This window comes from Eschrichtius robustus, chromosome 2 (genome assembly GCF_028021215.1).
Source record: "Eschrichtius robustus isolate mEscRob2 chromosome 2, mEscRob2.pri, whole genome shotgun sequence".
NCBI lineage: Eukaryota > Metazoa > Chordata > Mammalia > Artiodactyla > Eschrichtiidae > Eschrichtius > Eschrichtius robustus.
Genome location: NC_090825.1, coordinates 157,965,582 through 158,034,280, shown reverse-complemented (window position 1 = coordinate 158,034,280; position 68,699 = coordinate 157,965,582). Strand labels below are relative to the sequence as shown.

The following is a 68,699-nucleotide window of genomic DNA, read 5'->3' as shown; positions in this document are numbered from 1 at the left end:
GTACTATTCAACGTCTCCAATAATGATGGATCCGGAAGAACTAGATGAGGGATTGCAAAGTCAGGTGCCGTCTGGAGTTGTTGCATAATTCTGATTTAAGATGTATTCTTTCCACACACAAACTTTGCGGTTATATTAAACACCATTGAATGTTCTTCTTTTCCTTTAAGACACAGACACCCTCTCAGTCTACATTTCCCTTTTCTTCTTTGAATAAAGAGGTGGCTACAAGAAATATTTTACTTAAAAAAAAAAAAAGCAACAGCAACAACAACTCGACCATAGGAATACAGTATGGCAAACTGGAGAGTCCATTCCCTGGGCAAAGGCGGTTTCTCCTTTTTAGCTGTACCTTTTTGCTTACATGTAAGACCAGTACTGGGGAGGGACTATTTAGGAATTTGGGATTAACAGGTAGATATTACTATATGTAAAATAGATAAACAACAAAGACCTACTGTATAGCACGGGGAACTATATTCAGTATCTTATAATAACTTATAATGGGAAAGAATCTGAAAAAGAATATGTGTATGTATATGTATATATATGTATAACTGAATCACTTTGCTGTACACCTGAAACATTGTAAATTGACTAAACTTCAATTTAAAAAAAAAAACAAAAAAAAACCAGGGCTTCCCTGGTGGCACAGTGGTTAAGAATCCGCCTGCCAATGCAGCGGATACAGGTTCGAGCCCTGGTCCGGGAAGATCCCACATGCTGCGGAGCAACTAAGCCCGTGCACCACAACTACTGAGCCTGCGCTCTAGAGCCCGCAAGCCACAACCCCTGAGCCTGTGTGCCACAACTACTGAAGCCCGCGTGCCTAGCTCCACAACAAGAGAAGCCACCGCAATAAAAAGCCTGCACACCACAGCGAAGAGTAGCCCCTGCTCGCTGCGACGAGAGAAAGCTCGCGCGCCACAAGGAAGACCCAATGCCGCCAAAAATAAATTAATTAATTAATTTTAAAAAAAGACCAGCATTGCCACAACTTCCCCTTTTCTAAGAGCACCTAACAAATAAGGATCTGTGTATGAAATCTCCCCATTTTGAAATGATAATAACTAATTCAGTTTTTAAGAAAATTACTGTGTCAACCATAACTGCAAGCCACATTTCAGCCCATGAGCTACCAGCCCACCACTCTGACCTAGGCAGAATCCTCATGGCCTCTGTTTGCCACGGGAGAAGCTGGCCTTGGAAGAAACCTAAGCTTTTTTGATAAGTTCAAGATGAAGAGCGTGGAAAGTGGCATCAAATATTGGCTTGCCATCTTCTTTAAGAATAATTTTTTCTGACCTTTATTTTCCTTTTTAGAGCCGTGTTGTCCAATCAAAATACAATGATAGCCATATGTGTAATTTTAAATACTATAGGATCACATTTAACACAGATGAGATTAATCTTAGTAATATATTTGATTTAACCCAATATACCAAATATATTATCTTTTTTTGCACTAAGTCTTCAAAATCTGGGGTGTATTTTACACTTCCCTAAATCTCTATTTGGACTGGCCACATTTCAAGTACTGGGTTACCACACATGGTTAGGGACCACTGTATTGGACAGTGCATTCTAAAGCATTCTGAAGATATTTTTTAATAGATTTATTAATTATATTCATCTACATATCACCTATGTGTGGCATCTAAACTACAACATAAATGAACGTAACTACTGAAAAGAAACAGACTCACAGACATAGAGAACAGACTTGTGGCTGCCAAGGGAAAGGGGGGTGGGGGAGGGAAGGACTGGGAATTTGGGATTAGCAGATGCAAACTATTATATATAGAATGGATAAACAACAAGGTCCTACTGTATAGCACAGGGAACTATATTCAATATCCTGTGATAAACCATAATGGAGAAGAGTATGAAAAGAATGTATATATGTGTGTAACTGAATCACTTTGCTGTACAGCAGAAATTAACACAACATTGTAACTCAACTATACTTCAATAAAATTTAAAAAATTATATTCATCTACAGATTTTAGGAGTCGATTCAACAAACATGTACTGAGTGTTTATTCTGAGCCAGACTCTGGACCAGATGCTATAAAGTTAAGACACAGCCACTGTCCTTGAAAGAACACACAGTTTAATGAAAAATTAAATGAATTTTCATCAGTCTCTGGACTGGTGTGTGTGTGTGTGTGAGAGAGAGAGAGACAGAGAGAGACAGGTTTTGAGTGCCAGTTTTATGCCTGTAACACACAGGGATTTGTGACTGAGAGCTGTCTCAGAGAATCTAATGAATATTTGTTTCTCTAATCCTAGTAATAAGGCTTTGCTGAGGCCTTACCATTTTTTCCTGATAAAGGATGAATTCTGTCCTGCTGAGTCATGGAAATCCTAGAACAAGCCCTCAGTTTCTGAGTAACTGGAACATAAGATATTTTCTGTCAGTTGGGGACATGGCATTTTGATTGCTGAGTAAAGCAGACCATTGAGATGTCAGCAACAGTTTTTTGTTTGTTGCCCTCCTATCCATCAAATTATTCATTATTGGTTAAGTGGAGCCAGCAGGAATTAAGGCGACTCAACTGGATTCATCCAAAAAGTAAGAGGAGTGAGAGAAGTAATACCTGCACCCAATAGTGTATTTTAGATTCTCAGGCTTCTGCTAGGGGTGTTTGGACTGATGAAAAAAAATTAAGCTTGGAAGCGAAGTTTTGCCTTATGTAAGTCACAAAGTACATCTCATGCTCTGCAGGGAGACCTGAGTATTGCACCATTAATTGTGTGGTTTTGGAAAGTGAACCTCTCTGTCTCAGTTTGCTCATCTCTCAGCTGTAAAGAAATAGTCTCCACCTCACAGTTTGTGGCAAGGGTTAACTCAGAGAGGACATGTAAAATTCATGGCCTCATCATAGCCATCTTGCAGATTTGGGAGAGGACAGAATGAAATAAAGTATTAACGGAAGGCTTTATCCAGCACTATTCACAATAGCCAAGACATGGAAAAAACCTAAATGTCCATCGACAGATGAATGGATAAAGAAGATATGATTGATACACACACACACACACACACACACACACACACATATATATATATCCAATGGAATATGACTCAGCTATAGAAAAGGATGAAATAATGCCATTTGTTACTGCCATTTGCAGTAACATGGATGGACCTAGAGATTATCATACTAAGTGAAGTAAGTCAGAAAGAGAAAGACAAATACCACATGATATCACTGATATGTGGAATGTAAAATATGACACAAATGATCTTATCTACGAAACAGAAACAGACTCACAGACAGAGAACAGACTTGTGGTTGTCAAGGGGGAGGGGTTGGGGGAGGGGTGGATTCGGAGTTGGGGATAGGCAGATGCACACTATTATATATAGAATAGATAAACAAAAAGGTTCTACTGTATAGCACAAGGAACTGTATTCAATATCCAACGATTAAATCATAATGGAAAAGAATATGAAAAAGACTATATATATATATATATATATATACACATATATATATATATATACATATATATATATAAACTGAATCACTTTGCTATACATCAGAAACTAACACACATTGTAAATCAACTATACTTCAATAAACTAAATTTTGAAAGAAGGGAGAAGGCTTTATCATTGCTAAAGCCCTTTGCAGAAGTTAGATTTTGCTATAGATTGACTCAATATGTGTTACTGTCTTACAGTTACTCAGTTCTGGGGGTGACCTAGCCTCAGGAATCTCCTAGAATAACAGGAAGTCAACTGCAGTATCAGGTGGAAAGTGACAGAGACCCAAAGGTCGATAATAGACTGTATCTGTCACATAGGTCCTCTTATCTCCCCATCTCATCTCTCCCCTGGAACGCTGCAGTTCCCTTCTAACTGGTCTCCTGGATTTTACATTTGCCCCTCTCTGATTCAGTCTCATCACAGATGCCAGAGAAATGTTTCAAAAAGTAAGTCAGATCCTATCACTCCCCAGCTCCAAACCCTCTATTGGCTTCCCATTGTCCTTAGAATAGAATCCAACCTCCTTCCTGTGGCTGACAAGGAAGCCTACCTTACGCTTCTCTGACCTCGTTACTGTGAACTCATTACTCTCAAACCTCCACCTCATTATTCTTATTCATACCTCAGGGACTTTGCATTTGCAGTACACTCTGCCTGGAACACTTTTCTTGAGTCCTCACGTGGCTGGTCCCTTTTGACATTCAGATCTCAGTACACGTGTACAGCATCCTCAGAGAGAACCTAAAATGTATGTTTTCTTCAAATCACTTGTCATTAGATGATACTGTCTTATTTACCTGTTTATTGTTTATCTCCCAGCTCTGCATTCCAGAAGGGAAAGAGAGGCCAAGTTGGCTTGGGCCACCACTGAGTCCCCAGTACTGAGAGCTGCACTGGGCACAAAGTCAAAAGTCTGTAAATATTGGGCCCAGGCTAGATCCTTAGAGCAAGGGCCTCATGAATGTGGGTGGACTTATGGGAGTAGAGCCTTGGGAACTAAATCAGGAAATAAAGCTACTGCCTGTGGGATATAGAGGGAAAGTCTTTAATTAGAGCATCTCAAATCAGAGGAAAAAGGAGGACCACCTCAGTTTTGCGTGATGGGGGAAAGGATGCTGAATACAGTGACCTTTAAAGCAGAGATTCTTTTTTAAAGCAAAGATATTTTATTGGTTTTTAAAAACCCCGTGTTCATAAAAAAATTTCATGATTTGTGAACTGTGAACAAGTTCAAACAACACCTCAGTTGGCAAGGTGGGAAAGGGAGGAAAAGCAGGAGACCTATTTAGAGATGGTTTAAATAACCCAGATGCATTGAAATTGTCCCTACAATCTTAGACTCTGTCTGGCTTGGGGTAGGGGGAGGGGAGCATGTTTCCCAGGGGATATAGTGTAGGTTCCACTGAACCAGATGCTGGGATTACCATCTGGATACTTTGGGCTCAATATGCCAATGAACCTGGAGGTGCAGGAGTTACCATACTGGCAGGGCAATGCCCCTGATTACAGTGAGGGGCCAGGGTTGCTGTTACACACAACAGAGTCAGAAAGAGTATGTCTGGAGCCCAGGGGATTCACTTGGGACACCTCTGGATGCCTCTATACCCAGCGACAACAGAAAACAAGCAATTGCAACAACTACAACCTGACAAGGGCCAGGTAACTAAAGGCTCAGACTCCGCAGAAATGAAAGTCTGGATCACTCCACTGGAAAGCAATCAGGCCAACTGAAGTATTAGCTAAGAGTGACAAAATCTAGACTGAACAGTGGAGGAGGGAGATGATGTGATTATCACTTACAGCCTTGGGACCAGCTTCAGCTGCGGAGAACTGTAGCTTGTCTCACTAACTCATTCTCCCTAAGTGCGATTGTGGCTGGTTACTGCCTTAAAGGGAATTTTATGAATGACTGGACTTGTACCACCCCTTTTGGAAGGAGTGAGGGCATTTTGTTCCCACAGTAGAGGAGAACCCATATTGTCGTATGAGACCAGGCATAATGAGAGGGAATGAACAGCACGGAGGGGTCCAAGGGGTGTGCTGTATCAGATGCCTCTTATGTTTTCACTTCAGATCTTTGCAGTCTCACCTGTCTCCAAGGCCCTTGGTCACTTGTTTCACCTTGGCCACTTCTGTGGTGACCAACTCTACACGGATTCTGTCTAGTCACCACCATGGTGACCCATTTACACAGACACAACCTGACAGCACTTCACCTCACCTGTGCACCACCAGCCTCCCGCCTCCCCCCCTACAGCTTGCCTGTTGCTACTGGAGCACAAGACACTGTGGATCAGCACGGTGCCCACACATGCACTACCCAGAAGTGTGGAGGAATTCATGTGCCATGGGGCAAAACCCTGACCAGTGACAGACGGGAATCCACCACATGAAAATTTCTCATTTCCTGCCCCGTGTTGAGCTGTCTTGAGATGCGGTCATTTATATGGTCTCCCTGAGGCAAACCCATGGGATGGAGCAATGTACTTCCTACCCTGTACTTGTCCCTATTCCTTGCCTCCCTTCTTCATTCTCTCATGCCTGATACCTTGGAATTGTACTCCCCAGTAAAGTATAAACATGTAAGCTTTTGATTCAAGCTATGTTTTTTATGGGGCCTAGCCTATGAAACTGTGTATCAAATTAGTGGCTCAACCACGGAGAAAATAATAAGAAAATAATAATTTCAAGTGAATTTAAAACACAGTAATTTGCCTACAAATTCCTGATAGGCTATGTCCTAAAAACAGAAAGAAATCTTAAATGATATTTAGTAATCATAGGTCAATAATAATATTGATGTTGTTATTTAAAAACTACACAGACATAGAAAACAAATTTATGGTTACCAAAGGGGAAAGGAAGGGGAGGGATAAATTAGGAGATTGGGATTAAGAGTTACACACTACTATATATAAAATAGATAGACACACATATGTATAACTGAATCACTTTGCTGTACACCAGAAACTAATACAACATTGTAAACAACTATACTTCAATAAAAGATAAATAAAAGAAAAACTATATATTCATGTAGATAGAGCAAAAAAGAGTGATTATGTTATGATTAGAACCAAGATTTTTGGTGAAAGAGAAATATATATATCTAAAATCAAAAGGATTGAGTAAAAACATTGTAATCTTAAACTTGAATTAGAAATATTAGTAAGAACACAATGTATTTTTCTCTTTCAAACAGAAAATGTGTTGTCTAGTTCTGTTGACTGAAGAGGTCTATAAGAAATAACTACTGAGGAGCCCAGACAGTGGTTTCTAAATATCATTTGCCACTAACAGGTCATAGAACTCTTTGAAGAAATGACTAATTCCAGTCTGGGGGCAGGAAATGTACAGGATGAGCCAGGAACGTGTACCAGAGAACAAAGAAACTGTCAAACTGTTACAAGGGACCAAAGATGGGAAAATTTAAGCATCAGAAAGTATAATGACTATCTCTCCTCCACTGAATTGCCTTTGCAACTTTGTCAGTAATCAGTTGTCTATATATGTGCATGTCTTTTTCCAGACTATTTTCTTCCATTGATCTATTTGTTTGTCTTGATACCGATACCACACTGTCTTGATTACTGTAACTGTATAATAAATTTTGAAATCTGGTAATGATAGCCCTCCAACTTTTTCTTTGCTAAAGTTGTTTTGCCCATTTTGGGTCCTGCTGGGATTTTGTGATTGCATTGACTCTATAGATTAATATGAGAAGAATTTACATCTTACTATTGAGTCTTCTAATCAATGAACAAAGAATATCTCTCCATTTATTTAGATCTTAACTTCTCTCAGCAATATTTTGTAGTTTTTAGTGTACAAGTCTTTCATTTTATTTGTTAGGTTTATCTCTAAATATTTAATATTTTTGATGCTATTGTAAATGGCATTTAAAAATGTCAATTTCCTCTTGGTCACTGCTTGTGTATAAAAATACAATTCATCTTGTGTGTTCATCTTGTATTCTGTAAACTTGCTGAACACATATTAGTTCTAGTAGCTTTTTTGTAGAATCTATTTTTCTACTTAATCATATTGTCTATATATGTGTATAAAAGTACTTTTATTTCTTCCTTTTAAATCTAGAACCTCCAGTACAATGTTGAAAAGAAGTGCTAGAAGTGGACAACCTTGTGTGATCTCTGATCATAGAGGAGAAGAGTTCAGTCTTTCACCATTAAGTTTAATGTTAACGGAAGGTTTTCCATAGCTGTCCTTTATCAGGTTGAGGAAGTTTCCTTCAATTCTTAGTTTGCTGAGAGTTTTAATTAGGAAGATGTTGGATTTAGTCAAAGGCTTTTTCTGCATTGAAGTGATCATATGGTTTTTCTCTCTTGGTTTTTTTAATGTGGTCAATTACATTCATTGACTCTTTAAAAGTGTGGTAAAAAGTATATAACATAAAATTTACCACTTTAATCATTTTATAGTGTACAATTCAGTCTTTTTATAGCTGAATAGTATTCCATTGTACGGGTGTACCACATTTTGTTTACACACTTGTCAATTGATGAACATTTGGGTTGTTTCCACATTTTTGCTATTGTTAATAATGCTGTTGTGAACATTTGTAAGCAACTTTTGGCTTGAATACCTGTTTTTGATTCTTTTGGATATATACTTAGGAGTAGAATTTCTGGGTCATGTGGTAATTCTATGTTTAACCTTCTGAAGACCCACCAAACTGTTTGCCACAAAGGCTGCCTCATTTTACGTTCCACCTGCAATGTATGAGGGTTCCAATTATGCAACATCCTGGCCAATACATTTTCCTTTTTTAAAAAAGTTACAGCCATTCTAGCAGGTATAAAGTGGCATCTCATGTGGTTTCAGTTTGCATTTCCCTAGTGACTAATGGTGTTGAGCATCTTTTCATGTGATTGCTGGCTATTTGTATGTCTTCTTTGGAGAAATGTCCATTCATGTCCTTTGCATATTTTTTTTAATTGGGTTGTTTGTCTTTTGGTTGTTGAATTATATGAGTTTATTATATATTCTGGATATTAGATCCTTACCAGATGTGTGATTTGCAGGTATTTATTCCCATTCTGTAGGTTGTATTTTTCCCTTTCTTGATAGTGTCCTTTGATGCACAAAAGTTTTTAATTTTGATGAAGTCAAGTTCATCTATTTTTTTATTTTGCTGCTTGTGCTTTGGGGTCATCTCTAAGAATATATTGCCAAATACCAAGTCATGAAGATTTATGCTTAGGTTTGAGAGTTTCACAGTTTTAAGTCTTACATTTACATCTTTGATCCATTTTGAGTTGATTTTTTATATGTTATGAGGCAAGTGTCCAACTTCATTCTTTTGCATGTGGGTATCTAGTTGTCCCAGCACCATTTGCTGAAGAAGTTATTCTTCTCTTATTGAATAGTCTTGGCACCCTTTTCAAAAACATTTCACGATAGGTATATAGGTTTATTCCTGAACTCTCAATACTCTTCTATTGATTTATCTTTATGCCAGTACCTCACTCTTGATTACTGTAGCTGTATAGTAAGTTATAAAAGTGGGAAGTGTGAGTCCTTCAACTTTGTTTTTCTTTTTCAAGATTGTTTTGGCTATTCATGGTTCCTTGAGATTCCATATGAATTTTAAAATCAACCTTACCATTTCTGCAAAAATGGTCATTGGGATTTTGATAGCATTTACACTGAACCTGTAGACCACTTGGGGCTGTATTGCCATCTTGACTATGTTAAGTCTTTCAATCCATGAACACTGCACGTCTTTCCATTTGTGTAGGTCTTCCTTAATTTCTTTTAGCAATATTTTGTAGTTCTCAGTGTACAAGGCTTGCACTTCTTTTGTTAAATTTTTTCCTAAGCATTTTATGCTTTTGATGATATTGTAAATGAAATTGTTTTCTTAATTGCATTTTTGGATTGTTCATTGCCAGTGTATGGCAATATAACTTTTTTTTAAAAAATTATTTTATTAAGGGCTTTCCTGGTGGCGCAGTGGTTAAGAGTCCTCCTGCCAGTGCAGGGGACACATGTTCAAGCCCTGGTCCCTGAAGATCCCACATGCCGTGGAGCAACTAAACCCATGCACCACAACTACTGAGCCTGAGCTCTAGAGCCCTCAAGCCACAACTACTGAGGCGGCGTGCCACAACTACTGAAGCCTGCGCACCTAGAGCCCATGCTCTGCAACAAGAGAAGCCCTCACTCACCCCTGCTAGAGAAAGCCCGCGTGCAGCAATGAAGGCCCAACGTAGCCAAAATAAATAAATAAATAAAATAAAACAAATAAAACATTTAAAAAATTACTTTATTGAAGTATAGTTGATTTACAACACAACTATTCTTTGTCTGTTCATCTTTTTTATTAATAAATTTATTTATTTATTTATATTTGGCACGTTGGGCCTTCGTTGCTGCGCATAGGCTTTCTCTAGTTGTGGCGAGCGGGGCCTGCTCTTCGTTGGGGTGCGCGGGCTTCTCATTGCGGTGGCTTCTCTTGTTGTGCAGCACAGGCTCTACGCGCGTGGGCTCAGTAGTTGTAGCTTGTGGGCTCTAGAGCACAGGCTCAGTAGTTGTGGCACATGAGCTTAGTTGTTCCACGGCACGTGGGATCCTCCTGGACCAGGGCTCGAACCCGTGTCCCCTGCATTGGCAGGCGGGTTCTTAACCACTGCACCACCAGGGAAGTCCCTGTCTGTTGATCTTGAACCCTAAAACTTTGCTAAATTCATTTATTAGTTCTAATAGTTTTTGATGTGTAGTCTTAAGGATTTTCAATATATAAAATAATTTCATCTGTAGATAGAGAACATTTTACTTCTTCTGTTCCAATTTGGATGCCTTTTATTTCTTTTTCTTGCCTAATTGTTCTGGTTAGAACGTCCAGTACAATGTTGAATAGAAGTGTCAAAAGTGAGCTTTCTTGTATAGGAAGGTTTTTAACTAAAAATTCTGTTTCTTTAACAGATATATTGGTATTCAAGTAGTTTGTGCCTTTCAAGGAAAATTCATCATAGACTTAGATGTAAAACACAAAACTATAAAACTTCTGGAGGAGAACATTAGACAAAAATCTTTGCGACCTGGGGTTAGGCAAAGATTTCTTAGATATAATACAAAAGTATGATCCATAAACGAACTGATAAATTATAATTCATCAAAATGTAAAACTTCTGCTCTTCAAAAGTCTCTGTTTAGAAAATAAAAAGACAGACTGGAAGAACATATTTGCATATTACATCTGATGAGAGACTTTAGTCAGAAAATATAAAGTACTGCCAAAACTCAATAGTAGAGACTTCCCTGGTGGACCAGGGGAAAAGAATCCATCTTCCAGTGCAGGGGATGCAGGTTTGATCCCTGGTCGGGGAACTAAGATCCCACATGCCGAGGGGCAACTAAGCCCCCAAGCCACAAGTGCTGAGCTCTCGTGCCTCAGCGAGAGAGCCCGTGTGCTGCAAACTACAGAGCCCACACGCTCTGGAGCCGCGCACCACAATCAGAGAGAGAAAAAAACCTGCATGCCACAGCTAGAGAGGAGCCTGTGCGCCGCAACGGAGAACCCGCACGCCGCAACTATGACCCGACGCAGCCAAGAAAGAAAGAAAGAAAGAAAGAACAAACAAACAAACAAAGGAAGGAAGGAAGAAAGAAAAACTCAATCGTAAAAAAACCAAACAGTCCAATTTAAATACTAGGTAAAAGCTTTAAATAAAATATAATAATATTATACTAACTTTAGTTAATGATATATCAATATTGTTTCATTAACTGTGACAAATATACCATATTAATGTAAAATGTTAATGGGGGAAAGTGGTATGGGATGTATGGAAACTCTCTGTACTACTTTCACAATTTTCCTGTAATCTAAAACTCTTCTAAAAAATTAAATTTTTAAATGATAAAAATAAAAGTTAAGCCTACTCCTACCCTATGATCCAGCCATTCCACATAGAGGTATTTACCCAAGAAAAAAGAAAACATGTATTCACACAAAGACTTGTACACAAATGTTCATAACAACTTTATTGATAAACTGGTAACAGAAACAGAAACTGGAAACAACCCAAATATCTATCAACAGGTGAGTGGATGAACAAATTTTAGTACTCAGCACAATAAAAAGGAGTGAATTATTGATACATGGAACAACATAGATGAATATTTAAAGAATTACACTGAGTAAAAGAAGCCAGACAAAAAAGAATGAGTCTTGTATGATTCCATTTACATAAAACTCAAGACAATATGTAAAACACATCAGCGGGTGTCTGGGGATTGGAGGGAGGCAGGGAAGTAAGGGAGAGAGGAATTACAAAGGGAACAAACACATGTTGCAGGTTATTGGAGATGTTCATTATCTTGATTGCAGTGAGGATTTCCTAGCTGTACACATATGTCAAAATTTCTCAGATTGTAAACTTTAAATATGTGCAGTTTATTACATGTCAATTATACCTAAATAGAGGTACTTAAAAAGTATAATGCTTGCGGGCTTCCCTGGTGGCGCCGTGGTTGGGAATCTGCCTGCCAGTGCAGGGGACACGGGTTCGAGCCCTGGTCTGGGAAGATCCCGCATGCCGCGGAGCAACCAAGCCCGTGAGCCACAACTACTGAGCCTGCACGTCTGGAGCCTGTGCTCCGCAACGAGAGGCCGCGATAGTGAGAGGCCCGCGCACCGCGATGAGGAGTGGCCCCCGCTTGCCGCAACTGGTGAAAGCCCTCGCACAGAAACGAAGACCCAACACAGCCAATAAATAAATAAAGTGAAATTCTTAAAAAAAAAAAAAAAGTATAATGCCTACAATGAATTGAAGCACATCAAGTATATATAAAACCAGGAGCTTATTATGATATCAAAAAGAGAACAACCACAAACCCATGCTCGTTAATTGCTTTTGGAGATTGCCAGCACATCAGCTCATTTTTCTGAAAGCTGATAAATTAAGAGAAGCGATCAAGCATTGGTCTTACCTGTCCTCTATGAACTCTACCTGTGGGCAGCCAAACTGATAACAAGAGAAAATTCTTTAAGAACTTCCAGCTAATGCCTCACAGAAGTAATGAATTGGGAGATTGGGATTGACATGTATACACTGATGTGTATAAAATGGATGACTAATAAGAACCTGCTGTATAAAAAAATAAATTAAATTAAATTAAAAATAAATAAATTAATTTAAAAAAAAAAGAATTTCCAGCTAATGCAGATATAGTGAGAGAAATAGAATCACCACAGTTTCAACCCCAAATAAAGTAACTGATTTAGATAAAAATCACAAAGAGTGCTAAGAGCCTGAGATGAAAAGCTGATCTGAAACTTTATTATCAAATGATCAGGCTGACAACACCTAAACCTGCTGATCAATGTTAATGTTACTAAGAGGCGACTAGACATGATGTGATATATGATGTGATGCAATGGGAATTTCCCAACATCATGTATGAAATATTCTTGCAAAAAATTCATCTGGAATCTGCTCAAGCCTCTAGATCAGGGTTTCTCAACTTGGGCTTTACTGACATTTTGGAGTGGTAATTCTTTTTTGTGAGGGGCTGTTCTGTGCATTGTAAGATGTTTAGCAACATCCCTGGCTGCCACCCACTAGCTGATATTAGCAGCCGGCAAGTTGTGACAATTAAAAAAGGTCTCTAAACATTGCCAAATGGTCCCTGGGGGGTGAGATCAACCCTGGTTGAGAACCACCACTCTAGATCTGACTACTAATTTATAGGAAGTAATAAAGGTCCTGAAGAGCAAGTTAAACACCACCACAGGAATGCAAATGGATAAACCTACACTGAGATAAACTCTACAAAGCAATAGGATTTCTTCAACAACAGCAACAACAAATTGCAAGGAAAAAAGGGTGTGGGGGGAAATGTGTAAATTAAAAAAGATTTAAGAAACATCCTTAAAGCCAGTGAGCTAGGAAGCTCCCCAAAGTTAAATTTCACCACATATGGATGGAGCGAGACCCTAAGAGACCCCAAACTTTAAGGGGAAGTAAGATATGGACCTCTCATACCATAGAGACCAGCTACTTGCCCAGGACAGGGAATTAATGGAGGCTCCTGTGAGGGAGACACTCCAGTTTGCATTACAGAAGGGAAAGAAAGGTTCCTCCAAAATGCTAATTTAGAACTAGGACTCAGGTACAGAACAGATTGGTGGTTGCCAGAGGCAAGGTTGAGGGGTGGATGAAGTGGGTGAAGGGGATCAAAAAGTGCAAACTTCCGGTTATAAAATAAGTAAGTCATAGGGATGTAATGTATAGCAAAGTGACTATGGTTAATAATACTGTATTGCAGACTTGAAAGTTGCTAAAAGAGTAGATCTTAAAAGATCTCATCAGAAGAAAAAAAAGTTTGTAACTATGTAGGGTGACATGTTAACTAGATTTATTGTGGTGATCATTTCACAATATATACAAATATAGAATCATTATGCTGTACACCTGAAACTAATATGATGTTGTATGTTATACGTCAATTAAAAAAAAAAAAAAAAAAGAAAGAACTAGAACTCAGGGTTTGTTTCACTGGTTTTTAACCTGGCAAAAAGGCAAAGGGCAGGACCATCTCCTGAACAAGCCCTGTCAGCCCAGGCCCAGAAAACGCAGAGCTACGTTATGGGCAGTAAAGATGCTGAAAGTCAGGAGAACAAGAAAGGCATTGGGCAGATCTTAGAGAAGAAAATGTCAATTTCATGTTTGGGCATAAAGAAAGCGTCTCAGCACAGCCAGATCCTTTAATTGGATGACCCTGCAGCCTTCAGTGGCCTCCGAGGGCCTGAATTTTCTAGGCAGAGACAGGTATATCAGAGACACAGACATCTCAGGAAAATTGTGAATTCCCAAAATCAACAATAGTGAAGGCATTCTCCTTCCTTCCATGGCCCCCAGGGTCCCTGCCCAATCCAGCACCAGCCAGGATGCACCAAGAATGCCAGGAACCTCAGAATGTCATCTCCATCTTTAGGGGTGTGTATTCATTGTCAACCAGAAAACCCTCCTCCAATGTCTACAGAGAAGAAAATTTTGTTCAAAGAAATGTCTCCATTCAGTTTCAGCAACTCCATTAAGTCTCGGAGAAGCACATCCTCTAATGAAGTTTAACTCTACTTTTCACAAGCAGTGATATTTATCCTTCATAAACACATTTGTGTTTTTTTTTAAAAAAAAGATTAAGAGGAGATTTCTACTTTTCTCCACTGGCCATGAAGGAGTAACAGGGTTCAAAATTACTCTCCCACAATACACAACTAGAAAACTGGACAAAATATGTAATAGAATTGTTTTTAGACATTGACACAGCACAGAATTATGATCCTTGAGAGAAGAGAAACAAATAAGTAAGCCCTGTGATTTTCCAGGCTTTCTGCCTGAAGGAATTTCTAAACTGCTGAGTATGAAAGGGGAACACAAACAGAGCTCAGTGGTTTCAAAAATCGGAGACAGAGATAGGGGTTTGGGGAGATTGAAGTGGATAGGGTTTACAGGGCAGGGTCCTGGAGAGGAGGGAACGAGGCAGAGCAAGTATTCCTGAAATATGCATAGGAATTGCCCTTGATTCTATGACCAAATAACAATCTACATGTGGTGACATGATTTCATATGTAGAAAACCCTGAAGCTTCCACACACACACAAAACTGTTAGAACTAATATTGGGTGGGCCAGAAGGTTCGTTCGTTTTTTTCCATAAGATGGATCTAGTAGTACTTATTTGTCTTCAACATCATTCAAAACAATTTTATTAGATTGTATGTGACAGCTGTCATATCAGCATGCATTTAAAAAAAGACTTATCAAAATTGTGTAGCCATTTTAATATTGAAGATGGAAGAAAAAAAGCAACATTTTTGGCATATTAGGCTTTATTATTTCAAGAAAGGTAAAAACGCAACTGAAATGCACAAAAAGATTTGTGCAGTGTATGGAGAAGGTGTTGTGACTGATCAAACGTGTCAAAAGTGGTTTGCAAAGTTTCGGGCTGGAGATTTCTTACTGGACAATGCTCCACAGTCGGGTAGATCAGTTGAGGTTGACAGCGATCAAATTGAAACAATAATTGAGAACAATCAACGTTATACCACGCAGGAGATAGCCGAAATACTCAAAATATCCAAATCAAGCGTTGAAAATCATTTGCACCAGCTTGGTTATGTGAATCGCTTTGATATTTGGGTTTCACATAAGTTAAGCGAAAAAAAACCTTCTTGACCATATTTCCATATGCGATTCTGTATTTAAACGTAATGAAAATGTTCCGTTTTTAAAACAAATTGTGACGGGCTATGAAAAGTGGATACTGTACAGCAATGTGGAACGGAAGAGATCGTGGGGTAAGCTAAATGAACCACCACCAACCACACCAAAGGCTGGTCTTCATCCAAAGAAGATGATGTTGTGTATGTGGTGGGATTAGAAGGAGTCCTCTATTATGATCTCCTTCCAGAAAACCAAACGATTAATTCCAACAAGTATTGCTCCCAGTTAGACCAGCTGAACGTGGCACTCAATGAAAAACTTCCAGAATTAGTCAACAGAAAATGCATAATCTTCCATCAGGATAACGTAAGACCACATGTTTATTTGATGACCAGGCAAAAACTATTACAGCTTGGCTGGGATGTTCTGATTCATCCACCATATTCACCAGACATTGCACCTTCGGATTTCCATTTATTTCTGTCTTTACAAAATTCTGTTAATGGAAAAAATTTAAATTCCCTAAAAGGCATCTGGAACAGTTCTTTGCTCAAAAAGATTAAAAGTTTTGGGAAGATGGAATTATGAAGTTGCCTGAAAAATGGCAGAAGGTAGTGGAACAAAAAGGTGAATATGTTGTTCAATACGGTTCTTGGCGAAAATGAAAAATGTGTCTTTTATTTTTACTTAAAAAACCAAAGGCTCATCTTGGCCCACCCAATACATGGATTCAATAAAGCAGCAGGATACAAAGTCAACATACAAAATTAAGTTGCATTCCTTTACACTAACAATGAAAGGTCTGAAAAGGAAATTAAGAAAACAACTCCTTCAATGAATGGTTCTGGGAGAACTGGATATTTACACACAAAAGAATGAAATTGAACCCTTACCTAACACCGCATACAAAAATTAACTGAAAATGGATCTATGACTTAAATGTAAAACCTAAAACAATAAAACTCTTAGAGGAAAACCCAGGACAAAAGCTTCCCAATGTTGGATTTGGGAATGATTTCTTGGATATGACACCAAAGGCCCAGGTAAAAAAAAGAAAAGATAGACAAATTGGACTTCATGGAAAAACTTTAAATTTATGCATCAAAAGACACTATCCACAGAGTAAAAAGGTAACCCACAGAAAGGGAGAAAATACTTACAAATCATAAGGAATTAATATCCAGAACACATAAATAAATCCTAAAAGTCAGCAACAAAAAGCAAACAAGCCAACTTAAAAATGGGCAAAGGGGGACTTCCCTGGTGGTCCAGTGGTTAAGAATCTGCCTGCCAATGGAGGGGACACAGGTTTGAGCCCTGGACTGGGAAGATTCCACATGCTGCAGAGCAACTAAGCCCGTGTGCCACAACTACTGAGCCTGTGCTCTAGAGCCCGTGAGCCACAACTACTGAGCACATGTGCCACAGCTACTGAAGCCCATGTGCCTAGAACCCGTGCTCTTCAACAAGAGAAGCCACCACAATGAGAAGCCTGCGCACCAAAACGAAGAGTAGCTCCCACTCGCCACAACTAGAGAAAACCCGTGAGCAGCAATGAAGACCCAATGCAGCCAAAAATAAGTATATAAATTAATTAATTTTAAAAAAAGGGACAAAGGACATCAACAGACATTTCTCCAGTGAAGATATACAAATGACTAGTAAGCACATGAAGAGATACTCAACATCACTAACCATCAGGGGAATGCAAATCAAAACCCTATTGAGAAACCACTTCACACCCATTAAGATAGTTGCTGTCAAAACAAAATAAAGCAGAAAATAGCAAGTATTGTCAAGGGTATGGAGAAATTGGAACCCCTTGTGCACTGTTGGTGAGAATGTAAAATGGTACAGCCACTATGGAAAACAGTATGGCAGTTCCTCAAAAAATTAAAAATAGAATTACAATATGATATAGCAATTCCACTTGAAATTGAAAGCAGGGTCTTGAAGAGATATTTTCACATCCATGTTAACAGTAGCACTATTCCCAATAGCTAAAATGTGAAAACAACCCAAATGTTCATCAACAGATGAATGGATAAACAAATTGTGGTATACACATACAATGGAACATTATTCAGCTTTAAAAAGGAAGGAAATTGTGACATATGCTACAACATGGATGAAACTTGAGGACATTATGTTAAGGGAAATAAGCTAGTTATACAAAGATAAATACTTCATGATTCCACTTATAAGAAATACTTAGTCAAAATCAGAGACAGACGGTAGAGTGGTTGCCAAGACCTGCCGGGAGGGGAGAAGAGGGAGTTATTCTCCCCCTTGTATGGGTAAAGAGTTTCAGTTTTACAAGATGAAAACAATTCTGGAGATGGATGGTGGTGATGGTTTGCACAACAATATGAATGTACTTAATGCTCTAGACCACATACTTAAAAATGGTTAAGACAGTAAATTTTATGGTATGTGTACTTCACACAATAAAAAAATTAGACAAATTGACAGGAAAAAAGAAAATTGGCAGTTTAAAGCAAAAAATCATTAATATATTGTGTGGTTTAAACCGTACTTAGAAATAAGTGTAGAATAAAAATTGCACAAAAAATGAGAGGGAAGAAATGGAGGTATAATGTTTTAAAGTTTTTATACATGAAATGATATTACATTATTTGAAAATAAACTCTGATAAGTTAAGGATGAGTATCATAAAACCTAGAGCAACTACAAACAAACGAGCAAACAACAACAAAAAACATACACAAAGAGGCATAATTAGTAAGCCAATAATGGAGGTAAAATTGAATCCTAAAAAATATTCAGGCAATAAAAAGGAAACAAAGAACAAAGAGGAGGAGGGAGGAGAGAAAACCAATAGCAAGATCTAAACCCAGTCAGATTAATAATTATATTAAATGTAAATGTCTAAACACTGCAATTAAAAAGCAGAGAATATCAAACTGGATTTAAAAGCCAGACTCAACTATATGCTTTCAATAAGAATCTCACTTTAAATGTAAAGACACAGGTAGGTTAATAGGAAAGGATGAGAAAAGATATACCATGCAAACACTAATCATAAGAAAGCTGAAATGCCTATATTAAGATCAGACAAAATAGATTTCACAACAAGAAGCATTATCAAGGATAAAAAGGATCATATCATCATGTAAAAGGCTTAAATTCATCAGGAGACCTTACAATCCAAAATATGTATGCACCTAATAATAATAAAGCCTCAAAATGGTGAGAAGCTAAAACTGATAGAACTAAAAGGAGGAAAAGACAAATCCACAACTATAGTTGGAGATTTGAACACTCCTCTCTCAGTATTTGATTGAACAAGTATAAAGTAAATCAGTAAGGATATAAAAGACAAACAACACTACCCACCAACTTGACTTAATTGATGTAAAATACTCCACCCTGAAACTGTAGAATACATATTTTTTCAAGAGCACATGATAGACTGTATGTGTCATAAAACAAACCTCATAAGATTTCAGATTTTTTTTTTAATTTTTATTTATTTATTTATTTATTTTTGGCTGTGTTGGGTCTTCATTTCTGTGCGAGGGCTTTCTCTAGTTGCGGCGAGCTGGGACCACTCTTCATCACGGTGCGCGGGCCTCTCACTGTCACGGCCTCTCTCGTTGTGGAGCACAAGCTCCAGACGCGCAGGCTCAGTAGTTGTGGCTCACGGGCCCAGTTGCTCCGCAGCATGTGGGCTCTTCCCAGACTAGGGCTCGAAACTGTGTGCCCTGCATTGGCAGGCAAATTCTCAACCACTGTGCCACCAGGGAAGCCCAAGATTTCAGATTATTGAAATCATATAGAATATATTCCCCATAAAAACCTCCAAATATTTGCAAATTAAATAACACACTTCTAAATGACTGAGAAGTCAATAAAAAAAGTCATGAGGGAAATTAGAAAATATTTGAATTAAATTAAAATTAAAAACAATATATCAAAATTTGTAAGATGAGGCTAAAGCAGTGCTTAGAAGGAAATTTATAGCATTAAATATTTATATTAGAAAGTAAGAAAGGTTTGGGGAATTCCCTGGCAGTCCAGTGCAGTGGTTAGGACTTCATGCTTCCACTGCAGGGGGCATGGGTTCAGTCGCTGGTCCGGGAACTAAGATCCCGCAAGCTGCTCAGCCCGGCCAAAAAAAAAAAAAAAAAGTAAGAAAGGTTTAGGGCTTCCCTGGTGGCACAGTGGTTGAGAGTCTGCCTGCCAATGCAGGGGACACGGGTTCGAGCCCTGGTCTGGGAAGATCCCACATGCCGCGGAGCAACTGGTCCCGTGAGCCATAATTACTGAGCCTGCGTGTCTGGAGCCTGTGCTCCGCAACAAGAGAGGCCGCAATAGTGAGAGGCCCACGCACCATGATGAAGAGTGGCCCCCGCTTGCCACAACTAGAGAAAGCCCTCGCACAGAAACGAAGACCCAACACAACCATAAATAAATAAATTTTTTAAAAAAAAGGTTTAAAATGAGTACATTAAGCTTCTCCAAGTAGGTGGAAGAAGAAGCCTAAATTCAAACTCAAAGTGTAAGAAATGGAGTGATAAAAACAAAATAACAAAATGTTAGCAAATTGAATCCAACAATATACAAAAATGATACTGCATCATGACCAAGTGAAATTTATTCCAGGAATTCAAGGTTGGCTTAACATTAAAAAATAAACTATTCTTTAGTTAACTTCTCAGTAGTTGCAGAAAAGGCACTTGACAAAATTCAATACCCATTCATGATAAAATCTCTCAACATACTAGGTGGAAAGGAACTTCCTCATCTTGAGGAAGGGCATGTATGAAAAACAGCTAGCATCATATTGATGATGGACGACTCAAGATTTTTCCCTAAAATTAAGTCCAGGACAAGGATATCCACTCTTACCACTGCTATTCAGCATGGTACTGGAGGTCCTAGCCACCACAATAACGCAAGAAAAAAGGCATGCACATTAGAAACAGAAAATAAAATTATCTATATTTGCAGATGGTATGATAGTTATGGCAGATTGTATTTTCCAAAGATGGTTTCACAAATATCTCCCATCCCATATGCTCTTCTTATAATGCGACTTGGACACTTTCCCAGTTAAGAGGTGGCCTCTATGTCTCCTTCTCTTGAAATTGGATGGTCTTTTGTGACTCTCATGACCAATAGAGTATTGTGAAAGTGATGCTTTGAAACTTTGAAGGCTATAGGATACATAAGGTGATATAGTTTCTGCCTTGCTCACAATAGTACTTGTTCTTGAAGCCTTCAGCCACCGTGTAAACAGTCTGATTGTCCTGAGGATGTTATTATGCAGTAAAGACAGCTCAAATAGCCCACACAGTAAGATCATACAGAAAGGCTCTGAGACTGTCTGACTAGAGAGCGATGTCCATCTTAGCCTCCCTGGTTTTAGCCCCCATGCTCTTTCAGCTCTGGCTACCATCTGAAACTCTGAGCCAAAACTCCCCACCTGAGCACTTTCCAAATTCCCAAACCAAAGAAAATGTGAGAGATAATAAAATGTTTGTTGCCATATCCAACTAAGGTTTGGGGTAAATTGTTTTCTAGCAAAACCTAGAAAATCATGTACATAGAAAATCTTAAGAAATCTGTTTTTTAAAGTTATTAGAGGGGACTTCCCTGGTGGTCCAGTGGTAAAGAATCCTCCTTCCAATTCAGGGGACGTGAGTTCGATTTGTGGTTGGGGGACTAAGATCCCATATGCCTCTACAGAGCCTACGTGCTCTGGAGCCCGCATGCCACAACTAGAGAGAAGCCCACATGCTGCAACAAAGAGCCTGCGCACCGCAACAAAAGATCCCACATGCCTCAACAAAGATTTTGCGTGCTGCAACTAAGACCTGACGCAGCCAAAAAAATATAAATAAATAAATTTAAAGCTATTAGAATGCATGAGCTTAGCAAAACCATAGGATACAGGGTCAATATATTTAAAAAATCTAACAACACAAGGAACAAAATTGTAACTATGTGAGGTAATGGATATTACCTAAACTTATTGTGGTAATCATTTTGCAATGAATACATATAGCAAATCACTATGTTCTACACCTTAAACTCTAAAGTGTTATATGTCAATTATATCTCAATAAAACTGAATATATTTAATTTCTATACACTAGCAATAAATAATCAGAAAGTGAAAATTTGAAATATGTCCTTTACAATAGCACCAAAAACCATGAAACACTTAGATGCCCAAGAAATATACTTTGAAAGCTACAAAGCACTGCTGAAAGAAATTGAAGGAAAGATTAATGGAGTGATATACTATGTTCATTTACCTGAGGACTCAATATTGTCAAAGTGTCCATTTTCCAGAAGTTGATCTGTAGATTTTGTTCCTTTCCAGTCAAAATCACAACAGCTTTTTTGGGTGGAAATTTTTTTTTTTTTTAATTTATTTATGGCTGTGTTAGATCTTCGTTTCTGTGTGAGGGCTTTCTCTAGTTGCGGCAAATGGGGGCCACTCTTCATCACGGTGCGCGGGCCTCTCACTATTGCGGCCTCTCTTGCGGAGCACAGGCTCCAGATGCGCAGGCTCAGTAATTGTGGCTCACGGGCCTAGTTGCTCCGCGGCCTGTGGGATCCTCCCAGACCAGGGCTCGAACCCGTGTCCCCTGCATTGGCAGGCAGACTCTCAACCACTGCGCCACCAGGGAAGCCCTTTAGGTGGAAATTTAAAAGCTTATTCTAAAATTTATATGGAGATGCAAAGGATCAAGAAGAAGCAAACAATTTTGAAAAAGAAAAACATAGGTGGAAGAAATACACTATCTGACTACAAAACTTACTTATAGCTATAGTAATCAAGATGTGTAGTATTAGCATAGGGATAGACACAGAGATTAATGGAACAAAGCAGAGAATCAAGAAGTAGACCCACATATATATGGTATGTTTATGTTCAACAAAGAGGCAAAGTACTTCAGTGGGGGAAATTATATAGTCTTTTCAACAAATGAAACTGGAACAGCTAGACATCATATGGAAAAAAACTAACCTCAATCCTTATCTCACACCTTATGTAAAAATTATCTTGGAATGGATCATAGACCTAAGCATAAAAGATAAAACTATAAAACTTCTAGAAGAAAGCAGAAGAAAAACTGCCACCTTGATGTAGGGCAAAGATTTTTAAAAATAGGTCACAAAAAGCATGAACCATAAAAGAAAAAAATTGATAAACTGGACTTCATAAAAGTTAAAATCTTCTGGTCTCTAAAAGACACAGTTACAAAAATGAAAACGCAATGGGAAAATATTCACAACACATATATCTATTGAAGGACTTGAATTTAGAGTAAACGTAAAGAATTCATAACTCAACAAAAAGAAAACAATCCAATAATAAAATGGACAAAAGATTTGAATAGACACCTCGGAAGAGAAGATACACAAATGGCTAATAAGTGCATTAAAAATGATCAGCATTATTAGCTGTCAGGGAAACACGAATGAAAGCCATAATGAGATACCACTGCACACATACAAAGGCTAAAGTTAAAAAGACCAAGTGTCGGTGGGGATGTGTAGCAACACGAACTCTCACAATTTACTGGTAGGAATGTAAAATGTACAACCACTTTGGAAAACAGTTTAGCTGTTCCTTATAAAGTAAACATACACTCTCCATACAACCCAGTAACTCCTTCCTAGATGTTTACTCAAGAGAAATGGAAATATGTTCAAAGGCTGTAGCTTTTGCATCATAGCAAAAACTTGGAAACAATTCTAATGCCCATCGATAGGTGAAAAGATACACAATTTATGTTTTATTCGTATTACAGAGTTTTTGTTTTTGTTTTCGTTTTTTTTTTGGCTGCGTCGGGTCTTAGTTGACGCACGCTGGATCTTCGTAGAGGCATACGGGATCTTTCGTTTCGGTGCACAGGCTCTTCTTTGGGGGGTGCGGGCTTCTCTCTAGTTGTGGCGTGCTGTTTTGTTTTGTTTTTTAAACATCTTTATTGGAGTATAATTGCTTTACAATGGTGTGTTAGCTTCTGCTTTACAACAAAGTGAATCAGCTATACATATACATACATCCCCATATCTCCTCCCTCTTGTGTCTCCCTCCCATCCTCCCTATCCCACCCCTCTAGGTGGTCACTGTTCTTCTTTATTTTTATTTTTGGCTGTGTTGGGTCTTCGTTTCTGTGCAAGGGCTTTCTCTAGTTGCAGCAAATGGGGGCCACTCTTCATCGCGGTGCGCGGGCCTCTCACTATCGCGGCTTCTCTTGTTGCGGAGCAAGGGGCTCCAGACGCACAGGCTCAGTAATTGTGGCTCACGGGCCCAGCCTCTCCGCGGCATGTGGGATCTTCCCAGACCAGGGCTTGAACCCGCGTCTCCTGCATTGGCGGGCAGACTCTCAACCACTGCGCCACCAGGGAAGCCCGGTCACTGTTTTTTTTTCTTTTTCTCTCTCTCTCAAGTTGTCGCGTGTGGGCTCTGTAGTTTGCAGCATGTGGGCTCTCTAGCTGAGGCGTGCGAGCTCAGTAGTTGTGGCACGTGGGCTTAGTTGCCTCGCGGCATGTGGGATCTTAGTTGCCCGACCAGGGGTGGAACCCGCGTCCCCTGAATTGGAAGGTGGTTTCCTTACCGCTGGACAACGAGTGAAGTCCCTCCTATTACAGAGTTCTACAGTGCAGTAAAACATTGATATGTGAAACAACATGGGTGAATAACAAAAAGTAATCTGTAGTAACAGAAAGCAGTGGTTGCTTGGGGCTGGAGGTTGCAGGCAGTAGGGGGAGTTGACTGAGAAGTAGCATAAGAGAACTTTTTAGGGTAATGGATATGTTTCATATCTTGAGTGTGCTGATAGTTATACAGGTATACACATTTATCAGAACTCATGGAATTGTACACTTAAAATGGACACACTTTATTGATTATAAATTTTACCTTATAAAGCTGATTTTTCAAAAAGATTTAAGAGACTTAAGTAAATGTAATATGGAGACATTGTTTAGATCCTGATTCTAACAAACCAACTGCAAAAAAATAAGACAGTTATGAAAATTTGAATACTTACTGAATATTTGCTGATATTAACATTCTTAAATTTTATCTATTATAATTATATTAAGAGGGGGTAAGAAATCCTTCTGTTTTAAGGATGTATTTATAGATGAATTGATATAGCATGTGGGATTTGCTTTAAAAGAATTAAAGCACGGGGCAGTGGTGGGGATGTAGGTGAAATAAGTTTGGCCAAATATTGATAATTATTGAAGCTGGCTGATGGGCACACTGTGGTTTAGTATATTATTGTAATTATAATTTTATTATTATATTATAAATTATTATATTATATATTATTATATTAATTTTATCTCTACATTTGTATATGATTGAAATTGTCCATAATAAAAACATTTTTTAAGGAACTTAGGAGTTATATCACCCAAATGCAATGCTTTAACCTTGTCTGGATCCTAAGTGAGCAAACCTACAATAGAAAGATATTTATGGCACAACTGGGGAAATCTGAATATGGACTAGATAATGGATGACGCTGCGGAATTTGGAGGAGAACCTTTTTTTGATGTTATAATAATTTTGTGGTTATGTAAAGAAGAAGATGAAGATAAGGACTAAGGAGGAGGAAGAGGAGAAGCCGCAGCCATAACAAGGATCACACCTGGCACGTGATCTTGGTTTCTTCATTTTCCTCTCCAGAAGTTCTCATAGAAATTGTTTATTCTTTCCCCTGTCAGCTTTATTGAGATATGAATGACATACAACATTGAGTAAGTTTAAGGTGTACAACCAGTTGACTTGATACATTCATATATTGCAAAATAATTACCACTATAGCTTTAGCCTACACACGTATGACATTAATCATCACCATTTCTTTCTTTTTTTAAGTTGAAGTATAGTTGATTTACAATATTGTGTTAGTTTCAGGGGTACAGCAAAGTGATTCAGTTATATATATATTTTCAGATTATTTTCCATTAGAGGTGATTAGAAGATACTGAATATTCTTCCCTGTGTTATACAGTAAATCCTTGTTGCTCATCTATTTTATGTATAGTATAATTGTTTGTATCTGTTAATTCCATACTCCTAATTTATTCCTCCCCCCATTTATCCCTCCCCTCCCCCCTTTTCCCCTTTGGTAACCATAAGTTTGTTTTCTATGTCTGTGTATTTATTTCTGTTTTGTATATAGATTCATTTGTATTGTTGTTAGAGTCCACATATATGTGATATCATATAATAATTGTCTTTCTCTGTCTGACTTACTTCACTTAATATGATATTCTCTAGGCCCACCCATGTTGCTGTTGCTGTGCCATATATATATATATATATATATGGCACATCTTCTTAAACCAATCATCTGTTGATGGGCACTTGGGTTGTTTCCATGCCTTGGCTATTGTAAATGGTGCTGCTATGAACATTGGGGTTCATGTATCTTTTTGCATTAAGACTTTTTGTCTTTTCCAGATATATGACCATGAGTAGGATTGCTGGATCATATGGTAACTCTATTTCTAGCTTTATTAAGGAACCTCCATACTGTTTTCCATAGTGGCTGCACCAATTTACATTCCCACCACAGTGTAGGAGGGTTCCCTTTTCTCCACACCCTCCCTAGCATTTATTCTTTGTAGACTTTTTGATGATAGAGAAATGACTTATTCTTAAGCCTGGAATACTTTGCTGTGCCAGAAAGTGAGAATGTGCTCAAAGAATGATGTAGACATATCAGAAACACAGGAGCCAGCTTGAAGGGGCTCCCACTGACCCAATCTTGGACAATTTGAGCACTAAAATAAATAATGATAGCAAAATACTACAACCCACTTGGATCAAATGAGTCTATGAATCTTGCAGACATAACAGACAAACACTTTCCCTATAGTAGAAAGCCAACTAATAAATGTATAAGGAATGATGGAACTAGAAAATTACCGTTTGGCAACTATCATTATAATGCCTGCATCCTGCAAAAATCAGTAGATGCTGTAATGAATGAATTGGTGTAATTTTACGGAGTGACATAAAATTTACAAGTATTAACGTACCCCTCCACAAGATATTTATTAATTATAAAGGGAAAAGTAATAATTTTACAGTGGAGAAACCTGACAGACACCACCTTAACCAAGTGATCAAGTTGACATCACCAGTGGACATCCCTGGCGGTCCAGTTAAGACTCCGAGCTTCCAATGCAGGGGATGCGGGTTTGACCCCTGGTTGGGGAACTGAGATCCCGCATGCCAGCGGCTAAAAAATAAAAAAATACATAAATAAACATCACCAGTAACTGGAGAAACTGACATTATGTGTTTCCTGACATGATGCACTGAGAGGAACTCAGCATCACATTTGTATTATTCCTGCCAAAAATGTTTAACCTGAATCTAATCAGGAGGAAACAAAGACAACTCAAATTGAAGGATGAAATAACTGACTAGTAATCTTCAAGACATCAATGTCATGAAAGAGAAATAAAGAGAGGAACGGTTCTAGATTGAAGATCAAACAGAGAAGGTAACTGAATGCAATACATAAATACATTATCTGGGATTTTCTTTTCTTCTATTGTTGGGACATTTGGTGAAATCTGAGTAAGTTATGTCAATTTGATAATGGTATTATATGAATATTAATACCTTGATTTTGATAATTGTATAATGGTTATGTAAATGAATGTCCTTATTGTTAGGAAAACATAAAGTGAAATATTTTGGGATGTAGGGTCATGGTGTCTACAACTTACTCTCCAACAGTATAGGAGAAAGAGAGACAGAAGAAAAAAGGATAAAGACAATGTGATAAAGTGTTATCATCTAAGGAATCTGGTGAGAGGCCTATGGGAATAATTTACAGTTTTCTGTAAGTCTGAAATTAAAAAGGGCAGTGGGGAACCTTGAAAGTAAAATCAAAAAAAAAAAAAAAGGAGCTTATTAGTGGGAATGTAAAATGGTGTAGTGGCTCTGGAAACGAGTGTGGTGATTCTTCAAAACATTGAAAATAGAATTACCATATGATCCAGCAATGCCATTCCTGGGTATATATCTAAAAGAACAGAAAGCAGGATCTCAAAGAGATATTTGCACATCTGTGTTAACAGCAGCATTATTCATAGTAACTAAGGTGGAACCAACCCAAGTGTCCATGGACGGATGGATGAAGAAAATGTGGTATATACATCATACAATGGAATATTATTCAGCCTTAAAAAGGGAGGAAATTCTGACACATGCTACATCTGTCAGAACATGGTGAACCTTGAGAACATTATGCTAAGTGAAATGAGGATACAATACTGTATGATTTCACCTTTGTGAGGTATCTAAAGCCGTCAAATTTATATTAGCAGAAAGTAGACTGATGGTTGCCATGGGCTTTGAGGAAGGGAAAGTGAGGAATTGTTTAACGGGTATAGACTTTTTTTGTTTGTTTGTTTGTTTTATAGATGTATTTATTTATTTTTGGCTGTGTTGGGTCTTTGTTGCTGTGCGCAGGTTTTCTCTAGTTGTGGTGAGCGGGGGCTACTCTTCGCTGCGGTGCGCAGGCTTCTCATTGTCGTGGCTTCTCTGGTTGCAGAGCACGGGCTTTAGGCGTGAAGGCTTCAGTAGTTGTGGCACATGGGCTCAGTAGTTGTGGCTTGTGGGCTCTAGAGCTCAGGCTCAGTAGTTGTGGCGTACGGACTTAGTTGCTCTACGGCATGTGGGATCTTTCCGGGCCAGGGCTCGAACCCGTGTCCCTTGCATTGGCAGGCAGGTTCTTAACCACCACGCCACCAGGGAAGTCCTAGAATTTGTTTTGTAATATGAAAAAGTTGGCTATCTGTTGAACAACCATGTAAATGTACTTAACACTACTGAACTGTACACTTAAAAATGGTAAAGGCCATACTTTTGATGTATTTTTTTACCACAATTTAAAAAAAAAATCTCTAAATTAAAAAAATAGAAGTTAACATAGTGAATGATTTACAGATGAAATTATATAACATATGGGGAGGAATAAAGGTTGTAGATGAAACAAGACTGACTGTATGTTGGTAACACTGAGGTTCAGGGGTTAGTATGTAGAGTCATATTATATCAATCTTCCTACTCTTCTGCATGCTTGAAATTTTCCATTAAAAATGTTTTTAAAATTTCTCCACTTAAGACTTCATAAGCTGAAATTTAGATTCTGTGAGACTGTCCCATATCTTTACTCAACTTTATTTATTCATGTCTTTTGACCATTACTGAGCTTCACAATTAAATGGAGAATTAGAAGACAAGAACTGTGTTTAGAGATCTCCAAAGATATTTAGGGAGGTGTCAAGAAAGTGGGAATCTCCAGCACAAAGAAGTGCTGCATGGTTCAAAAGATAACTTTTTAACGATCATTTTTAATATTCATGATTAAGAATAAGAGTCATGTACAAGAGCAAGCATGGTTGCAGAATGATCTGGACCAGTAACTTGTATAAATTAAGCATGGAGCTAAATTCTGCTGATGGCTAAATTAGGAAGGAGCAGGAAGGAAGGAGGAAATAGTTGGGAAGAGTGCCTGTAGTGGCACCGAAGTCTCCAGGAATCAAGTAAGAACATCCAGGGGAGATCACAGCGGGCACATAGCATGTTCACTAGTCCTTCTGTCTCTGTGAAACCTGGAGTCGACATTTATGGCTGGTTTGTTAAACTAGGAAACTTTCAAGGTCTTTTCAGAACCTGAGCCTGCAGCTGGGGGAATGAGGAAGAGGAATGAGATGGATGATGGTGGAGTGCTGTGCTTGGACCAGGTTGTGCAGGGCCTGAAGCTTCTTTCTTACACTACTGATAAATGATTATATTCTCATCATAACAGTGAAAACTACATCAAAGTATTACTGTGCAAAACTGAAATTGCCCTTCGGTTTAGCCTTCTGCTCCCCACCCCCAAGGGAACCCACAGTTTGCAGCGCATCTTTCCTTTCTCTTTTCCAGGTTATAGTTGACTTTCAAGTTTCAAATCAGAAAGAGAAAATCCCAAAGCCCAGATCCAATGGTGGTTCTCCGGGCCCCCCAATACCCTGTGTTTAAATGTCAGAGCGCCTTTTACGCTGTGCTGTCTGGCCATTTCCCATCTGTAGGCCTCTTAGGTTGTAATCTCCCCGGCACCAAGGCTCGGTTTTACTGTATTTTGGAGACTGTTTACTCAGGGTGACAGCGGCAGGCTGCCTGGATAAATTAGGTCTGACTTTCCCAAGCTGGTTCATCCTTAAGGGACATTTAAGGGACCCAGCCTCCAAGTAGGGACCCAGTCAGGACACACAAACTCTGGCGGTCTGAGCTGAAGCCTCACCGAATGAAAGGAAGTGCTTAAAAAATGCACGGAAGCAACACGGCCTTGTGGGAAAGGCCCTGGACTTGCAGGAAAGATGCAATAAAGCCGTGGGACTTACTGTCATTTCTCCAAGGCTCATGATAATGGGCTTCATAACACCCGCCTAGCTTAGGAGAAGAAACTTTTGCAGAATGAATCAGGGGCCAGGTTGCGCAGCGACCACCCCCTCGGTGCTCCCGAAGCCCGGGCTGCCAACCTGCGGTGGCCCTGTACACACTATGGTCACTTTCTCCAGTCCGCTTCGCCTCTAGACCCTGCGGGAGCTGCGCCCTGTCCTGGTGTCCTGGAAATGCATGCTGCTGGCCCGGAGCGAGGAGCGCGGCCCGGGCCTCTGGGCCCCTTGGGCTGCGCCGCCGTCCTGCTGCCGCCCTCCTGTGGCCGCTGCGAGGCGACCTCCGGCCGTCCTGCGGGCCTCCTCCCTCGGCCGGTGACATCACCGCATTCCCGTCCCGGCTCCTCCCGCCTGCAGCCGCAGTGACAGGCGAGCCGGGCCCGGTGGCGGAGAGGAAGTGCGGGGCCGCCGCGCCGAGCCCGTCCCCGCCGAGGCCGGCTCCCCCGGGCGGCCGGGTGACAGTGTCGCGGCCGCCGGGCGCAGGGCGGGGCACGCGCCGGGCAGAGCCGAGCGCCAGGCGGACGCTTCAGCAGAGACGTGGGGAAAATGGCTGATGACTTTGGATTCTTCTCGTCGACGGAGAGCGGGGCTCCCGAGGCGGCCGAGGAGGACCCAGCGGCTGCCTTCCTGGCCCAGCAGGAGAGTGAAATCGCGGGCATAGAGAATGACGAGGGCTTCGGGGCACCTGCTGGCGGCCAGGCGGCCCTCGCGCAACCGGGACCCGCGAGTGGGGGTGAGTCAGCCCGGTGGCCTGGGGGTTGGGGGGCCTGGGGCTCGCACCCGGGGTACCGGGTGAAGTGAAGAGGGCCTGCTATGGCCAGCCAGGAGCAGGCCTGGGGCTAGTGTGTACCTGACCCGGACCTGGAGGAGATGCGGCGGGGGCGGGGGGATCTTTTGGAGATCCCCATCTGAGGCCTTGCTTGGGGCTGTGGATCTGGTGGCTCCCAGGATAGAAATTCGTCATGACATTTCATCCCCAAGCCAACTCCACTATTGCCTGGCTCTGGAATCCAACACAGCCCAGGCTTGAGCTTCCCAGTAGGCTGGCTGTCCCAGGTTGAGCCCTGCAGGTGTGGGCAGAACCCCAGATCTCCCTGCCCCTCAGACGTAGCTCCCTCCTAACAGCTGGGAAAGCAGGGGACGCTGGGTGCTCCAAGAACTCACAGACCTTCCCTGGGGAACACCTGCCATCCTGCAGTCACTGGTCTAGGCACTTTTCTTACATTTAATCATTTCATATGCATTTCATATGTTAAACCCATTTAAAATCATTTCATATGTTAAACCCATTTCAGAGATGGCAAAACCGAGGCTCAAAAGGTACACTACTGAAACAACTAGTAAGTGACAGAGTGAGGACTCTAAACCATTTCTCTCTAACTCTAACTCTTTCCACCTGACCACACTGTCTTCCATATGCCAGGCTCTGAGTTAGACACCAGGGTGGGGGCAGGAGCACAGGGGGCTTCAGTCAGATGTGGTCCTGTCCTCCTGGGGTTTGTAGCTCAATGGTTTTCCAAAGGTGGTCCAGGACTCAGGATTTGGGGCCTGGTCCTTGCAATACTGTGTTTATCAACAATGTTCCTGCCCTGGTTCTGCCTGAAAGGGCAATTTCTTAAAGTATCTAGTAAAAAAGTAGATATCACTTTCATGGGTACCTCCAAAACAGTGCTTGCTTCTTGTTAACGTTGTCATTTTGGTAGGAGTTTATGGGCCTGTTGGAATAAGTGGTACCTTACATATTTTTAAAAAATGTTTACAAGTAAGGATCCTTTTAGTCATGTTTGTATTCATTCAGCGTTTACTGAGCACCTACTGTGTGCCAGGCCCAGTGGGGATACAGATATGAATAAGACAGTTCCTGCGGCTTGAGGAGCTTGAAGCATCTCTGTATCCTCTTGGTATGAGAAACATAACAAGCCTTTTGTAACATATAAGAAACTGGAGGCCCAGAGAGCCTGAGTATCTTGCCCAAAGTCACACAGCCATGAGTGACAGATCTGGGACTTGATCCCAGGCTTCTCAACTGTGGGCTCAATGCTCTTTCAAATGCTGTGGCAGTCATCCTGGGAGGTGATGAGATGTAGAGGTAGGGAGGGGGGTCTTCTGCTACCCAACCAAGCCAGCAGTGGAGGACTTCTGAAGAAGCAGCAGCTCCTAACACTTCAGCAGGACCCTCACACATCCCAGCGAATTCCTAGGAAATGTGGGCCCACGTTCATGTACCAGTATTCATTTGTCCACATCTTCCCCTTGAGACCACCAACTTCCCCAGTCGGGTTGGCCTGGGAGAGGCCCTGCTGGGAGAGCCAGTATCAGAACCACCTAAGAGAGAAGCAGGTAGAAGTCAGGCAGAGGGCTGCAGAGGTGGCTGGGGGTTGAGCAGGCTGTGACCTCTCCCAGGACAATGGGGCTCCAGGGGTTTACAGCCTGGATGAGAGGTTCCCTCTCCGGCAGGGGTGGTGCACAGATTGGCCCCAGACCTGAGGTGGCAGGGAGAGAAGCAGGGACATGGCCCTCTGAGGGTCTCCCAGACTCACAACCACTAAAGCTGCAAATGCTCAGCTGCTCTGCTGAGTGGGGCATGGGGATCCAGGAGGGGTTATGGGATGGCGGCTCAATAGGTAGCCAGATAGGATGGAATTGATCTGCTCCTCCTAGGCCTAGATGGTGATGAACAAGTAATCCCCCGAGACCAGTGATGAGTGCCAGAAGTCCAAATGAGGGGCGGAAAATGTGCCTTGGGCTGCTGGGAGCTGGGCGGAAGCTCCCGCAGCCAGCACCAATCATCACTGCTGAGTCTCGTCTCTTAAATGATGCCCCTGTGCTGAGCGCACTGACGTTGGGCTCCCAGGTACCCCTGGGGAGACTGTTTAGTGTAGGCCTGAGCCTGAGCCACTTTGAGTCTCTCCTCTGGGGCTGGAACTAAGGCCAGCCTGAGCAATGGATACTTTGTTTCCATTCATCAGCCTTGGGTAGGGCCCAGGAGGTGTGTACATTTTCACACCCAGGTTTCTAAGCACTCCGCCTGGCTCTGACCCTGACTTGCCCAGTCACTTCCTGGCAAGCCCATTTCCCCTGATGGGCCTCAGTAACCTCCCAGGAATGTTCTGGACCCTTGTCTGCCTCCGTTCCAAAAGGGGTCAGGGATCTGAGAGAAGCAACACCCATGGGGTTATCCTCGGGACTCGTATCTGCCGCACTCCTGTTGTGCCGGCTTCGGACCGTGGACACGTGATTATCAACGTGCCATGGGCTACTCATTGTGGGGACAGAGACTTGTAATTCTGTGTGTGGCTGTGTGTGGATTCCCAAAGAGGTTAAGCCTCATTCCAGGGGAACACTCATGGGACTGAGAGACTGGGGCACGGAGACTTTCTGAAGGCCAGGGTGGGCACCTGTGGAAGAGGGGCCTGAGACTGGGACTGGTCAGGGGGGCGGGGCCGCAACTTCCCCTCCAGAAATGCCAGGCGCACAGACCAGCATCATCGTGAATGGACCCTGGTAACGTAAGGCCCTGCTAGAGGAGATGCCCCAGGAGAAGAAGCCACTTTGCAGAAGATGCTGCCACTGATTTAGGGGCCAGGCCACCCATGCAGGAGAAACTCCATCTGAATGAGTAGGGAGGATGGCTGACAACGGTTGGTCAAAATCAATCACTGTTTGGCTGTGAAAACAAAGTTGATTATAATCTATATCAGCTGGGCATTATTTCCATGGGCTGAAGTATCCTTCTCTTCAGTCCCCAAGCTGAAAACACTGTCACCATTACTCACAGCTCTATCTGGCTGGTAAAGTGTACTTGTCCATCTGCGGTGATCTCGTGCAGCCTCCTGTGGGTCTTGGCTAAGAGGCATTGCAGTTTCTGAGAGTCCTCAGGCCTTGTAGATAACAGTGGGCCCCCAAAGAGCAATTCAGCTTCCATTTAGCCAACACTGCTCACCCTTAGGAGCTGAGTGGGGTACAGAGCCTGATAAGGGAGTGCATGACCCGTGGGAGGTCACAGTAATCGCATAAGAGGGTGGAGGGTTCTGTACGATATTCTGGGATACCCCAGAGTTGAGACCTTCCATCAGCACCCAGGGAAGTAGGGGAAGTAGTAGAGGGCTTCCCAGAGGGGGTGACTTGTGAACTGGGCCTTGGTGAACGACTGGATCCCAAAGAGCATTCTTTAGTGAGGGAAGTAGGAAGAAAGGTGTGGGATGCGGCATAGTGTGTTTGGGGAAGGAGGAAACCAGAATAGGGTTTGTGGGAGGGACTGGTGGGAAGTGAGGCAGGAAAAATGGGCAGGGCCAGATTGTAAAGATCCTCACAAGCTATGGGCCAAGGTTCAATGTACTCATTCAACAAATATTTATTGGGCTCCTATTATGTGCCAGGCACTGTTCTAGGTGCTGGATCCCAGCAGTGGACAAAACAAAGTCCCTGCCCTCCCAGAGGGCATTCAAGTGGGGAAAACAGATAATAAGCACATACAAAAATAAGCATATCAGGCTGTGGTAGGTGCTATAGAGAAAATAACTGCCCAGGGGAGGAGGTAGGGGTGCTGGGGGATGCATGTCAGGGGTGGTCAGGGAAGGCCTCTAATAAGGCAGTGTTTGAGCAGCGGCTGAAGGGCGTGAGGAAGCAGCCCACATGGAAATGGGCAGGAGAGCTTTCTAGGGAGAGGGGACAGCACCTGCCGAGGCCCCAAGGAAGGAGCAGGCCCTGTCGGCCACCATGGTCCACGGGAAGTGGATTTCCTTTTGGTTTGTGTTCATTATATTTTTAATTAGAGGAGTGACATAGGCAAGTGTATGCTTTTCAAAACGTCAACCTTGGCAGCTGGTTTGAAAGAGGTTTGGGAGAGGGTGAAGATGGAGGCAGGAAGGCCAGTGAGTGGACAAAAACCATTTATTCCTTCTTTCTTTAATGCATTGATTCATTTGCTTATTCAACAAATAGTTTCTGAGCGCGTCCTAAGTCACAGGTACCGTGCACGGCTCTGGGGAAGACAGCGGTGAGGATAATGGACACAGGCGTGCCCCTCCAGGTGCTTGCCACTAGCGGGGCAGACAGGCCAAAGTAGTTGTACAGGTGGGCCAGGCAGGGGGCAGAGGGTGGAGGGCAACTTTGAGGATTCTTGTTGCAGCAGAAGCCACAGGAATTTGTGACTAACCAGATGTCAGGGAAAGGGACCGGGAGGAGTCATTGTTTAGGTGAGGGCAAAATCGAATCCTTCTGGGATGGGCAGGAGGAGGAAAAATAGACCAGGTGCTGCCTGGTGGGGGCTGTGATTCCTGCTCTCCCAGGTGGAGCCATTGCTCAAGGCACCACAGGGACAGGCAGAGACGCGCAGGCCCCTCTTCCTGAGCCCTCGCAGACCCTGCCCTGAGCCTCCAGAGCCTCTGCCTCCTCACCGGGCACAAGCTCCACAGACAGTCAGGCCATTCCCAGCCGTGGCTGAGGGGAAATTAATTTCAGGTAGGTGAGGTGCTATAACTGGCTGGGTGACCTTGGGCAATCACGTAGCCTCTCTGAGCCTCGATTTGAGAATCTGTAAAATGGGTTGATAACAACTTTGTCACAAGTCTGTGGTGAAAATCAGAGGTCATAATGGCTGTGAGAAGGCTTTGTGCACAGTCAAGGATTGAGCCCAGGTTATTTACGTAGCCATTATGTGTGCGCGTAGGGTGGGGAGTCAGTACGCACATGGACATATACAGAGGTTGCTTCGGGGGCTAATGTAAGACCCTGCTTGCTATAAGCTGAGCAATGAGTGATGCTGTCTCCTGTTCTCTTTCCAGCGGGTTCTGAGGACATGGGGACCACAGTCAATGGAGATGTGTATCAGGTAAGCAAGATTCTGTCGTAACAGGGGCAGGGACCGACAGCCTGGGTCTCAGTAACTTTTGGCCCCCATCATGGGTAGGATTAGGGATTCAAGTTCTGTTCATTGGGATGGGAACATCAAGAGAGGTTTTGACGTGGTTTTTTTGGTCATGTCGGAGAAGGGGATGAAGAATAAGGACCACAGGGATCAATGGGGTGTGGCCTCAGGTTGCCCGTGGTGATGTCCAGCTTCCAGAGGGAGAGATTAAGTGGCCTGCAGTGGCATGGACTAAAGGAAACACAGGGCCCTGCACACGTGTGTGCCATTGGTGGGAGGCTGAATCCAGTGGTCATCTCCACCATGTCTGAGCATTTTAACTGGGTGAGCCTTGGACCCAGAGATTCCACTTCTCAGAATTTTCCTGAAGGAAATAGCTGGACAAGGACACCCAGATTCTTTGCAGGATAATTTTAATAGCAGACAAACTGGAAACAACCTAAGTGCCTAGTATTGAAGGCCTGGGTAGGTAAATTGGAAAACCATTCTGTTGTTAAAAAGAGCAGTCAGAGCTTTCTGTATTGACATGAAAAGATGCCTATAATATAGTAAACGGAAAAGCAGCTTGCAGAATAATATGCACAGTATGGTCCTGTTTTTTATTTTAGAAATATGTTTTCATGAAAGATCTGAAAGGATGTGTACCAACTGTTAGCAGTGGTTAGCCCCGAGCTTGTGGGAGAAGGGGGGATAAGGAAAGGGCTTTCACTTTCACTGGATTGTTTTAAAATTCTTTGTAGTGATCCTATAACACACACACGCACACACTCACCCCCCTCAAAAAAAAACAGCTAGTAAAGATATTTCTAGTTAAAGACTGCTTCTTCTCTCCACACTCACCTAACCCCCCTCCCTTCATACATACACAGATCATTTTGAAAGTACTTAAAGAACTTGGACCACAAATAGCATCCCCAGGACCCCACAGGTGCAACAGTCTTCACCCCCAACCTGCAGATACCTGGGGGGGGGGGCAAAACCTTCACTGGATAAACTTTAATTCCCACTGGACTGGCTCAGAGACCCTTGACTGCTGGGGCTGCAGCTGCAGGATCTCCTGAGCTCTGCTTCATGGAGGAGCTGGCTTCCTAAATCCTCAGGGAGAACAAACAATACTTTCTTATGTAAGAGGGATGGGCTGGTACCTTACACAGGGCAACTGGCCAAGTCCCATTTCTGGAAAATTACTCAACTACCAGCAAGCTAGAAAAGTCAGTCTCTAGGACTTTAAGGGCTTCCTGTGTCCCTGGGCCTGAGAGCACCAAATAAGCGCATTGACGCTGGTACAGTTTGGCAGAGCATTGAGACTCAGGCTGCTCCTGCCCTGGGCACACTCAAAAGGACTTGGCCTGACCCAAAAGGTCTGTGTCCTAAAGTGGCCCTGGAGCTGGAGATACACTTGGGACCGGAGAAGTACCTAGAACACCATGAGCAGGATAATTTTCCCTTTTTATACATTAGGATCTTGAGGCCTTCTCCCTCCCTGCCCCAGGCCTCGCTTTGTATTTAATGGATCTGAGAAACCCTGGGCCTCCTCCCCAATCTTGGTGGTAACTCTCATTCTCACTGCTACCAAGAATAACCCCAGCTATGTTTATCTGTAACTCATTTCACATCTGTGCCACGCTAGCATCCTTACAGGCAGGGGAGGGGTCACAGATGAGGCGAGCCACTCAGAAGCTTAGTGGCCAAGTTCAGGTTCATCTAGGTCTCCTGCCCCTGATCTGGTGCCCTTTGTACCATCCCCTTGTTGCTGGACCGGGCAGGCCACAGCAGCCGGCTGGCGGGTGGGAAGCCCCTGCAGACTTTTCTTAGGATGGAGCATAGAGCAGGGTCTGGCTTGTGCACCCCAGGCTTTCAAGGGTCCTGGGCAGAACTTTCCTGTTACCTTTCTTAATCTTTTCTGGAAGGCTATGGGCCACTAGGGGGTCCAACTGTGAACCTGATCCCCAACAAGTCCTAAGCATAAGCCTGCATCCCCGTTGAGCTACTTAGAGGAATCAACAGCTCAGCTCAGCTTAGCTTTAGCTGGTCAGTCCCACAGATCAGTTATGCCTCATCCTCCTGGCTGTCCCTGGAGTCACAGCACATGCTCGGCCAGCATGGCCCCCCAGAAGCCCTTGTGGTGGTATCCAGTGTCCAGCGGAGGGGTCCCTCAGGAGAGGAGTGCTGGGGAGCTGGGCTGTGACAAGCCTGGCCCTGACTGTAGCCTGTGGCCTTTTGGTCCTGGCCATTCCTGACCCCTTCCCTTTCAAGCTTGGGAGGGGCTCAGAGTATTCCTGCAGCCCCTGGTGAGCCCTGCTGGGCTGCCAGCCCCCCTGGCGGCTGACCCGATTTCCTCACTGCAGCAGTCAAGTGATTAAAGAGGAGCCCGGCTGTGGCCCTCCCGACCTCACTGCTCACTGGCAGGGGCAGGGCAGGAAAATAAGTCCAGAGCAGCTGGAGAAGGGGAGCCAGCAAACAGCTTCTCAGGGCCTTGTCTGCTGGCAGCACCACTATGTTCTTCCTGGTTGCGGCAATGGTGCAGCGCAAGCCGGCCTGCTGGGGGCCTGCCACAGGCTATGGTGAGCCCTGCAGCTCTGCCACCTGTGCATGTGCATGTGCACGTCCGCTACAGGCTACAGGGGTCGCAGGGCAGTTATCACATTCAGGCCCCATTTTGCACCCCGAGTGGGTTGTTGTCACTCCCAATTGACAGGTGACGAAACCTAAGGAGCCCAGGGAAGGGACTTCTTAAAGGTCGCACATCCAGTGAGTGGCACGAGGGGACTTAAAGCCCAGTCGCTCTGATGCTGTGTCCCTGTGCCCTCCACATCGCTTTGCAGGCAGCCCCTCATTCCTTCATTTAGTCAACTCGCATTCTGAGTGCCATGCGCTGTGCTCAGGGCCTCGGATGTAGAGGCAAATCCCATGGATGTTTGTCCTCAAAGAGCTCAAAGGACAGAGACCTGAAAGTCATGCAGGATGGCAAGGGCTTGGGTGTGGGGCTGGTCTCAAGAGTTCTTACTATGCGTCAGGCACCACCCAAAAGCTTTATGTGGATTAACTCATTTCATCCTCCCAACACCCCTACGATGTAGGTTCTGTCATTATCCCCATTTTACAGATGAGGAGGAGGACACACAGGGAGGTTTAATAGCTCTGGTTGCACAGCCGGGAAGAGCTGGGACCTGAACCAGGTTCAGGCGCCAGGCGCTGCACTGAAGTCAGAGAGTGTGACAGGGACGGATGCTGGAAGTGGGTTCCAGGCTGCCCAGGGGCATGAGGGTGGTCCTGGCTAGTGGGACAGCATGTGCAAAGGCACAGAGGATAAGACACGCAGTCTGGGGCTTGCCTGGAGCCTGGCACCTGCTGCAGAGAAGGGTGTGCTGGGGGAACCTGAAGAGACCACGGGTGCAGGGCTGCTGTGCCTGCAGGCGGAAGGGATGGGGGTTGGGGGGGCGGGCACAGCCTGTTACTAGGCCGTGCTGGTGGAGGACGCAGGCCCAGCTTGGCCAGGCTTTGCGCCCAGGGCCTGGGCCACGGCCACCTCTGGGCACAGCATGCTTGGACCACACCTAGCAGTGCCCCTGGATGTGCAGTGCAGCTGCTCTAGGCTCCCCACCCCCACCCAGACACAGAGAAGCCCCAGGGTTTCTCAAGCTGCTCCTACACCCAGACTGCTCCTACGCGGGGCGCTGCACCTACACGGGGCGCTGCACCTACACGGGGCGCTGTGGTGGGCTGCGGCAAAGGAGTTTGGATGGAGTCAGACAACCTGCGCTTCATTTCTGGCTTTTCCCAGCCGGACGGCTTTGGACTAGTCACTGCTCTGAGCTGGATTTCTCATTTGTGAAATTGGGATTAGAAGCCCTGCACTGCTGCCTCCGCAGGTCTGTTGAGAAAAGTGCTCTGTAGCCCTGGAAGCTGCTTCTAAATCCCTGACCTAGCCACTAAGCAAGCCAAGGGGGGTACGTGTGTGGGTGTGAGAGAGACGGCGAATGGGGCGTGGGGCAGTGGGAGGAGGGGGCGCAGTCTCCAATCTTGGGATGGTAGACTTATCAGGGAGACCAAAATCACGTGACACAGAAGTAACTTTGGTCCCTATTGCTTGTGTGGCCACATGTGTGGCTATGTGTGACACCCAGGAATTCAGTTTGAATTCTGGCCCTGCCATTTCCTGGCCGGGTGACCTTGGGACTTTGGAGCTAGACTTTTCCTACCTGTAAAACAAAGATAATGAAACCCACCATGTAGGGTTGTAAAGACCAAAGAGAACCGTTTAATTGCAAGTTCTCTGCAAGTTTTAAAACGCTGTAACCTGTGAGTCTTAATTTTAGGGCAGTCTTGATGGAGATGGTGGGTCCTGAAGGATACCGTGGGATGGCTTCTGCCCAGAGGACCCCCTCCAGCCCACCTCTCCCACCCCATCTGCTCCACACCTGGTAGCATCTCTGTACTCAGATTTTTCCAAAGGCACCGGCCTCATGTGGTCCTTAAGCTGCCAGCTCTTGGTCTGAAATGCCCTTTCCCTATCTCTTCCCAGCCTACTGTGCTCCCAGGCTAGAAAGGTCATGCCCTCCCTTGTCCCCACTCTTTTCATGACCCGTGTTATGCATGTACCCCAGCCATGGTCCTCATTTGTGAGGGACTCCCTCTGCCAAGCTCCCGGATGATGGGCTGTCTCGTTCATCCCTGACCCCAAGCCTGAACATCTGTTAATTCATTCAAGTAATGCTCTTGAAATCCTCCTACAGCCAGGCCCTCCATGTTCTACATACTATACAGAGACAGGCAGTCTCTGTCCTCATGGAATTCACTTACTGGGGGGTGGGGTAGGGTGGGGTGGGGAGGGCAGATAGTAAACATGTAAACAAACCAAGCTTTTAAGATATCCTGAGTGCCAAGAAGAAATAAAATGTAGCACCTGGATAAACACGTAGAAAGTAAAAGTAACTGCATTTGTCTGCAGATGGGACAGTCTATAGGATTGGGCAGAGGTCCTGGTAGCCTAGCCTCAGGACAGGGTTATTCCCAGAACTGGAAAGGTACATCCGTGACCAACTCGTGTTGTCCAGATTAGGGCCCTGAAAAGGCCCCTCGAGATGTCTTGAGAGACTCTCTCAGTTGAAGTGTAATGCTGGGCAGGAAAGAGGAATAAGGACAGCGCCCCAACTGCCCCACCCAAGGGTGGGCCTGATCCGAGGAGCCAGGCTGCACCTCTCCGCCCTGGGCCTGCCCTTCCTTCTCCCCAAAGACAGCTGGAGATGCAGCCCTGATGTTCCATCTGCATGCTCCTTCGCCCTGCTGCCCACAGCCCCTTGGGCAGACGCTTACCCAGCCCTTCCTCTGAACCGGGCACATGCTGGCCCCGGCGGGGGGGCGGGTCTTCATCCACACGGCCACTGCTTACTGAGCACCAGCTGTGTGCCCACAGCGGGCACCACTGGACAGATGTTGCTGGGTGGGGAGAAGATTCTCTGGTACTCGTGACAGTTTTGATGAGTGCTTGCAGGAGGAGCACAGGGAGCAATGAAAAGATGGGACAGGAGTTCAGAGGCTATAAACAAGGTCCCGTCCTGCCCACCGGGAGCTCGCGGTCCAGCGGGGAGACACCCGCAGTAGAAGGTGAGGGTGTGACAGGGAGCACAGAGAGGACAGGGTGTGAAATCTGTTTGGGGGCTGGGAAATATCCCAGAGCTGGTGACCTCTGAGCTGGAAACTCGTGGGGTGGAATAAGATTTCATCAGCTGGAGAAAGGAGGGAAGACAACTGAAGGCCGAAAGCACAGAGGAGACAAAGGCGGGCAGCATGGGCGTGTGGGATGTGTGCAGACAGGAATGCACGGGGCAGACAGAGCACCAGAGTGGGCGTGCCAGGAGATGGGGCTGGATCATAAAGTCTCCAGCTTTGCGAGACCAGAGGGGAGCCCCATCCTTGCTGGGCTGAGCTCTCAGCCTGCAACGCTTCAAGTCCCCACCCTGGCAGGTGGCGTGGAGAATTGGGCAGAGCCCTGGCTTGGGAGCCAGAGGACTGGACTCTGGCCCTGCTTCTGCCACTGTGTTGTGCCATCTCTCCTGGCCTCAGTTTCCTCCCCTATAAAATGGGAATGAATAATAATAATAATAATTAATAATAATAATAATAATTCTAGCTACCATTTACTGAGCCATCACTCTATGCCAGGCACTCTTGTAAATGTCTTATAAATATTGTTGCATCAAATCCTCACAACTAGCTCTTAGAGGTACTTTTATTACTATTCCCATTTCAGATGAGAAAACTGAGGCCAGGCAATGTTGAGCAACTTGCCTGGGCTACACACATATATAGTAGGCAGTAGAGGTGGGATTTGAACCCAGATGGTCCAGCTGCAGAGTCTGAGTTTTTCGTCACTGTACAATCGTAGCCATGGCCACCCTGCCTATCTCAGGGCTGCTCGTTCACTCAGCAAATAGTTATTGAGTACCTGCTACATGCCAGGCACTGTGCTGGTTGCTGGGGACACAGCAGTGAACAGGACAGGCAAGGTCCCTGTTGCCACAAGGGTGACATTCTGATGGAGGAGACAGACAATGGACAAGTAAGCATATTATAAAGTGAGGCCATTTAGGACTGTGTTATTGGGTAAATAAAACTAATAGAGTGGGGCTTTAATGATAGAAACACAGGGAACTCTCTGAGTGCCAAGAAGCGTTTGAAGTTCTTTACACTTTTTTAACTCATTTCATCCCCATGTTAACCCTGTGCGGTGGGTGCCATTTTGTAGCCCATTTTAAGATGAGGAAAGTGAGGCACAGAGAGGTTGAGTAACTTGCCCACAGTCACACAAGGAGCAGAATTACTGGCAGAGGGCACAGCAAGTGCAAAGGCAGGGTACAGTCCCAGCAGACAGTGGGTATGAGGTGGTTTGAGATGTGAGGGGGTGTCCTGGTACTCAGGTGCCAGAGACGGGGGGGCAGGTGGACGGGCTGGGTACACTGCCGTGTGTTTGTGTCCTAGGAGGCTAATGGTCCAGCTGATGGCTACGCTGCAATTGCCCAGGTCGACAGGCTGACGCAGGAACCCGAGAGCATCCGCAAATGGAGAGAGGAGCAGCGGAAACGGCTGCAAGAGCTGGGTGAGGGCAGGGCTGAGTGTGCAAGCTGGGCTGGGCCCACTGGCCCCGGGCTCCCCACTGGGTTGGCTCTCTGGGACACAGTCAGGTGGGGAAGCCTTAGGCTATATGGGGCCCTGCCCCACCTTAATGTGGGATCGGCTGAGGATGGACCCAGGGCTGCTTGCCGGGGCCGAGGGGAGAAGCAGCAGCCAGAAGCACAGCCGGCTGTGCCTCACATCCCTCCCGGAAAGCCGCTGTTCATTCACCTGTTGGGGGTTGCAGATGCTGCCTCCAAAGTGATGGAACAGGAGTGGCGGGAGAAGGCCAAGAAGGACCTGGAGGAATGGAACCAGCGCCAGAGTGAACAAGTTGAGAAGAACAAGATCAACAACCGGTGAGAGGAGCTATGAGGGTGTGAGGGGACTGTAGGGTCACGAGGGTGCTATGGGGACATGAGAGGACCTACGGGGATATGAGGAGCTACGGGGACATGAGAGGACCTACGGGGACAGTGAGAGGAACTATGGTGGGGGGACTGTCTCGAGGATGGGTGATTTGGTGGCAAGAACACGGAGGAAGGAGAAGCCGAACCCACAATGATGTTTCCTCAGTGGCCTGTGGAACTCAGCGCGCTGAACTCTGCAGAGCTGGTACGCCGTTAAGCTCTGACCTCCACACCACGACAGAGAAAAGTGAGTCTGCCAGTCAGCAGACGAGGTCCTGGGACCCACTGGAATGTAAGCCAGGCTGTCCTGGAGCCCAGTGGCCAACAGCTCAGCCTGGGCCCCCTGTGGCCATGGTTATCATGACAGAGAACACAGGCCTGGCTGGAAGGGAAGAACCAAGCCGAGTGCAGGATTTTATTGCTTATAGAAATGACAACACTTCGACCCATAGGTGGCTAAAGAATAAAGGGAAATTAGTGGCCTATGTAACTGGAAAGGCCAGGGGTAAGGGCTGCAGACCCAGTGGACTCAGGCACTGAAACAAAGTTCGTCAGTGCTCACTTTTACTGTCTCTCGGTCTGCTTTCCCCTACGTGGCCATCACTCTTGGGCACACACCCCTGGGATGGGGGCAAAGGTGGCCACTAGCAGCTCCAGGCTTCTGCTCTATTTTCTTGGCAACTTCAGTGAAAATAAGCCTCTTGCTCCCAACAGCTCTAGCTGAAGTCCTCGACCTGACCTTCATTGGTCTGGTGTCGGTCACGTGCCCACCCCAGGCCCAGTGATTGTCCCAGGGGGAGGGACTCTCCCATGGACCAAGCTTGGTTGATAGTCCCATTACTTGGGTTGTGTGTGGGGTCTGGTCCCACCCAAACCACAGGGATTGAGTGGGGGCAGCTGAGGCTTCAAAGGACAATCAGGATGTCCTTCCTGGAAGAAGGGGGACAGATGTTGGTCAGGAAAGATAGCGGAGGCCCACCGGAGAATACCTTGCAGAAATGGTCTCAGACTAGAGACTGCCAGCAGCCCCTGCCTCTGAGGCTGTGCACTTCCAGGTACCAGACTTGCCAGGAAGGAAAAGGCTGGCTCTGGGAAGCCACCAGCTGGAAGCTGCTGCATGCCAGGCCCTGGTTAGGCACTGGGGAGGCCGAGCTGAGAAGGACCCAGTCTGTGTCCTCAAAGAGCAGAGGAGGGAAACACACGGGTACGGCTGAACTCACCAGTAGGGCCCTCTGCAGGAAAGCTGTGGAAGCAAGGGATGTGGGTGGCGGAGGAACCTCTGTGTCTGGGGGCCTGGGCTTTGGAAGGTGGGTAGGAGTTCACCAGGAGAAAGAGGGCAGGGGGTGGGGGAGGGTATTCTAGGCTAGGGAACAGCATGACACGAAAGAAAGGACGTTGTGCTTGGGCACCAGGGAGTGGTGGGAGAGGGCCGGAATGAGGGCTCACATGTGCAGGGCCTCGGAGGCGAGGGGCGGGCAGACACAGGCGGTGGGGCACCACTGAAGGTTTGTAAACAGGGGGACTAATATGATAGGGCTGAGTTTTAGAAAAGGCCACCCACTCGGGTGGGTGGAGGATCCCTGCTCTCCTCTCAGGACTGTGGAGAGTTGCCGAGCCTTCCAGAACTATGCTTCCTAACACGTCTCCAACTGGAGGTACTAACGCTGTCTCTCTTTCTCTTTAACCCTCTGCCTGTCTGTCCATCTTGCCATCCCGTCTTCCCCCACCTAACCCGCTTCCCTCAAGGATCGCCGACAAAGCATTCTACCAGCAGCCAGATGCTGATATCATCGGCTACGTGTACGTGTCTCCTTTGCTCCTCTGCAAGGGCCTGTGTGTGGCTGGCACAGTTTCTTGAGTCTCCCCCTTGTGGGGTATAAATGAGTATGGCTGGGCCTGGGGCGATGATCAGAGCAGGAGGTGAGCCTGAGGGCTGGGTGCAGGCACCAACCCTCACCTCCATCCCTCCAGCAAATGTATATTGAGCATCTTTGAGACAGCTTTGCTAAAATCCAGGCAAAGAAAAGAAAGGAATGTCTGGCCATCGCCAGGTGAGAGAGGCAAAGGGCAAAGCAGCCCAACTCCCTCCTTCTGAGATGCCTCTTGGAGGGGGGAGGTGGAGTGAGTCTTCTGTTGAACAAAACAAACACTGAGTGCTGGTGCTGGAGTTATAAAGAATGCACAGCCATCCCCCGCTCCTGCCCACAAGTGCACTGCTCCTCCTTAGAACTTCAGCCTGAATTTGGTCATGAGCCCCTGCCCAGACCACCAGTGGTTCCCTTTCACGTGTTTCTGCTTTGGGGTCTAGTTGGTCCTGTGCCTGATCCAGACCAGAGATGGCAGAGATTTCCTCTTATGCCGCCCCACTGGTTGGTAGTCACAGCCTGGACGGTATGCTGGGGATTGTGAAGCCGAAGAAAAAAATGCAGTGATGAATGTGTGATGATTGCCACGTGTGTATGTGCCAAATATTTGCTGTTCCTCGCTCTGGATACGCCCTTGGCAGGCCTCTGACACTGTCTGGGCTAACGCTTCTCTCACAGATCATGGGGCACACCAGAGTAACAGCCTTCCACTCCTTCCTTCCATCCACTCTCCCATCTGTCCAGTGCCAGTCTCTGGTCAGACAGGAATAAGACACACACGGTCTGTCCCCCCAAGTTGCTCATGATCAGGAGTGTGTTGTGATAAGAGCCACATGCAAGGACACGGTGGGCTCAGGGAGAGCCCAGGCAGGCTTCAGAGATCAGAGTCCGCCGGCCCTTAAGGTGTGAGAAGGAGTGTGCTGGGTGGGGATGGTGAGAAGGGAATGGCATCCTAGGTGGGAAAAGCTGCTGGGGCAAAGGCAATGAGATGGGAAATATCTATCGGCCTGGGGCAGTGGGAATGGGGAGAGAAGGTCAGTTTGGAGCCAGTTGCAAAAAGCCTGTCGTGAGATGTTAAGAAGCTCAGACTTGATCCTGAAGGCAGCGGGGAGCCATGGGAGGTTTCAAGCAGGAGAGTGGGGATGGCAGAAGGGCATCGGCGCTGGGGAATACCACAGGGGGTTCATTGCTCCTGTTGCGCCCGAAGAAATGGCCCAAGGAGCACCCAAGGGAGTCCTGAAGAGAGGAATAGTCTAGACCAGTGCTTCTCAGACTTCCATGTGCCTATGAATCACCTCTTGTCAAAATGGAGATTCTGATTCAGAAGGACTGAGGTGAGGCCATGATTCTGCATTTGCAACAAGCTCCATGGTGATGCTGGTGCTGCTGGACCATGAACCCCACTTTGAGCAACAAGGTTAGAGGGGAGCCTCTTGACCCAGAAGAGAGAGCTCCTAGGATCGCTCCCCTCAGCCCCACTGGTCAGCCAATGCCACACAGCACCTTACATTTTCTCAAGCTTGCACATACCTGCTACATTGTTTGATTCTCAGGCCAGTGAGACAGATCAGGAAGGTGGAGGCACTGATCCTCCCTTCCCAGGTTAGGAAATTAGCACACATCAGGGAAGCAAGATCACAAGCGAGGGGCCGGGTCACCTGATCTGGGGCCGGCTCATCCTCGATCCCATGGGGATCACCTGGAGAGCTCCCTGCCATCAGCCAGTGCCTGGCATGTGGCAGAACTGGTCCTGCTTGAGATGCAGGGGGCTTCCAAGGAGAAAGGGGCTTTAGGGACACTTGTTGGCTAAACAGGACACACACCCAGCCCTCCCCACCCCAGAATCCCTTATTGCTTTTCTCTTAATGACTCCCATGTTTAGGTTTTGTCCACTAAACTACATTTATTATACTTTGTTTCCCCATTGTTCCTTAATCAGTGGCTTCTATAACTGTCAGCCAGAACTTCTGATGAAAAACCCACCAGTTTCCATCCTAATTTGATTCTAATCAAAGGCAAAGACTCCAGTGGAGCATTCCTCAGGCTGTGGTGCCACAGAGATAATAGTCATTCTGGGCTAAAAAGAGTTCTGTAGTCAAGTATGCTTGGGATGTGGCAGATGCTATATCCATCGTGTACTCACGTTCGTGGTGCACATAAGCACATTAAAGGCTTTGCAAGTCTTGTTTTGAAGATCTTCTTTAACTGATTCTTCTATACATTTTTGACCACAACTCTTTTCTAAAGAACACTTATAGAGTCCACAGAACCCCGAGGCAATGCTGAACCAGAGACTTCAGTTAGGTGGTTAGTCAATGTCCTGCTCAGTTTTTGGAAATGTAAATAGCTGAGGTACTGCATTAGTTCCTCCAAGGGCCTTTAGGTGTCAGGAGCCCCAGTTTGGGAACTCCTGATAGAGAGGTAATGAACAGACAGTGCTGGGGCAGGGGTAGGAGGCTACTTGAGCTACAGTGGCAAGGGAAGACCTTTCTGAGGAGGTAAGGCCTGCACTCAGACCTGAATTACAAGAAGCAACAAGCCATGAACAGGTCTGGGGGAAGAGGTGACCGAAAGTACAAAGGCCCTGAGGCAGGACCAAACCAGACTTCCTCTGATGGCAAGGCTGTTCCTGGGGGCCTGAGGTCAGAGGGCCCGGGGCTGGGGAGGAGACGTCTAGACAAAGGACCCCAGAGTAGGCCGGACAAAGCAGCCTGCTCAGTGGGAGCAGAGCATCACTGATTCAGGGGAAAGGCAGACAGCTATGAAACCTCTGTCCTATCTCCACCTGCAGGGCATCTGAGGAGGCTTTTGTGAAGGAATCCAAGGAGGAGACCCCAGGCACAGAGTGGGAGAAGGTGGCCCAGCTGTGTGACTTCAACCCCAAGAGCAGCAAGCAGTGCAAAGACGTGTCCCGCCTGCGCTCGGTGCTCATGTCCCTGAAGCAGACGCCGCTGTCCCGCTAGGAGCCTGCCACAAACATGGCCGCCAAACAGGGGCCGGGCCGGGCAGAGGAGGAGCAGCTGCTTTGGCCAGGGGGGAAATGCCTCCAGCAGCTGCTACACAGCCTATTCCGTTCCTCGCCATCTCCCGGGGCCGGGAAGGGGAACCCTCACCCCTCTCAACTGTCATTCCCTCATGGCCCTATGGCCCAGCCCCTCACATCTCCTCTCGGTCCACAAAATTGTGACTGTCCCTCCTGATGTATTTTTTTTTCTTGGCTTAAAGGGTGTGTTGTTAACTCTTTTTACACTTATTTATTATCATTCTCATTTCTCTGGAAGCCACAACTGGTGTCAGGGCTGTTTGTACTTAGAACTTTCCCAGCTTCATGGGCTTGAGAGAAGGTAGGGCTATTTCCCTGGTAACCCAGGAGCTCCCAGCTCGCAGAGGGCATCCCAATCTGTCTATGTCTGCTGCCTCCAGCCCCAGGAGGAAAGACAACCTCTCACAGAATGCTTTTGCAAGCTTGATCCTTTCTGATCCTTGAACAAACCTGTGACATAGGGATTCTGTTGGTCTGTCATATAGCCACAGACACTCAGAGGGGAAGCAGCTTGGAGGGAAGAGGCAAGACCAGAGGTTCCCGGTGGGGGCTCCCTCTTTGCCTGGGTGAGGGGCTGGTGAAGGTAGCCTCTGCCACAGCCCTTCCTTGGGATTGGTCAGGACCCTCTCCCTCTTTCAGCTGTGCTCTTTTGTGGATTTGGGAGAAACAATCAGTGACAACACCTTCCCCTTCAACAGAGTTGCAAACAGGTTATGTTCAAGCCATTGTGATCTGAACAATGTTTAAAAATATTTAATTGCCAACCGTATTAGTTTCCCAGAGCTGCCATAACAAAATACCACAGCGTCTGGTTTAGAACAACAGAAATTTATTGTCTCACTGTTCTGGAGGTCATAAGTCTGAAGTCATGGTGTCAGCAGGGCCATGATCCCTCTAAAGGCACTAGGGAAGGATCTGTGTTCCTGGGTGTTCCTTGCCTTGTACAAGCATTACTACAATCCTGAGTTCATCTTCACGTCGCCTGCTCTCTATACGTGTCTGTCGCTGTGTCCATGTATAAGGTCACCAGTCATATTGGATTAGGGCCCACCCTACTGACCTCATTTTAACTTGATTACCTCTGAAAAGACCCTATTCCCAAATAAGGTCACATTCTGAGGTACTGGGGTTAGGACTTCAACTAATCTTTTTTTGGGGGGGGGCCCACAACACCAACAGTTAAAAATAGTGGCCATCCTCTCTAGAAGGGCCATAGTCCTCACCACTTCAGATCTGTTCCTTGTGGAGGCCAAGGGTCACCACAATGTACTGCTTTACATTTATAATCTCTGTCTTACAGCTGAAAGACCATGGTGAGGGCAAGAAACTTAGCTGGCCTAAGTCATTCAGCTGGTGTTGAAACTGATGGAGTCACGGATAGAAGGAACCTGAATCCAAATCAACACTTTAGGGCTGACTGCAGACCAGGAACACCTGTTTGAGACTTTACATGAATGAGAAACTCATGAGTTGCCTCTTTCTAGAGTTTGCTCAGGTCCCCAGCCTCCTTTTTTCCTTAGCCATAAAACACTAGGTGCTGCCACAAACCACTGACAAGCTTTGGGATTATGCTTTATGCTCTTTCTGTTACACCAGGCTGCTTCTCTAAGCCTCAGTTTCCTGGTCCGTAAAATGCATCAAGAACCAAGCTGAGACGGTGTAGATCAGTGGAGCCTTAGGTGCTCTCAGGAGGTGGGATTGGGGTCAGGAGTAGAAGTGGAGGGCAGAGCCCCCTGCCTCTGACAGAACCATAGCAGCCCTCGTATGAAGGAAGGTTTTCTACTGAAAGTTTGAAAACTGTTGGAAAAATCAGTTTTTTGTTTTTTGTTTTTTTTCGTATAACATCACTGTAGAGACTCTCTACTTTTAATAAGTACCCCAGGGTGATTCTTACCAGGAAAGTTTGAGAATCAGTAGACTATTGGAATTTTAAGAGTCCCTGCAGTCTTTAGTCTGTTTTCTCCCAAAACCAAAGACCAAAAACCATGGGGGTGAGACTGGGAATGAATTCAAACTACAAGTGGATCAGAGTTTATTAAGTAGGGAGTGGAGAAGGTGCAGCACAACTAGAAGTATGCAACACTCAAACTGAACCGAACCTGAGATTTCTGAAAAAAATCTGTCGGTTACACAATTGGCCACTTCTGCCCCCACTGATACAGGGGCTTGTCAGGGGAGATGAGGGAATAATGCCAGTGGCAGGACCGGTGGTTGCTCTTGGAGCTGGGAACGATCTCCGCGGAGCTTTCAAGGCCAGGCCACCGACTCAGGGTCGAGATTTCAGAGTGGAGGCAGCCAGACCCATCAAGATGGCTACGACCGTGAAGCCCTGGGCGGCGATTCGAGTGCGCATCATGAGCTGGGAGCGCTGGCTCTGACCCCGGTGGAAGCAGTAGAGGCCGTAGGTAAGGGCGGCCGCTGTGCCCAGGCAGCCTGAAGAGGCGACAAAGCAGGTGGGAAGCACCCTCCCCGCTTTGGGCTCCCGCCCCCAGGGTCAAAATCTCTAAACAGCAGCTGAGGAGAGGGGGGTATGGGGTGGAGCTGAGGTGGGAGGGGCTGGCCGAAGCGGGGGTCCTTCGAGTCAGAATCGGCCCCATCTCAGCGCCCCATCCCGTCCAGCTCCTGCTCCAATCACCGCCCAGCCCCTCACCGCTCGGCCCCTTCGCTGCATCTCTGGTCCACTCTCATTCCGGTCCCCACCTGGCGTCCCCGGTCCTCCCCGATTTCATTACCCTCTATATCACTGTCTTCTTGGTCTACAGTACCTTTAGCGCCCGCTTGCTTACCTATGGGTACCATTGGGTTCTCGCGGGTCTTGCGAAGAAACTTTTCCTTGAAGCTTTCCGAAGTGCTGTATACACTGGGGCTAAAGCCCTCAATGACTGGGGGCTGCGATGGTTCAAAGGGTGCCTCCGGAGTGACAGGGCGAGGAGTCGCCATGTTTTAGGCTACAGCCGTAGGAGAAAATCTGGACGCTAAACCCCGCCTCCTGATGAGGTCATCAAAGAAGGCGGGGAAAAGGACTTTGCTCAGTGTTGTACGCAGGTGTAATCCCTCATGGCACTCTGGGAGTCGTAGTAATCAGTCTGCTGTCGCTTCGAGGAGGACTACATTTCCCCAAAGCCTGCGAAACCACGCGATCACTAGCCGGAAGGAGTCGCTACACGAGGTACTTGGAGTGAGAGGCCCCGAGTCTGAGTTACCCGTGCTGGGGTCAGCGCGATGCCTAAAGCCAAGGGGAAGACTCGGAGGCAGAAGTTCGGTTATAATGTTAACCGGAAGCGTCTGAACCGGAATGCTCGACGGAAGGCAGCGCCGCGGATCGAATGGTGAGGGGACCAAAGTTCAGAAGTCAGGGGGCCTCGGGCGGGACAGCCGGCGAGATGATGTTTACTAGATCGCCCTCTCTTTTCCCGTAGCTCCCACATCCGACATGCCTGGGACCAGACCAAATCGGTGCGGCAGAACCTGGCCGATATGGGTTTGGCTATGGACCCCAACAGGGCAGTGCCCCTTCTTAAGAGAAAGGTAGTGACGTGGTAGGGTCCCGGCCCTTGCCCTCCACCTCCAGCTCCCCCCCGCCCCCCACCCCCGCCATACTTAGCTGGGTTTCAGAAATTAATCCTATTACCTCCCTCACTCCCTTCCTGGGTTTGCGACTTCCCCACAGCCAACTCGGCCAGGCTGTACTGACTGTGGTTGAGGGTCCCTTCATACTCCCTCCCCCAGCACACATTGGACCTGGGTTGGAGCTTCCCCTTTCCTTCTGCACTTACTTTTTTTCCTCTGAAATTAAACTGTTTGGGTCCCTTGGCATCTCAGCCATATTTTCCAGAATTTATCTTTTTCTGCCCTTAACTTTCCTAATAAGGAGTTTGGAATCTTTACTTATTGTTCCTTACACCTTTCCTCAGTTATCCAATCGTCCTTGGTCTGAGGCTTCCCTAGGGGTAGTTTTTCCCAGGACTAATTTCTCCGGAATAATTCTTTTTCTGGACCGCTCTCAAAAATAGCACCCCTTTTCACTCAGTAACTTATTTCCTGCTTTATTTTAATTCATTGGCACTTGTAAATACTTGATGGTATATTATATTGTATATTTGTTTATTGTCTGTGCCTCTTTCCCCCAACATAATCTCCTGGGGACAAGAATCTGTGTTCCATTCACTACTAAATCCTGTGGTGCCGAGGATGTGACTAGTGCTCAATAAATAGTTAACCTAATGAATGGGCTTGCTGATTGGATTTGTCCCATTGCTTTCAGGCATGTTTCTTTTTATCCCTTCATGCCAGAAGAAAATGGTACTACTGTTTCTTGAACAATTATGAAGCTATAGCCAAGCACCGTCAGCTTGCTCCTCTGCATAAGAGATGTCTGACATCTCTTCCTCATTGTAAAGTATAAAGTGCTTTCACGTGCATTGTTTCATTTGCTAACCGCACAGTTAAGTGAGGCAGGCAAGGGGTATTATGCCCATTTTATAGTTAGGCACAGAAAGATGAATTGCTTACTTGAGCCTCTTGGGAACCACGAAGCTTCCAGGGCATTAGTTCTTTTTGTCATCTATTCTTGCCTTTGTGGAGGGATCCTTGTGGGTAATGCAGTTGTGTTGGGACAGGCAGGAGCCTTTAGAATTTCCCCTCATCCAGGATCTTATCCTGTGTCTACTGGTCTCACGGTCTCTGTTCTCTGCAGGTAAAGGCCCTGGAAGTGGACGTGGAGGAGAGGCCTAAGGAGCTCATGCGGAAGCCCTATGTGCTCAATGGTGGGTGTGGGCCACATTCCTCTAGGTCACCATCCTGCTCAGTTAGAGCTGGAAAGGACCCTCAGATGTTCTCATTTTACAGATGGAGAAACTGAGGTTCAGAGGGAAGAAGTGAGCTGGTCTAGGGCTCAGCTTGCAGAGTTAGGACTGTGTTCCGGCTGAGACATTTTCAGTCTACTGGCTAAGCTCCAGTGTGTGAAGGGAGGTCAGAGATGTTCAGGGAGGATGTAACTAGTGCCTGAGAGGATAGAAGAGAAAACGGTAAGTCTCAGGCACACATTCAGCTTCTCATGAGATTAAGGATGAACAGATTTTTTTAAAGATTCCACCATGTAATCTTTCCAGTGATAAATCCAATTTTATGTATATTAAGGCTATAGAGACTGAATATTAAAACAGAAGAGGGTAAATTCTGCAGGGAAGCAGGAATACTCTGGAATATTCTACCCATCCTTCCTCTTTCCTGTCTGTGATATTTAACAGTTCTCCTAAAGTTTAAAGTATCTGAATGACCAGACATTTGATATAGAATTCTGTGAGTTCCTGTCTGTAGTTTATTTTAATGATTCTTGTAAGAGTTACTGACTGCACAGGACTGTATATACAAAATCGTGTGTACTCTCTGCAGTCAAAGCTAATCTTAAAAAATTTTACTTTTAATTCTTTAATTAAAAAAAATTTTAATTGTGGTTAAAAAGCACATAAAATTTACCATCTTAATCATTTTAAAATGTATAGCTCAGTAGTGTTAAGTATATTCACATTGTCCTGCAACAGAACTCCAGAACTTTCATCTTGCACGACTGAAACTCCTTACTCATTAAACAATAATGCCCTGTTCTCACCTCCCCACAACCCATGGCAACCAAGTCAAAGATAATTTTGACTATAAGCAATTTTAGCACCTAACCCCGGATAAGATTTGACTACCTCATTTCCATGAGGTAGCTATTTTTCTCCCTTCATAGATGAGGAATGGGGGAGTATTTACCTAGCTATTTTAGGTGTGAGGCCATTATTGGAGCTTGGCTTTTCCCCTCACATGGAGCAGAGAGGTGCCTCAGGCCCTAGTACTTAGAGCTCGAGTTCTCAGAGCTCGAGTTCTCATTTATTCACACCTTTCCATTTCACGTATTGTTATTAACTCTTCAAGAAGTTCTCAGAGAGTTTTGGAGCTGGAAGGGAGCCCTGTCCTGTGGACAGGCAATGCATCTTCATCTCTGTCCCCAGGACCTGGCACTAAGTAGAGATTTTTAGTTTGGTGCCTTTCTTTCACCCATCTGAGACCCAAAGAGCGGTGACTTGCCTTTCAGTTCATTGCCATACTGATAGATGCTTGTGCCATAGACAGAGTCTGGGACCTGAGGGTCTAAAAAGAAGTTTCTAGCACTGAATTTGCAGATGGAAAAGCTCATCAGATGGTTGGTGTAGCAACTCTTGTGGCTTGGGATTGACTGAGCAGCTCAACTTGTGCAGGAAGTAAAGCCTCATTCCCTGTCTCTCGGCTTCTCTCAACCCAGACCTGGAGGCAGAAGCCAGCCTTCCAGAAAAGAAAGGAAATACGCTATCTCGGGATCTCATTGACTATGTTTGCTACATGGTGGAGAACCATGGGGAGGACTATAAGGTGAGTGGCTTAGGCCTGGCAGGAGGAACCACTTGGGCCCTTTGGGAAGGTACCCTGGACCATTCAGGGTCTGATATGCTTGCTTATTGCCTGTTTCCTGAGACTGAGTGGAAACAGAGAGGAAAGAGAGACCCTAAGAAATGGATGCCATTGACAGAATGCTTATAATTGGATAGACTGAGTGGCCTGTGGTTCATATCGCACTCATTGATATGTTTTGCTTGCATGGTATTTTTATTAATCAACTTGAACTACAGGTGACCCTTGAACAACTTGAGAGTTAATCTGTCTATATTTATAGTTGGTCCTCCAAGTCTGTGGTTCCTCGCATCTAGGGATTCAACCAACCATGGACCATGTAGTGCTGTAGTATTTACTACTGGAAAATATCCGTGTATAAGTCGACCCATGCAGTTCACATCTGTGTTGTTCAAGGGTTAACTGTAGTTGCCATTTTAATTATCGGAGGTTTCAAATAAAAGTCCTTATTTTTGGCTTCTCCGAAAAATTGAAAGATCTGGGTACAATGAACCCCCGTGCCCAGGTGGGATCAGTTGGCGATGGATGGAGAATGAGCTACTCAGCTGGTCCCAGCTCCTGCCTAGTCCCTGAGGGCATTTCCCCACATACACTATGGCTTTTGAGGTGAGGAATCTGAACCTCAGGGATGGGAAGTAGCTTGCCCAACTCAGGGCTAGGATTTGAACCTTGCCTGTCCAGCCTTCTTCAAGTGGCCCTTCTCCCTTCTTAGGCTATGGCCCGGGATGAGAAGAATTACTATCAAGATACCCCAAAACAGATTCGGAATAAGATCAACGTCTATAAGCGTTTTTACCCAGCAGAGTGGCAAGCCTTTGTCGATTCTTTGCAGAAGAATAAGATGGAGGTTGAGTGACTGGTTTACACCTGCCCCAGGTTGAGACTTCCTCCTGGACCAGAGAAGCTGGAGCCAGGGTTTAAGGCAAGGAGAGGTGTGCGGCTACAGATGAGGCTAGCCAAACCCAATGGAATCAAAAGGTTACAGCACACACATACACACACACACACACAAAATCTCTCACACCTCCCTTTGGGGAAGGCACTGTCTCCCAGAGGCTTCAATTTATGTTCTTCTGGAGTCTCTGGGAAAAGCCAGAACCTGCTGTTTTCAGAGTGGGTGGTTTGTTTGAATGTAGTCTGTGTACAATAAAATACAGTATTTTACTTCTCTGATGGTTTTGCATTTGCCCCTCCCAGCCAAGCCCTGGGGCTGCCCCTGCAAAAACCTACTCAGCCAAGGTAAAGAGGCCATTCAGCCCTTTTTGCTCCATATTCACATGCCCTTCTAGGCACAGCCTCCCTCCTCTTCTCCCCTGTTCTGGTTCCACTGCTCTGCCTTGGTTTCCTGCATAGCAGTTCCACTAACGCTTCTACAGAAGCCTGCTGGGAACCCTGGGCTGCTTGGGAGGGGCTTCCAGTGCTTGCCTCACCCCAGGCTGGGGGCTGGTGGACCGGTTCTCCATGGCCCTGATCTGAGGCCAGCTGTGGCTCAAGTGCCAGAGGGTAAGGAGCTGTATAGCTGCCTCCTGGTCTGTCTTCAAGTGACCTGCCTTTGCTACTTGTCTTTCCTGAAGGGAGTCTGAGGCCCCCAAACCTGCTTTCTGAGACCATCTGGGGACTGGTGAATACCACTGTGCTGTGTGCCAAGCACTGGGCTACACACTGCATGGCCATTCCTTGGGGCCAGGCCTGCCTCATTCGGTGGCACGACTGGTATATAGCAGGATCACAGACAAGCTGTGGGGTGGGTGCTGGGCATTTTCTTGTCTTGATACGTTATCCTCAGCTATTAATAATACAGAAAACCTCTGTTCCTAAGCTTTCTCCTTAAAGCACGTAAAATTTGTCTCTCCTCACTGCTCTTGAAAAGAAGGGCTTATGTTTTTACATAGAACATTTCACATAAAACCCTGTAAGGTTGTGTGGTATCTTCATGTTGCAGGAAAGGAAACAGGCTTGAGAGGCGTTAACGTGGGGTTTGAAGTCAAGTCTGCACGATGACTAAGCCTAGACTTTCTCTTGCTGACCTTCTCTTTGGACCCTGAAGGCAGCCCACCCGTCCCACACCATTAAGGCAGGCTGGAAACTAGACAGAAACCACCCCCCATCAGATCCGGCCTGCTAGACTCCAGCAGTGACTGGCCATTGTGAACACCTCGAGCACAGCCTTTATGATTTGAGTCTGCAGCAGAGCTCCTGGGGGCCTTCGTGATTTGGCCTCCTAACTTCTGCCCTTCACAGCATTCCAAATTCATGCCTTTGACCAGGCTGGGCCCTTAACCTTGTTTCTTCACCCAGTTCAGGTGCCAGCTTTAGGAAACCTTCCATACCACCTTCCTCTACCCCCAGGCTGGAGTTCCCATGCCCCAGACTTCCTGTAGCAGTGCCTATCACAGTCATAACTACCTTTTAGTCTGGTTGACATTCTCTACCAGACTGGGCTTGAGTGCAGGGACCTTGTCTGGGAATCCCAGAGCCCAGCCCAAGGCAGGTACTGGGGGAATGCTTGTGGAATGGCACCGCCTGCATTCTGACCTCTGGCATGGAGGCACTCAAAAGATGTTCTCGCTCCCATTTCCACGCCTAGCTCTGGCCCCGACAGCTAGAACTCCTCCCAAGAAAGGGTTTGGGTTCCTCCCCAAAAGTACTGAATTAGGCCAAAGCTGATGTTCCTTAACCGTCCACCCCCATGTGGACTGAAGGGCTAGGGGACTGGAACTTGCTGTTTGACACGCTGTGTCACAGGAAGTGTTCTGGGACCACCCTCCAGAGCTGCCCCTCACTGGAACTATAAGCACCAAGCACACGTTCCTCAAAATCAGAATTTATGTGAAACCATATCCGAATTTTTGGCGTTTATTGTATACCTCAAACAGCCACCACACTCCGTTTTATGCAGTTCGTGGGTCCGTGTTCACAGGGCACGGGCTGGGACAGCAAGGCTCCTTTACTTCAAATCTTTGATGGCAATCTTCCCCTTGTCCCTTAATGGGCCCACCTCCTGGAGGCAGCGGGAAAACTTGGAGGTTCCCCTTTTCAGTTACTAGAAAGGACTTAGAGGATGTGGGAGCACACAGCAAAGGTGAGAGGCAGGCTGCTCAGACTGCCCAGGTCTGAGGTCTGGGGCAGGATGAGGACGACGATGGAAACCACAGGTGAGTTTTAGCAGCTGGTTCAAGATGCTGGCAGTTGCTACTAAACTAGCATACGAACAAAATGATTCCCAAAGGCAAGTGGAAACATTTTTCTGGAGAACCTGAGGTTTCATTCAGACAGGCTAGAGTTGTGAGATTTTTCATTAGCATTTCTCTGCGGAGGATCGGGAGGCCATGATGGACCAACTTTACCTCCTCCCCAGTCCTTAGAGCTGGATACCAACGTGTCAGCGCAAGCCTGCAAGGGGCAGTTCTGGGCGCCAAGAAGTGCCAGAGGAGGCTTCTTAGAATAGGCAGCCAGTCCAAGGTGATGGTCCCAGCAGCCTCAGGATCCCTCTTGCCTAGACCATCCACATGTCCAAGCTCTGAGCCAGGCTGGCCTCTCTTCAGAGGGATAGCAGCAGGTCAGAAGCCATGGTTTAATTTAAATAACTCTTAAGAACAGAAGCCCCTAGAGCCAGGGTAAGTGATCCAGGCATAGGTTCAACCAGCAAGTAGGTGCAGAAACTTCCTTCCCATGTGAAGTGGGCACTGTATGGTCTTCATTAGAATATGAGAGCTGCCCAGCCATTCACTCCCTATTCCCAAGCTCAGGTAGAGTCAGGGCAGTAGGGGGAACATAGCGTCACCCAGACTAGTCAGGAACCTCACTTTGAGATGAACAGCTCCAGGTAATGACTGGTTCCCTAAAGCAGTCATCTGGGCTCCAGAACCAAAGTCACATTCAGGAACAACTAGGTAAGAGCACCACAAGGCCAGGCAGTTAGCTGTTCTTAAGAAAGGCCTTTCCCCACTTTGCCCAATCTGGTCCTGGTAGGAACTGGAGCAGATGAGTACTGTTTGCCACCCAGCCAGGACAGGCCAGCAGCTCCACACGCGAGGCACCGCCACAGGCCAACAGGACGTCTATACACTCTGTGCAAGCACCAGGGGGTGGCACCCTGGACCTTCAGTGCTCCTCAGTGGTGTCTTCTGGTGTGCCACTGGGACCTGTCAGTTCTGAGAGTGGTCTTTGAAAGTTGCTAAAGTACACATAGTTAAACTCTACTCAAGTTCACCTCCCCACGGTGGGGACTTTAAAAACTGTACTACATAGTGATACTCATTAGACCAAAGGCAGATCTTAATTAGTAGAAAAGGGTGCCCCCCTCAACAATGCTGGCTCCAAAGGTAACTTTTAAGTACTAGAGGACGAAGTGGAGTTCATAGAACAGAGAAGTAAAGCCTCTCAACCTTCTAATGGCGAAATGAAAAGCGTCAGCAGAGCTTCAAAGGCTACTCTAAAACCCAACTCATTCCCGAAATATTTAATAAAATCAGTCAAATCACTTCTTAAAGCAGAAAGTTAATCAGAATTTCAAAGAAAGTGATTCTATTCTGAGACACCTACAGCCCACCTTCCTGGCCTGCCCCTCTTGCACCGGCCACAGCATGGAACTGCAGCACACTGAGTAAATGTCAAATGAAACAAAGGCACATAATCTCTATTCTCAATTAAAAAGCAAACTGAGTTGGATATCTCCTTCAAAAAAAGGCCCATTTGTGGAGGTGACAGTTCAGTGGCCCCTGACAAAAGACTCCTTCTTTTGCCTGCACTAAAGAGAAGTGTCAGTACAGAGACAGTCCTTAAACTGGCTGATCACTGGAAACAGGAGAATTATGGAATGTGTACTGGAGAGGACAGCAGAAATTCTGTCCAACTTTGCCTTAGCTGGGCAATCAGCAGGTCTAGAAAGGCTGAGTGATGTACCCAAGGCTACCCTGTTGGTTGGTCTGCTAATTCTCATTTCTTTTTATTTGGATAACTATGATGAAATTGCCTCTCCCAGAGTCATGTTACCTACACAGTTTGTGTCCCTTTGACTGCTGGGCCAAGTGGTGGAGTTCAAGTTCATATGGATCATCGTGAAGTATTATGACATCAATTACAGCCACAGAGGGTCAGGGGAGTGCAAGCTCTGTCTCCAATGAAACGTGTAGCTTACCACACTGTCATTCATGATTCCAGTTATTTTCCTCAAAGATCCAAATTTTCCATGACAATCTTCTGGGGTTTTAATAACAGCACCTAGAAACAGAGCCTAAACTTTGGCCTGTTCCTTTTATAAATAAATAAATAATTAAATGCAGTTTGGAGGTCAACATCCTGCTCCGCTGACAGTCTTCTTCCCAGGGGCACAGGCAGGCTCCTTCCTTCCCCAGACTTATGTAAACATGGGCACTGGCACAGTTAGTGTAAGAGCAGCAGCTTCTGTCTCCAGATTTTGGTGGGGTGGGGGGCTGGGGGAAGCTTTCAATTTTTCTGATTAGCGGGTGAATACCACTTACTCTGTAGTCAAGAGGCTGGTGGGCCAGGCCTCAACCTCAGGGAAGCAGGGAGGTTTCAGAAAGCTCCTTGCTAGGATCTCTAGGTTCGTCCTTGAGCTTCTTATCTTCATGGCTGGGAAATACATCTCCAAGTTAGAAAAAAAACATAGAAATCACTTCTCTTTAAAAAGGATGGCCCTGGGGCCAGAGAGGGAGGGATTGCACAAGGCCATGAGCCAGCTGGGGTTGGAGGATAATGCAGGAGTCGGGGTCTGAGCTCACAGCGTACCGCCCAGAACCTGCCCACATTAGAGGGGTGTTAAGTCACCAGGAGGGAATGGTCTAGACTGGGCATACTTTGGACACCTACACCGGTCCTCAACCACTGGGATCTACAGGGCGGGGAGAACTAAGCCTGCTGAGCAGCTCACTGTACAGGTCAGAGGACGAGGCTGCCTTCCCTGGTGAAAGTGGGATTCACTCCCAGCCCAGAATGGGCAAGACACCGTTCTCTCCTCAGCCTCACCCGCCTCCCTGCTTCAGCCTCATGGCTAGCTCACCAGGAAGGCTTCCATATGGTTCCTGGCCTGCCCAGGCCCTGCTCTTGAGAGGGCGAGGAGGGGAGAAGGGAAGTGCTGCCACATAGGCTGTGCCCCAGGCCCCGGCTGGGGATGAAGAAGCAGGAGGAGCAGAACTGGGGTCCCAGGGCTGGCTGGTGAGCAGGTGGGTACCAGCCTAGGAGAGAAGCTCCAGGAGCAGTCTCCAGATGTGCACGGTGCCAGGATTTTCAAAGCCGGCTCCTGCAGGGGCAATGCTGGCTGCCAAGAGGAAGACTTCCCGCTGGTTGTCGACAGCCTGAAGGCCCAGCTCCTGCTGCAGCTCCACCACACTCATGGCCTCGCTCAGGTCCTGGGATGAAACAGACATGTCAGGAGGGACTGACAGTGTTTCCCAACAACCCACCCTTGTCATCTATGAAATAAACTGTTCTTCGGCTCCCTGGGGGAACACTGGAGCCTAAGTTCTCTCACGGCCACTTGGTCTAAACTCTCTTCCTCATCTCTGACTTTCCTTGGTATCTCTTTCCACCCCATCATTCTTACCCGCAGCCACTGTGCTAAGAAAGAGCACTTCCTCTAAGTCAGGCATTGTGATAGGCACTTAATCTTACTTAATTCTCACAGTCCACACTTAACTGATGAGGAAATCAGCTCAGGGAGGTGAAGTCATTTAGCCAATGAAACAGTGATAAGTGGCAGAGCCAGGTTTCAAACTCAGGTTGGCTTGATGACCAAGTTTATAACCTTTATAGGAACCCTAGCTCAGTTTCCTAAACTTAATGGTGGAGAGATCTTACAGTAGGGTCACTTCCAGACAAGGGCCTTACCTTCCCTAGACTTCTAGAAACCCAGTGACGAGAAAAAGAAGCCACTACACAACATGGCTGGTGATGGTACATTTTAATTTCAAGCCTGGCCCAAGATTAAAATGATTCTTCTTGGAGCAATTCATAGAGTGCTGGGACCTCAGGTGTTATTTCCTGTAGGTCCAAAATCACTATAAATTATAGTTTATATACAAGATGATGATGTGATTTACTGTCCAAACTGGGGTACTTCTTTTTATTTTAATTAATTAATTAATTAACTTTAACGTCTTTATTGGAGTCTAATTGCTTTACAATGTTGTGTAAGTTTCTGCTGTATAACAAAGTGAATCAGCTATATGTATACATATATCCCCATATCCCCTCCCTCTTGCGTCTCCCTCTCACCCTCCCTATCCCATCCCTCTAGGTGGACACAAAGCACTGAGCTGATCTCCCTGTGCTATGTGGCTGCTTCCCACTAGCTATCTATTTTACATTTGGTATACTATATGTCATTGCTACTCTCACTTTGTCCCAGCTTACCCTTCCCCCTCCCCATGTCAAACTGGGGTACTTCAGAGACTCAAAGTAGGTACTATTAATAGTTATACAAGAGCAACAGGCATAAATGGGGGCTGTCCCAGGCAGACCAGGACATATGGTTACCCTATTTATAAATGACTGTCAAGTATTTCCTAATAGGCAGGGGGAACCTGAGGTCAAAGATGGATAGCCTCTCTCCAAGCCAGGCTGGAAACATGCCCCACAGCTATCAGGACCATGGGCACAGGCCACATGAAATATGACAGGACTCTATACTGTGGCAGAGAATGGCATCTTAAGTGTGCGATGCCGAGAGTTGCTGGGCCAGGAGAGGTAGAGTGAAGAGCAGGAACTTTGAGGAAGATCTAAGCTCAACTCCTGGCTTTGCCACATACCAGCTGTAACTCTGGGCTAACAGCAAGGCCTAAAGTGGGGTTTTTGTAAGACAAGTGAGGTCATGATTACCGGGTGCTTAGCACGCTGTAAGCACACAATAAATGTTAGTTCTTATTATTATTTAATCTGTTCAACTTCTTATCACTTCCTAGCTGTAGCTCTCTGATCTAGAGTCAGAAATCATACAGACATAGAAGAGTGGAAAAGGTGCAGGTTTTGGAGTTAGACATTCCAATTTTACTATTTTCAAGGTGTACAAAATTTCTCTGAGCTTCAGATTCCCCATCTGTAAAATGGAAAGAGTATCCCATATCTTGTAGGGTGAACAGAAGCATAATATGAAATGTTATTTGAAACCACACCTGGGAAGTAGTGGACACTTAATAATAATTTTTCTCATTTCTCTAGGATGACAAATGACAGGCAAAGAGGAAGGCAGAGAGGGGATGAGGATTAGGAATGAGGAAAGTACAGGTAGCAGAGGTGGGGGACAGTTTCTCAGCTAAGCGTTGCAGGTCATGGGCCTGGGCCCGAATACCTCTCCAGTGCTCCCTGCCCCTGCCCAGGCATCTGTGGATCAAGCCCGCCTGGCCTGAGCCAGCCTCCCATGGCTCTCACCTGCTTGTTGGCCACGATGACGACAGGCAGGTCAGGGTCCTTGTCCAGTAGCTTGTGCAGCTCCTGTCGGGCCCAGGGCAACCGCAGCTGGTCAGCCGAGTCCACCATGAACACCAGCACGTCCACTTCATTCACAAACTCCTTCCAGTAGAAGCGCAGATTCTGGCTGCCACCGACTGAGGAGAGGCCAGGGGCCAGCTCAGAGCCTCCCTGGGCCCTGGCTCTCTACATATAACCTGACCCCACCCCACTTCCTGCCTTCCAAGGCTCCACTGGCCAGGAGCAAGGGAAAGTCCACAGGTTCCAGAGCCAATCAGACCTGGGTTTAGCTCCAGCTCTGACAGCTAGGTCTCCCTGCGCAGGTCGCTACCTCTGGGCATCAGTCTCCTCCTCACTGAACTTACCTAACAGGTTGCAGCAGAACCCAAAGGTACCACATGCAATGCACCTTTCACAGGACTGGTGTATAGTATATGCTCAATAAATAGTACTCTCTGGTTCTTTCTCCTGGGCTGCCTTGCCTCCTCCCAAATTCTAGCTTCCTCCTGGGTCAGTGGCGGCTGTGGTCAGCAGCCAGGACTCCCTGCCCTGCCTGTGCACAGCCATTCTCCATTCGGCTTCTCTTGTTCAGTCTAGTCGCCCCATTTTCTTTCCTTGGAAACACCATACTCAACAGTGCCACCAAGTGGCTGCCCAAGTAGCACCCCCAACCTGGGTTATTCCTGTTCCCCTCTGTCCCTCTGCAAAGTCCCCACTGGTCATCCTGCATCCTAGTGTTTCTGGTTATACTTCTGACACTTGTGGGCTCTAAGCTCTTTGAGAGTTAGAGCTATTTATCTCTGGATCCCCCCAAAGCCCTCAGCACAATGCCTGGCACATAGCAGGCACTCAACAAGTATATACTGAGTGCTTACTAGGTGCCAAGCACTGATCTGGGTGCTGGAGATACAGAGGTGAGCAAGGCAGGCAGGGGCCCTGCTCTCAAGGAGCTCCCTCCGTAACCAGAAACAACACAGCAGTAACACATAAACACACTCCACAAAGGAAGGAAGTAAAACAGAAAAAGTGAAAGGGGTGGGGTGGGGTGGTTGTATGTGCTGCTGGCTTTGGACTGGTTGGTCTGGGAAGGTGGTCTAAGGAAGCAGCATGTGAACTAAGTCCGGGATGACGAGAAGGAGCTAGTCATGAGATGAGGCAGAGAAAAGCATTATAGGCAGTGGGCAGAGCAAGATCCATGTGTTCGAGAAACAGAAGGCTGAGGCGCTGCCAGAAGGGGAGAGGAGGAAGCCATGACCAGCAAGGCTGCCCAGGGCTGGACCACACAGGGCCCATAAAGCCACAGTGAGTCTGTGGGGAGCCCCTTAAGCATTTTAAGCAAGAATGACATGATCTGATACGGGTTTCTGAAAGATACCGCTGTCCAACATTGAGGACAGAAGTGGAAGCAGGAAGACCAGCAAGGAGACTGTTGTAGTCCTGACAGGTGACCATGGCTTGGACCAATTAGGCAGAAATGGAGGTGGGGAGAAGTGAACAGACGCAGACTCCATTGGAGAATAAAGCTGACAGAACTAGCTAATAAAATGGGTATAGGAGGTGGGGGGAAGGGAAAAGTCATCAAAAATGCACAAAGTGCTCACTCTCAGCTGGGCTCCAGGCCAGGTGCTGTAGGAGACCACAGTGAAGTGGGTGCTGTGGGAGGGGAAAGCCCCGGGACTTGAATGGGAGATCTGGGTTTGAATCCAGGTTGGGTGACCTTACTGAGCCTGGGATGTTAACAGGGCAGACCCCTGGGTAACATGAAAACACCAAACCCCTTCTTCCAAGGTGGAGGGAGGGGGATACTGTCTCTGCCAGACAGAGTGGGCCTCAAGTGCAGAACCCCCACTTGAATTTTCTGTGTCCCTGGCACAAGAGATAGAGACAGGGAAAGCTCATTGAAAGGACTAAATCTCAGCTGAATGTCAACGTTTGCTACAGTCAGGGAGAAAAGATGTAGCCAGGGCAGGCTAGCAGGCAAGGCCCTGAGACCAGAGGAACTGGGCCCATTCAGGCCAACAGCCAGGCCCTCAGAGTCCGATCCCACCACTTTAGGACTTAACTAAACCCACCTAGTCTTTATGGTCTGAGTCCTTTGGCTGGCAGGAAGGCTACCCGTCCCTCCCCACTGAGTCTGTGGCTGGACACAGGTGGTTAAGTACTGCTGCGCTCTCAATACCCTCTCTCCCATCCTCTCCTGGGATCCCAAGAGGCCTAACACTGAGGGCAGGAGGATGCTCAGACCCTCTCTGATCACTCAGCAAGCTCTCCCAGGTACCTGATTGGGGCTGGGCCCTAGGGGCCAGAGCTGGATCAGATTTATCGGTGCCCCAGATGCCTAGTCAGGGACACAGGGTGGTATGTGGCAAACACTGCAGCAGAAGAAGGAGCTCTTAACCTAGCCTGGGGGTCAGAGAAGGCTTCAGAGGGATATCATGTTTGACCTAAATCTTGAAGGATGAACAGCAGTTTAACAAGGGAAGAAGGGCTTTCCGGACTGGGGGAACAGTGCATGCAAAGCACAGAAGATTAGAAAGAAAACAGCAAGCACCCTTCAGAAACAAGCACTGTACATGGTGCTTAACATCGAGAGCCCAGAGCCAGATAGTCTGCATTAGCTGACCGGCAAGCTGCATGAGCTTGGATAAATTATTTTACTTTCTGGGCCTATAATGAAGGTGGTAACTGTTTCCGGTTTTACGGAGTTGTTGGGAGGGTTTTTAAAGTGATGTCTGTCAAGGGCTTGGCATACTGGAAACTTTAGTTGTTAGTATCTCAGTGTTAGGCATGTGGGCTGCAGTAAGGGTGAGGGACAGGGGGCGACCAAGCCAGAGTATAGAGCTTGGACTATATCCTGTGTCGCAGGGAGGCGTGGGAAGGACTTTCTACAGGGGCGTGTCCTGCTTAGATAAAAAGCCACGGCTTGGGTTCAGCTGAGATGATGGGGAGACAGCGGGAGTGTGTGGGGGGGGGGGCGGGGGGGAAGGTCTGCTCACTCTCCAGCAGGTCCACCTCGAAGTCCTTGGTGGGCAGCCGCACGGAGTTGAAGCCCCAGGTGGGAATGTGGCCTTCCAGCGGTGGCTTCCCGGCCAGCACGCGCAGGAACGTGCTCTTCCCAGAGCCATCCAGCCCCAGCACCAGCACCTCGCGCTGCTCCAACTCCTCCAGCGCCGGCTCCTCGTCCGCCTCGTCCTCGGGCTGTGGGGCACGGGTCAGGCTGCGGTCGGCACCCTCCCGCCTCACCCTTCCCCAGGGAAGACCGAAGGCCCAAAGCGCCCATCCCCGCCCTGCCGCCGTTAAGGGGCAGCCAGGCCCGCCCTGGTGCAAAGGGACGAGCGGAGCCTATGGAGTCCTGAATCCCAAGGCCCGTTCTTCAGGTTTTTCCTGAGTGACCTCGAGCAAATTCCTACCCCTCGCGGAGCGTCAGCCTCCTCAGACTGACAATCCCCACATCCCACAGCGGAAGGAACCACCGAGTCGGGATAACGCGCAAATGAACCGCGCGGGCCCGGTGAGGGGGCGGAGGGCCTCTCCCGGCATCCCCCGGCCCGCGCGCACTGCGCAGGCGCCGGGCGGGCGCGGGCTGGGCCCGGCGCTGGCCTGACGGGCTCCGGCTCCCCGGAGGAAGCCCTAGGCCTATGGCGGCGCAGCATAGCACAATCCCCCAAACGCCCACCCGTTCCTCGGTTCCGGGACTCCCGGCCGCCCGACGCGCGCCCACCCGCGCGAGGCCTGCGGCATCAAGCTCCCGCCCCGCAGGGCGGCGGTCACACCCCTTGGCTACGCGCGCGGAGACGCAGATCTCCTCCAGGTACTCACGTCCCATTCGTCCCACTCCGGAAGGCGGGCAGGCTCCGTGCCCCACCAGGCTTCGCCTCCGTCCCAGCGCCGCTCCCGTCCGCGGCCGAAGTAGGTCTTCCAGAGGATGAAGATCACCGAACCGAGCACGGCCGCCGCGCCACCCAGCGCCAGCACCAAGGAGCTTAGCGGCCGCGGCGCCATCGGGCCGGGCGAGGGGCACGGATGCCGGCTGCACAGGCCGAGCCAGCCGGCCTGCAGAAGATGGCCCCGCTGCGAACTGCCTCGGCCGCGCCCACCCACCCAACCAAGCCCCGCACTACAAGCCCCACAATGCACCGCCGCTGTCGCGACAGGCCGCCCGCGCCCTGGCGGCTGCAGCGGGGGCGCGGGCTGGAGCGCAGGGACCTCCCGCCCACTCTGCGAGGTGCGGTGTGGAGTGAGAGGCTGTGCCTGGGTAGGACAAGAGGCGGTGATACTGGCATCTACCGAGCACTTGCTGTGTGCGAAGGGGTTAGCTCACAGCTGTTCTAGGTTACCCCTTAAAACAGTGCCTCTTAGAAGGGAAACCGAGGCCCAAGTCACACCGTAGTGCTTTGGTGAAGCCTGCATTCAAACCCAGGCGATCTGTTTCCTAGATCCCTCAAGAGTTCAGAGAGGAATTCTATGGGATGGCAGGTTATGGAGTGCAGAAGCAGGACTGGAACCCAGGTCCCTGACTGTTAGTACTCTCTACCCTGCCTTGGCTGCTGCCTGCTTCCCAGGGGTTCTGCTCTCTTGCGGTCTCTTGGCATCCTGATGAAGCAGGCAGGTCCAGGAGTCTGTTTAGACCTGACCACTTTGTCCTCCGTGACCCCCAGTGACTGCCAAAGTTTCCAGATGTAACACAAGGAGGAAAAGCAGGAGAAACGGGCCTGGGGTACTTAAGAGGAGGACCTGTGGGGTGAATGGGTATATTTTTACTGTAAACCACCTCAAGCCATCTTATACACCAGGGAGGACGCTGGGCTTTTCCCTAGTCACCCCCCGGTATGCTCAGATCTCTCCTGTTTCCTCTGCCTCTGGTTGCTACCTCTCCTTTCCATTTTAGCCCTGCTTTGGGATAATGTGCATTTCCTATTCTTTGACCCACCCACCCAGAGAAGCTGTTCTCACCAGGGTCTCTAACAAACCCCTTATTGGTAAATCCCTTGGTGGCATCTTAGTTCTTATCTTGCTTGACCTCCTGGCACCATTTAACACTGTTAAATCTTTTTTTTTTTAATAAATTTATTTTTGGCTGCGTTGGGTCTGTTGTTGCACACGGGCTTTCTCTAGTTGTGGCGAGTGGGGGCTACTCTTCTTTGCAGTGTGCGTGCGGCCTTCAATTACGGTGGCTTCTCTAATTGCAGAGCACAGGCTCTAGGCACGCAGGCTTAGCTGCATCCGCGGCATGTGGGATCTTCCCGGACCAGGGCTCGAACCCATATTCCCTGCATTGGCAGGCGGATTCTTAACCACTGCACCACCAGGGAAGCCCCAACACTGTTAAATCTTAGCAGATGTTTTAATCTTCTTGGGTAGTCATAACAAAATACCACAGACTGGGTG

The 68,699-nt window shown here is 46.3% G+C and overlaps 4 protein-coding genes across 4 annotated transcripts; 2 read left to right on the top strand and 2 right to left on the bottom strand.

Annotated features, from left to right (window-relative positions):
• The first annotated feature begins 30,518 nt into the window (after positions 1 to 30,518).
• On the top strand, positions 30,519 to 48,647 carry CLTB (clathrin light chain B). The gene is made up of 5 exons (XM_068536405.1): positions 30,519 to 30,885; positions 35,939 to 35,985; positions 43,003 to 43,120; positions 43,382 to 43,493; positions 48,201 to 48,647. The coding sequence occupies exons 1-5, from the start codon at positions 30,699 to 30,701 to the stop codon at positions 48,370 to 48,372; spliced, it is 636 nt and encodes a 211-aa protein (XP_068392506.1). The 5' UTR covers positions 30,519 to 30,698; the 3' UTR covers positions 48,373 to 48,647.
• Positions 48,648 to 50,456: 1,809 nt separating this feature from the next.
• HIGD2A (HIG1 hypoxia inducible domain family member 2A) lies at positions 50,457 to 51,439 on the bottom strand. Its single transcript, XM_068536404.1, has 2 exons — positions 51,239 to 51,439; positions 50,457 to 50,885 (listed from the first exon to the last, which is right to left on the bottom strand). The coding sequence occupies exons 1-2, from the start codon at positions 51,390 to 51,392 to the stop codon at positions 50,719 to 50,721; spliced, it is 321 nt and encodes a 106-aa protein (XP_068392505.1). The 5' UTR covers positions 51,393 to 51,439; the 3' UTR covers positions 50,457 to 50,718.
• Positions 51,440 to 51,580: 141 nt separating this feature from the next.
• Positions 51,581 to 55,928, top strand: NOP16 (NOP16 nucleolar protein). Its single transcript, XM_068536403.1, has 5 exons — positions 51,581 to 51,781; positions 51,872 to 51,980; positions 53,149 to 53,218; positions 54,739 to 54,845; positions 55,597 to 55,928. Exons 1-5 carry the CDS (start codon positions 51,675 to 51,677, stop codon positions 55,738 to 55,740), a joined length of 537 nt encoding a protein of 178 aa, XP_068392504.1. The 5' UTR covers positions 51,581 to 51,674; the 3' UTR covers positions 55,741 to 55,928.
• A 1,796-nt stretch (positions 55,929 to 57,724) lies between these two features.
• On the bottom strand, positions 57,725 to 67,419 carry ARL10 (ARF like GTPase 10). Its single transcript, XM_068536402.1, has 4 exons — positions 67,131 to 67,419; positions 66,308 to 66,509; positions 63,273 to 63,448; positions 57,725 to 61,255 (listed from the first exon to the last, which is right to left on the bottom strand). Exons 1-4 carry the CDS (start codon positions 67,311 to 67,313, stop codon positions 61,082 to 61,084), a joined length of 735 nt encoding a protein of 244 aa, XP_068392503.1. The 5' UTR covers positions 67,314 to 67,419; the 3' UTR covers positions 57,725 to 61,081.
• Positions 67,420 to 68,699: the final 1,280 nt, after the last annotated feature.

Excerpts from the sequence above, each read along its gene's own strand:
- CLTB (XM_068536405.1), top strand. The coding sequence starts at position 30,699 with ATGGCTGATGACTTTGGATTCTTCTCGTCGACGGAGAGCGGGGCTCCC. Across the intron at positions 30,886-35,938 it reads ACCGGGACCCGCGAGTGGGG|CGGGTTCTGAGGACATGGGG; the intron begins GTGAGTCAGCCC and ends TTCTCTTTCCAG. Across the intron at positions 43,494-48,200 it reads AAGAACAAGATCAACAACCG|GGCATCTGAGGAGGCTTTTG; the intron begins GTGAGAGGAGCT and ends CTCCACCTGCAG.
- HIGD2A (XM_068536404.1), bottom strand. The coding sequence starts at position 51,392 with ATGGCGACTCCTCGCCCTGTCACTCCGGAGGCACCCTTTGAACCATCG. Across the intron at positions 50,886-51,238 it reads GAACCCAATGGTACCCATAG|GCTGCCTGGGCACAGCGGCC; the intron begins GTAAGCAAGCGG and ends TCGCCTCTTCAG.
- ARL10 (XM_068536402.1), bottom strand. The coding sequence starts at position 67,313 with ATGGCGCCGCGGCCGCTAAGCTCCTTGGTGCTGGCGCTGGGTGGCGCG. Across the intron at positions 63,449-66,307 it reads CGAGGTGGACCTGCTGGAGA|TCGGTGGCAGCCAGAATCTG; the intron begins GTGAGCAGACCT and ends GCCTCTCCTCAG. Across the intron at positions 61,256-63,272 it reads TCATCGTGGCCAACAAGCAG|GACCTGAGCGAGGCCATGAG; the intron begins GTGAGAGCCATG and ends GTTTCATCCCAG.
- NOP16 (XM_068536403.1), top strand. The coding sequence starts at position 51,675 with ATGCCTAAAGCCAAGGGGAAGACTCGGAGGCAGAAGTTCGGTTATAAT. Across the intron at positions 51,981-53,148 it reads TGCCCCTTCTTAAGAGAAAG|GTAAAGGCCCTGGAAGTGGA; the intron begins GTAGTGACGTGG and ends TGTTCTCTGCAG. Across the intron at positions 53,219-54,738 it reads GAAGCCCTATGTGCTCAATG|ACCTGGAGGCAGAAGCCAGC; the intron begins GTGGGTGTGGGC and ends CTCTCAACCCAG.